Source organism: Clytia hemisphaerica, unplaced genomic scaffold (assembly GCF_902728285.1).
Source record: "Clytia hemisphaerica strain Z4C2 unplaced genomic scaffold, Clytia hemisphaerica genome assembly, whole genome shotgun sequence".
In the NCBI taxonomy this organism is placed as follows: Eukaryota; Metazoa; Cnidaria; class Hydrozoa; order Leptothecata; family Clytiidae; genus Clytia; species Clytia hemisphaerica.
In genome coordinates, this window is record NW_027103728.1 from 1,213,805 (window position 1) to 1,284,704 (window position 70,900).

A 70,900-nucleotide genomic window follows, 5' to 3' on the forward strand; every position below is an offset into this window, starting at 1 on the left:
GGCGCCCATTTTCGGTGGAAATGATACTTAGTAATAGTTACTAACATATTTTGAAGTTTAGAAGTGCAACATACGACTGCTCTCTCTCATAGGGCTCAAAACGCTAATTAGTCGATTTTCAAACTAAGTGGTTGTATAATTTTAGAGCTTCCCCATTGTGATGGAGAGCGACCATTTTTGGTGGATATGATAGTTAGGAATAGTGGCTAACATATTCTGAAGTTTAGAAGTGCAACATATGACTGCTCTCCCTCATAGGGCTCAAAACGCTAATTAGTCGATTTTCAAAATAAGTGGTTGTATAATTTTAGAGCTTCCCCATTGTGATGAAGAGCGACCATTTTTGGTGGAAATGATACTTAGGAATAGTGGCTAACATAATTTGAAGTTTAGAAGTGCAACATACGACTGCTCTCTCTCATAGGGCTCAAAACGCTAATTAGTCGATTTTCAAACTAAGTGGTTGTATAATTTTAGAGCTTCCCCATTGTGGTGGAGAGCGACCATTTTTGGTGGAAATGATACTTAGGAATAGTGGCTAACATATTCTGAAGTTTAGAAGTGCAACATATGACTGCTCTCCCTCATAGGGCTCAAAACGCTAATTAGTCGATTTTCAAAATAAGTGGTTGTATAATTTTAGAGCTCCCCCATCGTGGTGGAGAGCGACCATTTTTGGTGGAAATGATACTTATGAATAGTGGCTAACATATTTTGAAGTTTAGAAGTGCAACATACGACTGCTCTCCCTCATAGGGCTCAAAACGCTAAATAGTCGATTTTCAAACTAAGTGGTTGTATAATTTTAGAGCTTCCCCATTGTGGTGGAGAGCAACCATTTTTAGTGGAAATGATACTTAGGAATAGTGGCTAACATATTCTGAAGTTTAGAAGTGCAACATATGACTGCTCTCCCTCATAGGGTTCAAAACGCTAATTAGTCGATTTTCAGTGGTTGTATAATTTTAATGCTCCCCCATTGTGGTGGAGAGCGACCATTTTTAGTGGAAATGATACTTAGGAATAGTGGCTAACATATTTTGAAGTTTAGAAGTGCAACATACGACTGCTCTCCCTCATAGGGCTAAAAACGCTAATTAGTCGATTTTCAAAATAAGTGGTTGTATAATTTTAGAGCTTCCCCATTGTGATGAAAAGCGACCATTTTTGGTGGAAATGATACTTAGGAATGGTGGCTAACATATTTTGAAGTTTAGAAGTGCAACATATGTCTGCTCTCCCTCATAGGGCTCAAAACGCTAATTAGTCGATTTTCAAAATAAGTGGTTGTATCATTTTAGAGCTTCCCCATTGTGATGAAGAGCGACAATTTTTGGTGGAAATGATACTTAGGAATAGTGGCTAACATATTTTGAAGTTTAGAAGTGCAACATATGTCTGCTCTCCCTCATAGGGCTCAAAACGCTAATTAGTCGATTTTCAAAATAAGTGGTTGTATAATTTTAGAGCTTCCCCATTGTGATGAAAAGCGACCATTTTTGGTGGAAATGATACTTAGGAATGGTGGCTAACATATTTTGAAGTTTAGAAGTGCAACATATGTCTGCTCTCCCTCATAGGGCTCAAAACGCTAATTAGTCGATTTTCAAAATAAGTGGTTGTATAATTTTAGAGCTTCCCCATTGTGATGAAGAGCGACAATTTTTGGTGGAAATGATACTTAGGAATAGTGGCTAACATATTTTGAAGTTTAGAAGTGCAACATATGTCTGCTCTCCCTCATAGGGCTCAAAACACTAATTAGTTGATTTTCAAAATAAGTGGTTGTATAATTTTAGAGCTCCCCCATTGTGGTGGAGAGCGACCATTTTTAGTGGAAATGATACTTAGGAATAGTGGCTAACATATTCTGAAGTTTAAAAGTGCAACATATGACTGCTCTCCCTCATAGGGCTCAAAACGCTAATTAGTCGATTTTCAAAATAAGTGGTTGTATAATTTTAGAGCTTCCCCATTGTGATGAAGAGCGACAATTTTTGGTGGAAATGATACTTAGGAATAGTGGCTAACATATTTTGAAGTTTAGAAGTGCAACATATGTCTGCTCTCCCTCATAGGGCTCAAAACGCTAATTAGTTGATTTTCAAAATAAGTGGTTGTATAATGTTAGAGCTCCCCCATTGTGGTGGAGAGCGACCATTTTTAGTGGAAATGATACTTAGGAATAGTGGCTAACATATTTTGAAGTTTAGAAGTGCAACATACGACTGCTCTCCCTCATAGGGCTCAAAACGCTAATTAGTCGATTTTCAAACTAAGTGGTTGTATAATTTTAGAGCTCCCCCATTGTGGTGGAGAGCGACCATTTTTGGTGGAAATGATACTTAGGAATAGTGGCTAACATATTTTGAAGTTTAGAAGTGCAACATACGACTGCTCTCTCTCATAGGGCTCAAAACGCTATATAGTCGATTTTCAAACTAAGTGGTTGTATAATTTTAGAGCTTCCCCATTGTGGTGGAGAGCGACCATTTTTGGTGGAAATGATACTTAGGAGTAGTGGCTAACATATTCTGAAGTTTAGAAGTGCAACATATGACTGCTCTCCCTCATAGGGCTCAAAACACTAATTAGTCGATTTTCAAAATAAGTGGTTGTATAATTTTAGAGCTTCCCCATTGTGATGGAGAGCGACCATTTTTGGTGGAAATGATACTTAGGAATAGTGGCTAACATATTCTGAAGTTTAGAAGTGCAACATATGACTGCTCTCCCTCATAGGGCTCAAAACACTAATTAGTCGATTTTCAAAATAAGTGGTTGTATAATTTTAGAGCTTCCCCATTGTGATGGAGAGCGACCATTTTTGGTGGAAATGATACTTAGGAATAGTGGCTAACATATTTTGAAGTTTAGAAGTGCAACATATGTCTGTTCTCCTTCGCAGAGGAAAAATTCAAATATCAAACTGAATTTCGAATCTCAAACTGAATATCAAACTTAATATCAAACTAACTTATTTTTAATATAAAAAGAACAACATTTGTTAAAAATTGAGGCAGAAGCTTTTTGGTCTTATGCCATCATCAGTGCTATAGATAGTAAAATTAGAAATCAAAAAAGTTACAAATTTATCAGTCTAAAAACAATTAAAAGCTGTTAAAAGGTTAATAAAAGAAAGTCGTTAAAAATATCTATGTTACACCATTGCGAAATAAAATTAGCCGTTTTGAATCTAATTGGTCATTAAGAATAGGTCTCTTGAGGGCAATGAGAGCAGCCTCTAAGTTTTTGCGTAATCGTGTGTTCCCAGGTGCATTTAATATTACTTTCCATTGGAACTCATGGTCAGGGTGGTTTAACAGGTGTTTGGCTGGTTCAGAGTTATGTTCAATATTGTTATGCTCTGACCATCTAGTTTCCACATTGCGGTTGTTCACCAATGTAATTCATACCACACGAGCATACACCTTCATAAATCTTACATGCTGGGTGTGGGTTTTTGTCCTGAGGACTAAACAATTGCTTCACTTTCTTTGTAGACCATTTAACTGCGAAATGAATCTTATCCCCGGGGGGGGCATTGGGTTTGCGGACTGACGGTATGTGCGGGCCAAAAATTGGCTTTTAAAATTGCACCCTTACAGTGCAGCAAAAATTAGTGAAAATCATACCCTTAGAGTGCATTTTCCCCAAAATTTTCTATCCTTTTCGTGCAAAAAATGGTCAAAATTCTAGCATTTTTGGTCAAAATATCTAGATTTTTCAAAAAATTTCTGAAATTTCTACCCTTACAGCGCAGGTGGCAAAAAACCCACCCTTACAGTGCATTTCGGATGCCTTGAAAAATACACCCTTAGTGCCCGCACATACCCGTCAGTCATTTTGCTTGGCTGCCCCCCCCCCCGGGATCTTATCATTGGTAAAAGATTTTAATTTGTATATAAATCGTTTGAATAACAATTCATTACTTTCACAGAAAGGAAGCTCAATAAGGACAAACTTCTTTTTCTCTTCAAACAGAAATTCGGGTATCAGACGATCATCATTCAATTTAGTTTCAAAATCTTTAATCACACTTTCAGTGAAACGTGGAGGAAAACCTGCATTTTTGAATTTATCTCTAATCACGTCTTTTTCATTTGTAAAATCGTTGCCAATACGATAGGATCTGTTCAAATCTCCATTTTATTTTTGATTCATGCTATGAAATAGGATATTTTTTCGACCGTTGGAAAGAGGGCAAAATAATCGTGTTATCCAAAAACAAAGGAGCAAAAAATGACACCAAAAACTACAGACCGATTACCCTCCAACTAGGCAAAAATATTTGAAAAAATAATTGAAATAAAAATTAGAAAATTGGCAGAAGATAACGAAAAAATCAACAAAGAACAATCAGGCTTTAGAGAAAAGAGATCCACAAACGACCAACTTTTTTTAAGTACACAAAAAATAACAGAAGCCTTTAATCGTGGAAACAGCGTAGACGCAATATTTATAGATTTTGAGAAATGTTTCGACAAAATATGGAAAAAAGGTCTTCTATTTAAACACCTAAAACACTTGATATCTCAGATAAAAACCTCAACATCATCAACAGTTTCCTACATAATAGAAAAAATCATATACTGATTGAAAACGAAAAATCAAAAAAATTCTCACCTAAGGACTGAATAATTTTGTCTCAGATGAGAAGTCACTCTTAACAAAAATTACTGTAGGGCTAATACCATTCCTTTTGAAAGCAAGTTCAACTCTATGTGTTCGCTTAGCTGCGGTGGCACTTTAATGAAAGTAGTTTATAAATTAAATTTAGTGAGTTCGTCTACTGTATCAAATACTTTCGATCGTTTATAATTTTTTTTTCCAATATCGCCACTGCTGCCGCCATACCATGCCCATTGTTGTAATGCTTTTGCCAAAGAAAATCAAAAATATCGTAAATGTACATAATTAACAAAACTATTATCCACTCTTTTCGTTTTTATCAGTTTGAGTTATTTGTATATCAATACTCTTCGGTTCCAAATAACCGGGGGTGTTTTTAAAATTTTATTAAACGGAGGGGACCTAATTGCCGGGGGGGTTGGAAGTTGTCCTTGCGAAAACCCCAAAATAAACCCTAAAATCCGGCTATTTAGAGCAGAATAAGGGACCTTCTCTTTGAAAGCTGAAAAACAATCTTAACAATTAATAAAAAAGGGGGGGGGTCCTAACAAGGTCCGGTGGGTTAAAAATTGTCGAAAAATTAACAAGCGGCGGGGGGGGGGGTGAGTTTATTTGGAACCTAAGAGTACTTTTCTCTTTCTACAATGACAGATATTACACCCCTGTGTCACAGACCCGGTGGACCCCCCACCCCGGTGGAAAAATTATCCTACAATTTCAACCCCACTGCAAAATTGCTCTATGATTTTATCCCCATTGAAAACTGAATGTAAAAAATTGCACTCCAAAACCACCCCCAGTGGAATTTTCGAGCTGGAAACAATAGATTTTCTATCCGGCTAGTACGAAACGCAGGTTCAGGTTACAGGTTACAGGTTTCAGGTTCAGGTTACAGGTTTCAGGGCCAGGGTTCAGGTTTCAGGGCCAGGGTTCAGGTTTCAGGGTTCAAGTTAAAATTGTCTACAATGCAGACCAGAATGTTTTGAGGTTATTAAAATTAACATATTATAGAAGCAGAACTAAAAATATAAACTTTAGTAGTTTTAACGTTGCTTAGAACATATTTATACTATAAGAGAATAATCATAATTCAATTGACGTAGAAATTATTATAAAATTTTTAATAGAATGGTATACTGCAGTACAGTAATGAATACAATAGTCTTTCATTGGTCGAAATTCAAATAATGAAGAGCTCTGATTGGTTAAATGATCTAAGACGCGTGGTGTTTGCTTTTCAACACCTGTCTTCTTTTTTTATATCGAGTGAGAGAAAATTACCATTTAACTTATTTATAAGAACATAACAAGAAACCAGACAGACTTTTCAACATGTTTGTGTAGGTATGAGTTATAAAATCCTCTCATTAACTCCAGCGATTAAAACAATTACTTTCAAAATATGTATTTGTCAGCAGAATAATGATGAGGAATAATAAATTTTATTATTCCTCCTTTAAAATTGCGCAAAACATTCATTATTTTTTCATCCCTCGCTATTTTGTTTGATCTCCGCACACAACCCAGTCAAAAAGAGGAGTAAGAGCAAGGTCAGTAATTTGAAAAAGCGAGTCTGCATTGTAGACAATTTTAACTTGAACCCTGAAACCTGAACCCTGGCCCTGAAACCTGTAACCTGAACCTGCGTTTCGTACTAGCCGATTTTCTATCCCCAATGAGGGAAAAAGTGTTACCGGGGCACTGAGATAGGGGTGTGATATTATACATATCTCAATTTTTTGACAAAAAAGTTTTTCACAATAATTTTGCACAAAGTTTCAGAAAAAAATATTTTTTAAAAAAAAGTTGATGACGTGACTGATTATGTGCATCATTAACAAAAAAAAAAACCAAAAGTAGGAACTCTCTCAACAATATTTCATTGTAGGATTATTCAAACACTCTCAAATTTTCCAAATATGTTCTTTGAGCATAATTGGAACAACGAATCATTTTTTCGATATTTTTCTCTCAGTGCACCAAGTGGGCCGTCAAACTCTATTTTTTTAGCTTCAGTGTTGTTTCAGAAGTATTGGGTCTAACATGTCCATTATTTATTATTTACGTAAAAATGCTTCGTTCAAAACATGCTCTTAATATCAAAGAGAACGTGTTGAAGATTTCAAGTCAAAAGCTTCAACCCCGAATAAAAGTCCACATTGATATTTTTATTTTTAGTTAGGGCGTGTATACCGTGCATTTAAAGCAAAAAATATTTGAACTTACGGAGTGATGACACGCTCAATGGATAAAATTTCAGAACGTTTCAATTTCTTATTTACGTACCTTGTGCCCCTGATTGTGTAATCCCTGTATCAGTAGAAGCCATGTCAAATTCAAATTTGAAGTCGAAATTGAAAAAACAACAATCCAACAAAATTAACAAGAAAACGACTCTCTTATTTTTATCTACTAAGAGCACGGTCACACCAAATGATTTACCTCCGCTTATATAGCTGTTGTCATAACAACAAATATTTTTATCTATTTTTTAATGTGACCACTCGAAAAAATGGAAGAAAAAATCCTAAATTCGAGGAATCACCTGTTTTAATAAGCGAAAAATAAGACTTGCTCGATAGCAAGTCTTATCGTAGTTTAAGAAGAATTCCTTTATGTTTAAATAAATAGGTCTATTGAAAATGGCGATTTGTGTTTACTTTTCAAATTTTGAAAAATTTGAAAAGATGTGTACATATTTTTTTTGCACACGCCATGACATTCACACACAAGAGAAAAACAATACACCTATTTCCTATTAGCAGATTCATGCAAAAGTCACGAAAAAACGTCGAGTAAACAAACTTTTGATTGGCGGAGGCGTGCAAAGATTACCTCATAATCTGGACATTTTGAAAGAATATGCTTGTATGTGCAATATTTCAGCCAATCAGAGACTTTCTCGACGTTTTTCGTGACTTTTTTACATGAATCCGCTAATAGGAAATAGGTGTATTAAATGGAAAGATTTTATTTCGAATGAATGAATTTTTATCCACACAAATTTTTAGACTTATTAGAAATGCTGATTGAAGTTTTCCGACGCGCCGCTTAAAATAAGCAAAAATGGTGATTCCTTTTTAGCATTAGCTAAACTTATATTTTGGTGTGACCGCGCTCTAAACGTTTTATGAGTGTTGAGTCATCATCAGAACTTTGATGATTTTTTTTATTTACTTTTTTTATTTACATCTTTATTTACTGCCTACTATTGCATGTCGGTTTGCTTTCTGTCTATGTGTAAACATAGACTTATGAACAGTGAGAAAGACTCACAATGGCTATTTTCTTTTGTTCTAGCCGTACATGTTGAACTGGTGGTACATTCATAAAAAAATTCTTTCTCTTTTGTTAAAATTTTGATTGATAAGAATGTGACCATACCTTTTGTTTTGCGAAAGGGGAGATAATTATGCGTGAAAGTATGAATAAATTTTCTTCCAGGAATTTGTTATTTTTGTGTTTGTAGAGAAATATTTCAGTCAGACAAGGCTTTTTGTCGATTTATGGTAAAAATCAGGAAGCATAACAGAGCATAATAACATATAGAAAACTTCCAAAAAACTCATGCAAAATTGAATTTATGAAGCAAAAGTTTTAAGTTTGTTCTCGATGGTTTTACCTCTTTGGTTTTACTTTACTTGGTTTTACCCGTAACTCATTGATTTATATTGCAATTTTATGTTTAATTAAGTGTATTCAGAACATTTAATTTTATGGATTAAAACCTCCCAATTACTTACTTAATTTCCATGTTAACAAAAAAGGCTACTACAAGCCCGCTAGATTGATTGATAAAAAAAGTTGCATTCACAAAATATCACTAATTAGGAGGGGGGTTTCAGGGGGTACCCGATTCCGCAATTCCGTCAATTTTTTCTCCAATTTCCGTCAAACCGTCTTAAATTGAACCAAAATTCCGTCACCGAAAATTCCTTTGAAATTCAATATCTTTTACCAATTCCGAAATTCCGCAAATTTTTTTGCTAAATTCCGTTTTTCCGCACTAAAATTGTCTAATTTTCCGTCTCCGTCAGAGAACCCAATTTCCGTAATTCCGTCTAAGTTTTCGCCAAATTCCGCCACTCCGTCCGAAAAAAGGGCCGATTCCGCTCCTCCGCCAACCATGAACCCCCCCCCCCTAATTATGCAAAAAAAATAAAGAAACAAATTACTGACGAAAAATACTGTAACTTTGGATAGCCAAATGGCTAAACATTAAAATTTGGAGGGAAGCTACCTTTTATCATTGTTAACAATATATTCTATAGCCTTTTTGTAGCCCTTTGTAGTTAAGAAGATATGTGCTGGAGAATACGAAATACCTCGAAAACTGAAGTGTTATATATTCAAGTATGAATATCTCCTCTTGTAATCAGTGAAAACTCCTAATTCTTTCTCCCAGTAAAAACAGAGGAAACCCTTGACAGATAGACATATTATTTGCTATTTGATTACTTAGGAAAACCCGCTAAATTTTACTGTAAAGCAAGCAGGAACACTCTCTAAGAAAAACCCAAAATGCATAATTTATGCGTAAAAAATGTTGTTTGTGCGCAAAAGAGAATGAGTTCTAACAGTATTGCTTCGGGACATATTGTTCTCGAAAAACAATAGGAAACCATGGCAACCCAAGCTTCGTTGTGAGTCTTTCTCACTGTTCAGTATCTAAATAAACTTTCTTTTATACCAACAACGAAAGAGGAAGTAGGGAAAATCATTAAGGACTTAGTTCAAGGAAAATCACAGCCAAGCTCAGATATTCCAGTGAAAATCATAAAGGATAATTGTGATATGTTTTCCAAGTTTTTATGCTCAGAAATAAATGCGTCATTCGAGTCAAACTCTTTTCCAAAAGAATTGAAACTTGCTGATATAACACCTGTGTATAAGAGAAAAGGTTCAAAGAATGACAAGGGCAGCTTCAGACCGGTGAGTATTCTCCCAGTTCTGTCAAAAATTTATGAAAAAGTCATACATACCCAAGTCTCAACCTACTTTAACAACATTTTGAGCAATAGACAATTTGGATATAGAAAAGGAATGAGTACACAAACTCCACTTTTAGTCATGACTGAAATTTGGAAGAAAGCTACAGATGAAAAGAAAAAGTTTACTCATTGACTTATCAAAAGCTTTCGACTGCATCTCGCACGAACTATTGATTGGGGGGGGTTTTCACTTTTACGGTACGACGGTATGGGGCCTTTTTATCCCCGGTAAATCGGTATTACCAGAAAAAAACGACGGGATTACGGTATTTCATTTTCTAACGGTATCGGTATTTAGGTAATTAGGCTTCTTTTATCGACGGTACTACGGTATTTGACCCAAATTTTTGTCGGTATGACGGTATTTAAGACCCCTGAAAACCCCCCCCTTGATTGCTAAACTTGAAGCATACGGATTTTCAAGGAGTGCCTTAGGTCTCATAGCAGCCTATCTACCATTACAGTGCCTGGCATAATGTTAAAGTAGGTGTTCCCCAAGGATCCATTCTAGGGCCGCTACTAGTTAACATCTACATGAGAGATTTGTTCTACTTCCTTGAAAATAGAAATGTACTGAATTATGCAGACGATACAACACCTTTTGTGATAGCTGATTCTTGGGAACAGGTTGGTGAGGAGCTCATGAATGGAGCTGCTATCATCTTTGAGTGGATAACCCAAAATCAAATGAAAGGAAATGCAGACAAGTCTGAGTTGATAGCTAACAATACCAGCAAAGAAATCTTCATTACTATACAGAATGAACGCATCTTTAACAGCAACTCAGGCAAGATCCTAGGATTAACTTTTGACAACTGTCTGACTTTTGAGCCACATATTAACACGATTTATAAGAAAGCTAGCCAGAAAATCAGTGCACTTGCGAGGGTAGCACCGTTCATAAATCAAAAGAAAAAGCAAAGGCTCATGAATGCCTTCTTTCGAAGTCAATTCAATTATTGTTCGCTTGTCTGGATGTTTCATGTTCGCAGGCTAGATCAAAAAATAAATCACCTCCACGAAAGATGTTTGAGGATAGTGTATTCTGATCATACATCTACTTTTGAGCAGCTTTTAGAGAAAGACGGTGCCATCAAATTCCACCATAAAAATCTTCAGTTGTTAGCAATAGAACTTTTCAAATGTAAAAAAACATATCAGATCTAACTAAAGAAATTTTCAAACATGATGAAAATATCAAAGTAAATTGCAAAACGCCTTACTTCAGATCAAGAGAAATAAACTCTGTTTTTCACGGTTCAGAGTCACTTTCATTTTTAGGTCCAAAAGTTTGGGAATTAATTCCGGATGAGTATAGAGGTATAGTTGATCTTAGTATTTTTAAGGAAAAGATTAAGCAGTGGAGGCCTACATCATGCCCGTGTAGAAACTGCCGGACCTATATTGACGGTGTCGGTTTTTTGTAATCACCTTACAAATTGTAAAGTAGCGTTGACTTTTATTAGCCTTTGTTGCTGCCGTTCGTCAACTTGAAATAAACTATTACATACATATGTCTATGCCGTAAAGAATTTAACTTTTTGAAATTTTTCGGAAAAAATTTCTAAATTAATGTAAACTTTCATTTCATTTCGCAACCAATGTTTTTGTTCTCGTTAAGTTTGTTTTGATAGAGGAATCGAATTCTTTTCAAAAAAAAAATTTTTTTTGCAGTTGTCAAGGACCCCCTTGAATAATTGTAGAAAAAAGAACTAGTGGGGTACTAGTACTATATTATGGCTTTGAGGGTGTTCCCATCTTCCTGGAGGTGGGGCTTTTTTTGGTGATTCCTGACATGTTCCTGAACCTCTGTGCAAAATTCCATCTACACCATTTTTGTGTGTGTAGTTATGCAATTCTAGCTGATTAAATACCCTGGTTGACTGGAAGTCTCCCTCTGAGAGGGGGTCTTCTTGTATGACAAAGATGAAACGGAATGTATTGGCTCCAAAGTCTAGGAGCAACTGATATATAGCCCTTGTTTCTAGACTACTCGTTTTTTTAGAAAATCATCTAAAAAGATGTTCTTAATTTTTTTAGGCTTAAGCTTAAAAATGTTCTAAATATGTTATTTTATTCATCTTTTTGTGAGCATTTTTGGCAATTGTTTTAAGAAATTGAGTGTTTTAGAGTCCACGAAGCCTTAGAATGTTCTTAACTTGACATTAACATTTACAGAATTCCCACGCATAACATAAGAATGTATATGTCAGCCAAGTTTTCAAGTTGTCATTTTTTATCTGTTTAAAAAGATTTGGTAGAGATCAAGTAAAAAAAGACATTTTCCACGGCTAGCTACATTCCACTGCTCCAAAAATCTGAACAAATTTTTACAAAATTTCTGGCTTGGGGTGAATCATAAGCATGATTTATAGGCATAAAATAAGCATAAGCTATGCCTGGATGCTTTAAGAACTTAAGCATACAAAAGCCTGACAAAGGGGCCTACACTTGCTTATAAAAAAAACGTTTGAAACCATAGGTTAGCGATGCATCACAACTTAACTACGTTGCATCATAACTAGCACAGTTTAACGTTGTACCTCATCTAATTTTCAATATTCATTGCCGGGTCTGTTGTCATTCTTTTTTATCATTTGAAATATTTCAAACCGACCACTATGATGGTTTGTGAGAGAGGGGAGATGATGAGAGAACTGTTTCTATTTATGATACACTCTGGTACAGATTAACTGTAACTTTATCTTATATTGTTGACAGACGAATCAAAGAATTTGTTTTTTTTTCATTCGTATCAAAACATCAACATTAAGACTTGAGAGATCATGTGATCCTTTGGTGCGGAAAATACACTTCAAAGCGTTTTCTTATCAGCTCCGAGTTTAAATTCACAATTATAGATGATTACTATTCTTAGGGTCCAAAGAAACGGAGGGGTTCCAATAAATGAAGGGGGCTTAGAAAATTTTCAGAATTGTAATAAAAAAACAGGGGGTTCTAATTGTTTGGGGTCAGAAATTGTAAAAGTAAGGTAAATATAGGCTAAAATCAGACTTTTTCGGGCCAATTTCGTCCCCTGCGTATTTACAGCTTTTTAAAGCTTAGTGATAGCACTAGATAATACCCTGACGCATTGCCAAAAGATTACGTATTCAAAAAACAAAACGTGAAGTTTCATTTGTTCTTCTATTTTGAAGTTATCAAATTATCGTTGAACTTTGTAACGTCAGATTTTTTAAACGTATTGTTTTGAGAAGTTCCCCCTATGAACCCTGGGTACCGGAGGCCAAGTTTTCATAAGAGTGTCAATCAGGCGAAAATCAAATAATGTAGTGTTTCCGGAAACCGCCCGGGTGAAAAAAACAAATTTTCTGACCCGGCCGCAGACTATGGGTTTAGCTATATGGTTCATCATAAAGAAAATCAAGTTGACCGCGCTCGCAAGCTATCAAACGTCGTTTGGCTAGATATTTCGGCTTGTAAATCAAGTTTTGTTCGTTAGTAGTTGATACAATAGCATACTTCATACTTTTTGTACATAAAAGTTATCTTTAAAGTTCTATTTTAATAATCTTAAGTTATCAAAAAAAGCAAAAAAAAAAAAAAAAATTTCCGTCCGGCCGCATGAGAGCTTTTACCCTTCACCCGCATTCCGGAAACACTACATTTGTTTTATTTTCGCCTCAAATTTTATTTTTAAAACCAAGAACACAGAAATCGAATCAAAACATTGCCAAAAAGAATTTCAAGTGACAAAAATAAAGTGAGAGGGATGTAATGATCAAACTGAATAAAGTTTTCTTGTTATATATCTATCTTGGCTGATCTGAATATGGGATCTATCTCTATCAAAAGAAAAATAGCTGATATAATTCAGTGCAGTTCTCCTAAAAAAAACTAATTGGATGGATATTTTGTTGTATTTTGGAGAATAAATGAAGGCAAAGACGCATGACGCCCATAGCCCTGAAGCAAATGTTTCACTTGATCCAATTACTCAATTTTTTTTTTATGATTACAAAAGGAACAGTCTGTTCATCGCAACAACTCATGCTAAATACACATTTTTCCGGTTAGCAGTTTCGTATAAAAAGTCACCAAAATTTCGAGTAAACAAACTATCCCATTGGCTAAAAGGAAAAATATAAACGAAACAATGTGCAAAGTATGAGAAGTGCTTTCTGTGCTCTTACTCGCGTCGATAGTTATTCGAGCTGTGACACTCATGATACCCCCTCTAGGAGAGGGTATTCTCTAGTTCCAGTCAGCAACAAAAAATAAATACATCGGGACGCAGTTGATGGTTAGCTTCTAATTTTACCAGATCCTGAATTCGTTCAGCAGGAGACAAATTTCGTCGATGATTTGTTTCTGTCTCTTGTCTTGTCCTTCCATCCCTGTTTTGAAATTTCTTTCCAAGAAACTTGTGTAAATATGCGATTCTGAGTAGCCTTCCACAGGGGAGGATATCATTGTCTGGTGATTTCTCTTGTTCTACCACTTCGGTAAATATTTAAAAAACGACCCAAGTTGTTTAGTCTTTTGTTGAGGATCTTTCGTATTTTTGCTTTCTTTTAGTCCTAGACTAGGTGTGTTGATTGGTCACAGGTCTCGTTCATTTTACACATTGCCCAAGTTTTGTGTCGATGACCTGTGACCTGTGACCTTCGTTTTGAACTAGCTGCAATTTTTCAAAATAAAAAATATGAAAAATTTAGCAACAAAGCTGCGCCTCGATTTGATGAATTTCAAACAATTTGATGGTCAAAGTAGTAATATTGAGGGAAGCCTAAAAAAAACTTTTTTGCTCTAAAAATAACAGCAGGTTAAGAACAATTTGATGATCAAAGTGTCATTGAACTACGGCCTCGAAAAATATTCACTGCTAGCTCTCACCCTCGACCCTATGGCTTATTTAACCCCCTCACGCTATTGATGATTCTGATGGACGCGTTAACGGGAGATATAAACGATCCATTCAATTTTACGGTAAGGGCCTCTTTAATTCGCAGAATCGTTTATCGGCCCTAGCTCGCGAGGGTGGCTGGCTCTTATAAACAAATATGTAGCAATATTAACTTTTCTATGTTGCTCAGTTCTACCTGTACCTAGGGAGACAGGGGTGGGCATCACTGGAGTTAGTAAGCAGGGTTGATTGATGCATACCTCATAGCCTCTCACCTAACCAATGACCACTGTGCGTGGCGAAGAGCCAAATCCTACCCGAGGTATCCCTGTTTGGAGCCGAACGCAGCGGATCTAGAGGAGATCGACCTCGATAAAAAATCGCAGTCCCTCATGAGCTGAAACTCCAGGTGTGAACCAGTTCTACCTCCCTATAGGGAGCCAGGGGTGAGAATCACCTGGAGGGAAGGCTCTTTTTGAGGGGCTGGTTGATGTTGGAGCCGGAGCTATTCTCTGACCCACATTCATGTTTTCAGACAACAACACCGGATGGATTGTAGGTCCAAAAAAAAAAAAATCTTTCATAAATACTTGATATAAAGGAACTACAAAAAAAATTTCCAAAAGTTAAAAGTCTAAAGTTTGCAATCTATTTAATACCATGTGAGAACCATAATTAAAGTTAAAATCAAAATCAAAACGAATGAACTTTACTTTAGGTTCTTTAGAAAATATCAAAGTTCCAGTAGACTTCGTGTTAAAGCTCTATCTAATTCCTGTTGTTCCAAAATGTCTACAAGTCCTTCATGAAAGTCCCTTTCCATTTCCAGTTTCTCTGTCTGAATCCTTTCCTCTTGTTTTCTTTTTTTACGTTCACGTTCTTCTTGACGTCTCTCATCCCGTCCTTTTAGTTCGCGTAGACATTTCTCGTCCTTTTTCATCCTTTTATCGTCATGTCGCATTTTCTCCATAGCTTTTTGTTCTAATTTCAACCGCTGGATTTCACCCCGCTCTCTCTCGTAAGCTGTATGGTACTGTGTTAACATAAACACCGTATTCACGTTTTCCTTATGTATGGTCACGCTAAAAAGTTTTAATGAATTTTCAATGAATTCGCTTAACTTAGGCAGCTCCATGTACGAATCTAACTCGTCTTCCAAATGAGTATGTTTCGGAACAAGATGAACAGTCGGGTGTCGTCTCCCACGGACATTCCTTAATATTTGTCCTTCCACAATATCACAATGTAACTTCACTTTGTCGTCGTCTACGGCATTTGATACTTTATTGATGATCAACCCGAATTTAGTGATATCCGGAGCTCCTTCGAGGACAGCTTCAATGATTGCTACGTCTTCAGGTTTAACACGGCCAGATTCCAACATGATGACAAAAGCTACGAAATATCTTCCTCCTTGTTGCAAGGCTTGAAGGATAGCTTCCATAGACTTTTCTTGCATTTCAATGTCTTTCAAACCTGGCGTATCACAATAAGTAACTCCCTTGGATTTTATCATTTGTAGTTGATTCGTTAGTCCGGTTGCAATGTTGGTGCCTTTTTTGAATACGGCTTTTCCGACCAAACAATTGAGTAAAGTGCTTTTTCCAACGCCTGGATTACCAATGAAAACTATGAAGAAAAAAATTGGCTTGCAGTTGACATTTTAATTGGCATTAGCTATTTCTCAATGAGCAATATCACTTTTCACTATTTTGATATCCCGGGGGGGTACTTAGGCAAATGGAGGGTACGATATGTTTCGCCGTTAAGGGTACTTTTTTGGGTTTCCAAAGTCCTGCTAAGGGTCGGAAAAATCAGAAAATCAAATTTAAGTTCCACTAAGGGTAGGAGAAATAGGAAAATTTTAACTTTTTACCCCCAGAAAGATGGAAATTTGATCAAAATTGGTCAAATTTATCCCGGTAAGGGTAGTAAAATTTTCCTTTGTTTTCTCCTTTTTAGTCCCGGTAAGGGTCCGAGGGTAGAAAGTCGGGTGGCACCTCCCTCCCTCCGTCAGCTCGCAACCCTATACCCCCCAGGTAGATATATTCGTCATGTGTTCTAAAAAGCACTAGGAATCCTCCATTTTTGTAAATCGGACATCATTGAGTTACAGGTTAACCCATTGTCCTAATTTTGTTAACTTTCGATGCCTAAATCTCGAGATAATTCATTCTTTAAGGTAGGCAAATATGCTGAAAAATACTGACTCTTAAACTTTTAATTACACTGTTCAAAAAAGATAACGTTTTCATTAAAAATTTGTAAAATTGTAAAATTGTCTTTGTTGAAAAAATTGTTTTAAAAATCCATTGTGAAATTCCTTTGCAATGTCGTCTCTGTTTACAAGATGGACTGACAACGGTTGCTCCTCAACACCCCCTATCTCACAGACCTACTGGGACTCCTTCCCACGGGAAAAATTGGCGAAAATATAGTCCCCGGTGGAAAAAATATCCTCCGATTTTTGTCCCCACTGAAAGTAACTAGCCATAAAAAATATGGGAATATCAATCCTCATCGAGTTTTAATCCGTTATTTTTATCCCCACTGGATGAAAAAGTCCTAGCAGGTCTGGGTGAGAACTGGGTGTTCCTTAAAATCCCACATCCATTGTTGGATAAATATCCCCTATTGAACTTGATGGAATGGGACAGGGGTGAAACAAGATAGAACTTACCAACTTTCTTATTTGGAATTGCACCGTTTCGTTGTAATCCATTGCTATGAACTCCATTTGTTGGTGCGTAGTCTACTGAGAAATGGAAAAAGTCATTTGTTTTACTTTTTGGTCAGCCCCGGTGACACTTCAAATCCCTTTCACGATTTTTTTTCCGATGGTCGTCGTCACGAAATAAGAATTTTCGAAAAGAAAGTTTTATATGATTGGTTTTGAGGATGTTCCATTTAGAATCTATTTAAAATTTTGCTTTCAATGATATGTGAACATCACGGGGTTTTGTGAATGTGCTGGAAAGATATTGGTTCTTGAAAGGTCAATAAATGGCCCATTTTGGCCCAAAATTTAATGAAACATGTTATTAAATCTTTCGTATGGCATGTATTTTCCAAGATCAAAAATCATATACTGAAAAATTAGCACTGATGTTTTAAAAAGATGGACACTTTTGAAAAACAATTGGAATGAAGCATTTTTGAAAAAAAATCTGTTAATATTTTTATCTTGACTATTTCTAAGGTATGACTAAGTCTAAAATTAAAGTTTGATAGCTAAATATCATCAGATGACTTGTTTGAACATGTCATATAAATATCAAGTTGATTGATGAACAAGTTTTGGAGAAAAGATAATTTTAAAACACCGACCTGGATTTTCCGTCATGGCGCAAAAAATCGGGTAAAAGTTTCAAAAGAGTGTCCAACTAAAAAGCTGTGAATCTGCCCTGTTGTTTTTCACTTTTTGCTACTGCTCAGTCCCTTCAAGAGTCTACCCTAACCAAGAACTTTCATGGGTTAACTAGTAAACGGCGTTTTTTTTTTTATATTTTGAAAAAAACTTGCCGTGCTAGGTCGGTCTGTTAAGGTCACAGATATCTTATCCAAAACACTCGATGGAGCTATTCTGTATTTCCCAAACATATTTTTGCAACGCAAACAGAGTGGAGGAACGTACTTAAGCGTTCAATTTGTTTTTTTAATTATGATTTTCCGTCACAGCTCAACGAAATTTTAGACCCCAAAAAAACGTTATTGGACAACTGAAATGACTTAAACTCTTCAGTAACTTCCAAATTATCAATACTTAAAAACATTTGGAAAGGTAAACTACTTTGTAGCCTTTAGATGCCCATTTTGTAAAAATCTTGATTTTTGTTAACTTTCCAGGGATTTTAGCCCAGAAATCAGAAATTTGGTCATAACTTTTCAACGGAGCATGTTACTGCTCTGATTTTTTTACAAATTATCCATGAAATGAAATCCTTTATGTCTATATATAAATTTTTCGACTTTCTGAAAACTTCATTTTTTGCTATTTTTCAGACTTTTTGGGACGAACTCAAACCGAGCTAAAATAGTAGAACTTATCTGCAGCAAATCATTTCAATTTGTTTCGATGGAGGAATGAAGCTGTCAGAATGTTTAAGTTTCTTTCGACAGAAAATCATTAGTTTGATTGTCAATGATGACATTGCTGTTATTAATTTTGTTAAATCTGACAAATTGATGTTTATAAAAAAAAAGTACACTTTATAGTTTTGATTCCCATTGAAGAATCATATACTGGTTTTATGTTATTAGATGCTGTTTTAGAGCTTTAGAGTTAACCTGTCTAATATTGACATAGCTCATCTATATTGCGACACCCTTCTTTAGAGCTGGGAATAATAGGATGGTCAATTGGAATTGCTGGTCGTATATTACCAGACGGTCTCAAGCGAATGGAACCGATGATCGAACCAGTCTAACCAAATTGAATGCAATGGACTGATGGAATTTTCATGCTCCTTTAGGCGAACACAATTTTTTGTATTACAAAATTACTTCACATTTCAGTGGATGCCAGTAAAACAACCATGAAATTAGATATTACTTATAAACAAGTTTTGTTCTACGTGGCACGCTAACATTCTCCCAAATTAGCATGCAATTATGATGCAGATATTCCAGTGCAACACCCTGTAAAGTATTAGCTTGAGTATTAATGTTTTATTTCCATAAAAACTTCAATCTGTCAATCATTCTCTCAAGCGAAGAGTACACAAAGCGATTCTACAGTAAAACCTCTAATTAACGGACACTCTAAAAGGCGGACACCTCTGATTAGCGGACAATTTCATTTTCCCCGGCCGTTTCCTAGTCAAATCCTCATAAAAAAGTTTCTAAAAGGTGGACACTCAATTAGCGGACCCTCTGATTAGCGGACTATTCTTTTCGCACGAAATGGCCAAAACCCCTATTTTAGCTCTCCAATTAGCGGACATTAAATATCAAACGGGTCACAGACGTCCAAAATCGAAAAAAAAATTTTTAGATTTTAGATATTTTTATTTCAAGCATTTACAAATTTCCAGTTTTCCCTTGACCAATTTTCAATTTTGGTGTTATATTTCTAGATTTGTTAAAAACTAAATTGTTACGTTTTAATAACCTTTCTCTTGTTCTTCTATGGCCTAGTGTCTGCATATAAGTACTTTAGACCCCAGTTTTGTATTTTCGACACCCTGGGATGGCCTAATTTCAAAATTGGAGCTTCGAGATCAAAAGTTTCTAAAAGGCGGACACTTCTAATTAGCAGACACTAACCCCTTTCCCCGATGGTGTCCACTAATTAGAGGTTCCATTGTAGCTTTACGATAGTGCCGCGGATCAACATCTATGAAGTAGAATAATAAGATTGAAGATTGGAATTCAAATGTTCATGAACTTCATATCATTACCCTCCCAAAACTGAAGACAAATTTTAACGCAATTTTATAAAACTTCGTGTCTACCAAAAATTACGTGAAAATACCAAACATTCTGAAAATTCTTAAAAGTCCCTTGAAAAATGAAATAATTTCGGCAAAAGGAGGGTGTCTACGACGAAAATCAGCTCTGCAAAAAATTCTTATTTCATAGTCTTGAACGAGAAAAGTAATAAATTAGCAAAGTTTAGCATCTTAAAGCAATTCTCAAGAGGTTTTAAAATCTGGAAAACGGGGACAATAGAAATCAACAAGAGAATGCGCTTGTCACAATGATTTTTTAGAAGAAATACCCGGGGGGGCACTCGATCTGAAAAACGACCATACGTTCGGCCCAAAATTTGGCTTCTAAAATCGGACCCTTACAGTGCAGTGAATTTCCATGAAAAATCATACCCTAAAAGTGCACTTTTTCAAAATTTCTCGCCCGTAAGGGCGAAAATCTTTGCAATTTTCCAAAAAAATGTGGACTTTTTCCTCCAAAATTGACTAATTTTAAGCCAATTTTACCAAAAAATTGGCCTTTTTTCACAATTCCTACCCTGACAGTACAGTTCAGTACAGTTTTGTAATTTTCTACCCTTACAGTGCACTAGCTAAATCCCCTTGGAGCTTCAGGTCATTCACGAAATTTCGTCTTTTTGATGGAATTTAATTTCGCTAATCGACAAAATTCATTCATTTTGGTCAATAAAACAAAAACGAGGAAGGAATAAAATCTGATTGACTTCAAAATTACCTTGATTTGTTTCAATTTCTTTGTCACAAATCAATGAAATTTCTTTTCCATCCCTCACGATACCACGTACAGCAACTTTGAACTTCTTTTTTCTATCAATGTTTTTTAGAAGGACGGTAATACCACCTTCTTCCTGGGAGTTCTTTATTCGAAAACCATTACTGAAAACGTCTTCGACACCATCATCGTCGATCACATACAGGTGGGTTATACGATCAATATTAGTTTCCTTAAGAGTGATTTCGACTTCATCTTCATTTATTGATTTGGCATCAATACTACGTCGAGGGAAAAAATGATGAGACTTAACTTTTATTAATTCATAGCTTTGGTGTTTCAAATGTTCTAATTTGCCCAGAGGTTTAAGAATGAATTTTACTTGAACCTAAAATTAGTGAGACAAAAGACATTAGCACGTAAAAATTTTTGAAGATTACTTAGATTCTTTAAAAAAACTGAAATAAATCTTTGTAACTTTGAAGCTGTAACGATGTTGGAAGATTTTTAAACGCTAGAGAAACCATCTCTTCTATGACCCGTTAGAACCCACCTATTCGGGCAAATAATGAAAAGTCAGAGTACCGCAGCAGAAATTTCAAAGGATGCCCATTACCTTATATTTTGACCGTACAGTTTGATAGATGGCAAAAACGGTGAGAAGGGATGAAGCACAGCCCTTAAATGAATCCAGGTAAACACAGCCCTAACAGGAAAAGCGTCACATATTTTTACATACCTTGAGCCTGGAGCAATGGACATCTTTTTCCTAATTTCACTCTCTAAAATAATAAATTATCAGACGTGAGAAGAGATGAGATTTTGAAAATCTTTTTACGGGGCTACAGTATTCAAATCTATTCCTCTGCTCTAAGAAATTTTCCAGATCTGGATCTGTCGGGATCCCTTTTCCAAGTTATCCGGGGAATAACCCCACTTTCAAAATATATTTACAGACAGTTTTGAATTGTACACCCCAAGTAAATTTGAAGAAAAGTTGCTCGAAGCCAATACCTGATGGATTCTCTCTTTCCTGTGAACATCCACTTGTCTCTGCAAGATAAAATGAAATTAAGTTAAGTGGTAGTCTACCGCCAGATTTCAAAAGTCAAAAAATCACATTTTTTGCAATAACTCAAGAACTTCTTTACATTTCGTAATGAAATTTTCAGGAAATGTATATCAACTATAAACATTTCTAAAAATAAAAAAAAATTCTAAAAATAACCAAAGACGGGGGTAAAATCAGCCAGGGGGTAAAATACTTTATTTTGCTTGTGTCAGGTTTTCTGAATAGTCGGCTTGACCTATGAAGTTAGTTTTTTTTTTAAATGACTAATATTTAGAAAAGGTCTGGAATGAGTGAAAAAAGAAATTAAAATTTTTTTCCAGGGGGTAAGAAACTGAAAAAAACGCTTTTTTGAGATTAAAAATCAGGAAACTAATTTTAAAAATTTTTAATCCATTCATTCAATGTTCAATCATGTAAGGAAACTTCCCTGAAAATTTCAAGTCTGTAGCTACTCTCAATCCTAAGATATTTCTGACAAGGTGTTTGCGAACCCCCGGAAACGCGTTTTTGAGAAAATCAAAGAAAAAGACAAAAATGGGTATCATTTTAAGCTGGAAAGCTCTTTTCAAAAAATTTCTTCACTGAATACTCATCAAACCAGTCAGGTTTCATAAGTTAAAGTAAAACATTTCACAAAAATTGATAAATTATCCAAAAATCAACAAAAACATGTTGCGCTAAAGTTACGTAAATATAGCTAACTTTGCGGTAATCTTGCGATAACATCAAATTTGGGTGAAAACAGCCACATAAGTGTGACAAAATGTTCATTGAAATTCCAGCATGACTCTCTGTAGACATGGAAACTTTTCTAGTGCATAATTTTATTCACATAGACTTGAATTGACAATGAGCTGGCTTGATCGAAGGCGGCGCCTTTGCTTCGGTTACCGCCTAGGCGGTTATTATGAATGGCTGGTGTCAGATGAGAATGTGTGTCTCCAGAAGTTAGGTCCAGTTCATTATAATGCACATTTCTATCTCTGTTACATCATGTTGTGCTTGGAAATATCTCAGTTACATTTAAATCCACTACAAACCATTATGTGAGCCACCAAAAGCACACTGTCTATGCTCAAAACAAAATTCCGACAACTTAAATGTTTTTCGCAGAAATCCAGCAACACAACCAATGTAGAGCAACTTTATAGATTCTGTAGGGTCCATTCTTCATTTAAATAATTCATTTCAATCAAAGAGATTAAGTTTTGATCTAAAACTTGCCAAGAAATCTGCAGAATCATGCTTACAGCTTGCTTTTCAGCTGGTTTTGATGTGTTACACTACTGCAGCTACCATCTTTAATTTCAAGGATTACGTAATGCCACGGAAAATAATATTTTGACGCCCGAAAAGGGCGTAAAAAGAGCTTTCTTTTGGCGTATCACATTGCTATGTTTCGGCCGAGATTGAAGAAATAAGTCCTTAGCAACGGGATTTTTTCTGTTGCTAGGGCGATTTTTCAAGCACCCAACAGGATAAAAATGCTCACTGCGGCCTGAATGATAAAGATATAGCTCTGAAATTTTCAGGAGATGTTCAGAAAGACCTAAGGATCTCAAAACACCCAAAAACCAGAATTCGACAATTTTTTCGATGATTTTTTATTTTTGGGTAGACTACCACCTTTTAATGTTCCTCTTTTATGGAATTCAGTTACTTTGATTCTGCTTTACAGTTGAGAAGAAAAAAATGTGTAAATGCATTTTCATAGGGAACATCCATCTCGTCCAGTTTACCTGATTCTTTATACTCCACATTAACTTTGTAAAGGCTGTTTTTTTTCTTCCCGATTCCAACTTGAGGTGTGGACAGGTAATCTCCCCAACTATTTATACAATTGAAATTGCCATTTTTGATCGATTTTACGAAAACGCAATGGGAACTGTGTGCATCTTTCCTATCCGTAAGATATACTAGTACGTACTCTAGGTCTATAAAATAAAAGGAAATCGATGTATATATGACGTAACACCCTCTCATAATGCTTTTTAGGCGCCCTTTCAGAAGTTTCTAGATGGTGCTTTGCAAAAACTGCATCCCATAAAAAACTGCTGATGTTATCAAGATATATAGTTGGTATTTTACAGACCAGAATGTTAAAAGTAGCTGCTAGAATGAATTAGCCGATTGTCTTGATACTTTTTGTTGAAATTGTATCCATTTGCCAAATTAAATCAGAGTATAGGGAAAAAAATAGTTCCAGGGTGGCATTTGGTAATTTACAGACCGGTCTGTAAAATACACCCCCCTTTTTCTGAACTCAGGAACTAAAGTACCTTTGACTTGAAATTTTCACCAGTGAAAGGTCTTGACCATCTGTGACAATGTGTAAAATTTCAAGTCGGCCACCTGCGCGGTTGGTATTTTACAGACAAGTCAGTATTTTACCTGAAATGCTCACCTTCTGCATAACTACTGATCCAATCTCACTAAAATCTTGAGAGCAAGCTTCTATTATCAATACCTATCACTGGTCAAAATTTCAAGTCAATAGCATTTTCCAATCTTGAGATATCAAAATTTAGCACTAATTTAGGCAAAAAAGGCAAATCTTGGACGGTCTGTAAAATACACGTCTATGGCAGGTGGGCAAAATTGACCGTGTGGCCCGTCAAATGGAGTTCCCACACAAAATTTGAGCAAAAAGTATTGAAATGAAAAAGAATTAGATGGGCGAGGTCCTATTTTTGGAGATGTCAAAAATTGATGACGTCATCAGGTGGCAATAACGTCATCACTAATGACAAAATTTTGTCAGAAGGTGTCAATTCTTGATTTAGTCACACTGCCCAAATTTCATGAAAAAAATATTAAGTCTATGAAAAACTATTAAAAATTTTCGGCCAAGATGCACAAAGGGTTAACTAACCACTTTTTTAAAAATCTTAGTGCGAAGAATCTAAAACCTTTTGGAACTTGTTATATAACATCAAAGGATTCAGAAAAGTTTTACTGGCCATTTTCTATCCACCTCCTTTACTCGTTTCCAGGCCTTTCTAAGATTTTGTGCCGTCACCAGGGCGGTCAAGCTAAGGTGAAATTTGAACCTCCACAAATATGGTCATATTATACATCGTTGGATCGGAAATTTGATGTAGATTTCAAAAAAGGTTTATCTCATAGGATAAAAATCAAGCGAAAAAGAGTTATTAATGCAGAAAGTGAGCAATATGACGTCATAGTTGATTTTTGCTTACAAAATCACATGATGTAAACTAGGTCATGTTGTACATTGTTGGATCGGAGATTTGATGTAGATTTCAAAAAAAGATTATCTCATAGGGTAAAAATCAAGCGAAAAAGAGTTATTAAATGCAGAAAGTGACCAATATGACGTCATAGTTAAATTTTGCTTACAAAATCACAGAATGATTATTCGATGTTCTTGAATAGCACAGACCTAGACGTTATACTTGGAAGTCAAGAGTGTTTATTTATGGTACGGCAATTTAGCTGATCAATCAAAGGGAAGGAATTTACACTAAAAAGCCCTTTTTTTATTTTGTTATCAGTATCATTCCTTCCATTTTGGGCTTATTAAGATAGATACTTTATCATGACCCTCTCAGCCCGGGGGAGCATTCAAGGAAAACGACATACCGTAAGTGCGGCCCTTAAGGGTTCCTTTTCCAAGCTTTCCAAAGTGCACTGTAAGGGTCGAAATGAGCAAAGATGAAAAAGATAGCTCTCTAAAAATATGTAAAATTTGGAAATTCAGACCCTTTTTGCCTTAAAATGGTAAAAAATATTCAAGAAGTTGTCCCGTAAGGGTCGATTTGTCGCCCAAATTTACTCAAATCTGCCTAAAATTCCTCTGTACTGTAAGGATCCGGATCCGAAGAAGCCCTAATTTTGGGCCGCTCGTACAATCGTTTTTTGAAACGAGTGCCCCCATTGGACTATTAGGTATTTACGGACCGGACCTCTGACCTTAGAAACGCTAAATATTTGCGAAAAAGTCACCCTAGAGAGATTGTTTTGACACTCATGGTTTTCGTATATCCTTAAAAGGACCCAAAATGGGAGAAATCCCGACCCTTCGGGATATTTTGACTTTTCGTAACCCCTAAAAAGCCCTGAAGAAAGTCACTTCGATAAATCGGTAAAAAAGTGACCCTTTGAGAGACGATATTTCTCGTGCCACCCTTTAGAGTACCTTTTGGACTTGCAAAGTCCCACTAATGGTTGCAAAAATCACAAACTCAAATTTTAGTCCCACAATGGGTTGGGAAAATTTTAACTTCTTGCCTCTAAAATGATCAAAATTTGATTTTTTCCCCTGCTAAGGGTCCGAGGGTCAAAAGTCGGGTGGCACACCCCCGTTGGCTTGCAACCCTAATACCCCCCGGATGTGTTCTTATCTTCTAGGAGACCACGTGCTATGATTCTAAAGGCCTGAATTGTTTTTGTTAAATAATGAGTTTCGGGGACAAATTTACTTTGGTCGGGTTAAAGTGCGATGACTGCTACGCGGACTGCTAGATTTTTGGTTCAGTATTTCTTTGACTTTGTCCGATAAAATTTCGATTATTCGATTATGAAATTTGGTCTACAGACAACTTTTTGCCTACATACACTTGTAAAACTTCATTTTTTCCATGAACTTTTGCCGTGTTACTAACAAAGGACACATCGATTTTAATTTGATTATGCCCCTGTCGCCTTTAAAGATGTGTTCTAAAGCTTTCTAGTCTAGGGGTAACTAGACAACAAGAGCATAATGATTTTTCTTGATTTTACTCCCTGTCTCATCAGAACACATCAATATTACTAGCCGATTGATTCATGGAACCCTAATCAGAATAGATTTAAAGATGTGCTCGTTAGTTGTACCCTCATCATTCGATCATTATATCTAATCTTAGAAATTTGAAAAACCTTGCGACATCAATACGCATCAATACGACAGAATAGCTCAATCAATAATGGATAGCTATCTGAAGTCTAAATTGTTTAAAAATCGGTTAAAAATTGACACTTTAGGAGACTATTTTGAAATCATCGATAAACATCAATACGAAAAAAGCTCAATCAATATTAGATAGCTATTCTTCTGCAGCTATTAGGGTCTAAGTCTCGCTCGATTTGTTGTTTATAAAAAATAGTTCATAGCTCGAGCTACCATTTCGCATTCGAAAAGTTGTATTTATTGCTACAAATTCGTGTCTATTAAAAAAAACGGGGGTTTGATAAATTGTAAGTGTTTTTGAAAATGTTGTATTTATAATAATTTCTAAATCGTATTCTGATGAGATCCAATTCTTTTGATCAAGAATTCTAATATCAAAGCGCTTTTTGAGTTTTATGTGCGTGTAATAAGTATTAAAAGTGATCATTTGTGTGATTACGTACCCCCGTCTAAGAATTGGAACGTTTTAATGTTTACATTCTATTCTATTACAAAAGCAAAGAGGGAAGACAACATGGCGTCAGAAAGTTCACTGACAACACTTTAGATTATTTGGTGTAAAGCTTTTATCTGTAACTTTAGATAAAGGTAGAATTAGAATGTCCAGTAAAGGGAAATGATTTAAGTAAAGTATGAAGAATGAAATGTGCATCAAATTAGATTCTTCGCAGTGATGTTAACTAAACTTGAAATTTTTGAGGTCCAGCAACCTGACTAAAGTAATTAGTCAGGAAGCTGACAGCAATTTAAAAAAAAAATTTGGGGCCGGGGGCGCAAACTGAAACTTTTGGAGTTCATTCTTTAGATCTATGGGACGCTAAAATGTAAGCTGGATACTCTGAATATTCTTGAGAGTTGCGTCTAGCTAAAAAAACCATGCTGTCGGTTATCCTCAAGTAAAGCACTATTCACTCAAAAATCTGACGAAAAATAAAAGTCGGTAAAACCTAAAACCACTTATACCATTCGATAGCTCTAAAAAAAACGACATAGAGCATTTTTATGTGAATATACTCGATTTCTCAACCTAACTGGAAAAAATTAGCTCCGAAGACCAAAAACGTCAATTTTTCACTCTTTTGACGTCAAAAATCACAAAAAAGTCCCGTTTTGACATTTTCGGAGCTAATTTTCTCCAGTTAGGTTGAAAAATCGACTATATTCGTTTAAAAGTCTTCTATATCGAATTTTGAGAGCTATTGAATGTCCTCGGGGCGGTTTCATCATCTCCCGACACAACAAGCTTCGTGATCTTACCGCCGAGATCGCAAAAGAAATCAGCAACCATGTTATAGTCGAACCTACACTTACTCCGTTGACTGGCGAACGGATGACATACAAGACAGCCATCAAGACGGAAGGATCGAGAACGGATGTCGCAGTCAAAGACTTCTGGGTGAAGGGGCAATTAGCATTTGTAGACATAAGGGTTTTCAACCCATTAGCTAAGAGCCACCTTAACCAGAGTCTTCAGGCTGCACACAAGAAGAACGAGAACGAAAAAAAGAGGTGCTACAATGAAAGAATTCGGACCGTGGAAGGAGGATCGTTCACACCGCTGGTCTTCACCTGTTTCGGAGGAATGAGTCGTGAATGCGATCGTTTCTTTTCGCATGCGGCGACCCGAATCTCGGAGAAGCGCAACATTCCAAAGTCTATGGTAATAAACTCCATACGCGCAAAGTTAAACTTCTCCTTATTACCATCCTGCTTGCTTTGCATAAGAGGAACACGAAGGAATCAACACTCCATCGAGATGGCTGATGTTGATTTCGCCGAAATGGCAAATAACTTAAACCAGAACATTTAATGCAAATCAAATTTCTATTAATTTTTATACTTTTTATCATTTATCGCATGAGTATTCCGTGTGTTTTCTTTCAGCCCGGCGTGACCGCAAGGTTATGCTAAAGTCTCTGGGTCGTTTTCTTTGTATGGTTTTGTTTTGTTTTGTTTTTCCTGTCTTACCTGTCATTCCTTTTTTGCAGTCACTTTATAGTTTATTGCATATTTGTTTTATTCTTCATTTTAATCAATGAGTTGTATATATAGTTTTCTACGCTTGTCAAAAAAAAATCTATACGATTGAATGGTATAAGTGGTTTTGTTTTAGCGACTTTGATTTTTCGTCAGATTTTTGGGGCTTAGGGTTCTGCATGGGAAATAGTGACGTCAGGCTACATCTTGGCTCAAAAGAAAAATTGCGATGTCCAGCAAAGAAATTTTCCTATACAAACCTATTCCCTATACAGGTTTCAATTTGCCCCAAAAAATGCCACTTTTTGAAAAATGACTAAATTATGAAGCGCAAAAAATGGCTTTGATAAGTCTAGCAAAGCTTTTGACGAAAGGATTGGTACCGTACTTAAGAAAGCATATTGACATTTGTGCAAGATTATTTATGAAAAACACCTACGGAAATTTGGTCGTCCACCTGGGGGAGCGGCTTGATCATAATCTATGGAATAGAATAATCAGATACATACATTTTGCTTTATAAGCATAACGATTATAAGTATATTTATACTGAAATTTGCAAAAAAAATAAGCATAATGTTAAGCGTATCTTGAAGGCTTTTAAAGTCATTGAAACTTCGAAAACGGGATTAGAGAAACAGGGAAGAACACGAAGAAGGTTTTAATGTGGTATCGGGTGAATGTAAACACTAACAACGAGTTAAAGGCATTTACAAACCTTCGTTTTTTGCATCCTTTTCCCCTGATGGAGTGGCTGTAAGCGCCTCGTCAACATCTATGGAGTAGAAATATAAGATTGAAGATTGGAATTCAAATGTTCATAAACTTCATATCATTACCCTCCCAAAACTGAAGACATTTTAATGCAATTTGATACAAACCTTCGTTTTTTGCATCCTTTTCCCCTGATGGACTGGCTGTAAGCGCCTCGTCAACATCTATGGAGTAGAAATATAAGATTGAAGATTGGAATTCAAATGTTCATAAACTTCATATCATTACCCTCCCAAAACTGAAGACAAATTTTAATGCAATTTGATACAAACCTTCGTTTTTTGCATCCTTTTCCCCTGACGGAGTGGCTGTAAGCGCCTCGTCAACATCTATGGAGTAGAAATATAAGATTGAAGATTGGAATTCAAATGTTCATAAACTTCATATCATTACCCTCCCAAAACTGAAGACAAATTTTAATGCAATTTGATACAATCCTTCGTTTTTTGCATCCTTTTCCCCTGACGGAGTGGCTGTAAGCGCCTCGTCAACATCTATGGAGTAGAAATATAAGATTGAAGATTGGAATTCAAATGTTCATAAACTTCATATCATTACCCTCCCAAAACTGAAGACAAATTTTAATGCAATTTGATACAAACCTTCGTTTTTTGCATCCTTTTCCCCTAATGGAGTGGCTGTAAGCGCCTCGTCAACATCTATGGAGCAGAAATATAAGATTGAAGATTGGAATTCAAATGTTCATAAACTTCATATCATTACCCTCCCAAAACTGAAGACAAATTTTAATGCAATTTGATACAAACCTTCGTTTTTTGCATCCTTTTCCCCTGATGGAGTGGCTGTAAGCGCCTCGTCAACATCTATGGAGTAGGAATATAAGATTGAAGATTGGAATTCAAATGTTCATAAACTTCATATCATTACCCTCCCAAAACTGAAGACAAATTTTAATGAAATTTGATACAAACCTTCGTTTTTTGCATCCTTTTCCCCTGACGGAGTGGCTGTAAGCGCCTCGTCAACATCTATAGAGTAGAAATATAAGATTGAAGATTGGAATTCAAATGTTCATAAACTTCATATCATTACCCTCCAAAAACTGAAGACAAATTTTAATGCAATTTGATACAAACCTTCGTTTTTTGCATCCTTTTCCCCTGATGGAGTGGCTGTAAGCGCCTCGTCAACATCTATGGAGTAGGAATATAAGATTGAAGATTGGAATTCAAATGTTCATAAACTTCATATCATTACCCTCCCAAAACTGAAGACAAATTTTAATGAAATTTGATACAAACCTTCGTTTTTTGCATCCTTTTCCCCTGACGGAGTGGCTGTAAGCGCCTCGTCAACATCTATAGAGTAGAAATATAAGATTGAAGATTGGAATTCAAATGTTCATAAACTTCATATCATTACCCTCCAAAAACTGAAGACAAATTTTAATGCAATTTGATACAAACCTTCGTTTTTTGCATCCTTTTCCCCTAATGGAGTGGCTGTAAGCGCCTCGTCAACATCTATGGAGCAGAAATATAAGATTGAAGATTGGAATTCAAATGTTCATAAACTTCATATCATTACCCTCCCAAAACTGAAGACAAATTTTAATGCAATTTGATACAAACCTTCGTTTTTTGCATCCTTTTCCCCTGATGGAGTGGCTGTAAGCGCCTCGTCAACATCTATGGAGTAGAAATATAAGATTGAAGATTGGAATTCAAATGTTCATAAACTTCATATCATTACCCTCCCAAAACTGAAGACAAATTTTAATGCAATTTGATACAAACCTTCGTTTTTTGCATGCTTTTCCCCTGACGGAGTGGCTGTAAGCGCCTCATCAACATCTATGGAGTAGAAATATAAGATTGAAGATTGGAATTCAAATGTTCATAAACTTCATATCATTACCCTCCAAAAACTGAAGACAAATTTTAATGCAATTTGATACAAACCTTCGTTTTTTGCATCCTTTTCCCCTAATGGAGTGGCTGTAAGCGCCTCGTCAACATCTATGGAGCAGAAATATAAGATTGAAGATTGGAATTCAAATGTTCATAAACTTCATATCATTACCCTCCCAAAACTGAAGACAAATTTTAATGCAATTTGATACAAACCTTCGTTTTTTGCATCCTTTTCCCCTGATGGAGTGGCTGTAAGCGCCTCGTCAACATCTATGGAGTAGAAATATAAGATTGAAGATTGGAATTCAAATGTTCATAAACTTCATATCATTATCCTCCCAAAACTGAAGACAAATTTTAATGCAATTTGATACAAACCTTCGTTTTTTGCATGCTTTTCCCCTGACGGAGTGGCTGTAAGCGCCTCATCAACATCTATGGAGTAGAAATATAAGATTGAAGATTGGAATTCAAATGTTCATAAACTTCATATCATTACCCTCCCAAAACTGAAGACAAATTTTAATGCAATTTGATACAATCCTTCGTTTTTTGCATCCTTTTCCCCTGACGGAGTCACTGTAAGCGCCTCGTCAACATCTATGGAGTAGAAATATAAGATTGAAGATTGGAATTCAAATGTTCATAAACTTCATATCATTACCCTCCCAAAACTGAAGACAAATTTTAATGCAATTTGATACAAACCTTCGTTTTTTGCATCCTTTTCCCCTGACGGAGTGGCTGTAAGCGCCTCGTCAACATCTATGGAGTAGAAATATAAGATTGAAGATTGGAATTCAAATGTTCATAAACTTCATATCATTACCCTCCCAAAACTGAAGACAAATTTTAATGCAATTTGATACAAACCTTCGTTTTTTGCATCCTTTTCCCCTGACGGAGTGGCTGTAAGCGCCTCGTCAACATCTATGGAGCAGAAATATAAGATTGAAGATTGGAATTCAAATGTTCATAAACTTCATATCATTACCCTCCCAAAACTGAAGACAAATTTTAATGCAATTTGATACAAACCTTCGTTTTTTGCATCCTTTTCCCCTGACGGAGTGGCTGTAAGCGCCTCGTCAACATCTATGGAGTAGAAATATAAGATTGAAGATTGGAATTCAAATGTTCATAAACTTCATATCATTACCCTCCCAAAACTGAAGACAAATTTTAATGCAATTTGATACAAACCTTCGTTTTTTGCATCCTTTTCCCCTGATGGAGTGGCTGTAAGCGCCTCGTCAACATCTATGGAGCAGAAATATAAGATTGAAGATTGGAATTCAAATGTTCATAAACTTCATATCATTACCCTCCCAAAACTGAAGACAAATTTTAATGCAATTTGATACAAACCTTCGTTTTTTGCATCCTTTTCCCCTGACGGAGTGGCTGTAAGCGCCTCGTCAACATATATGGAGTAGAAATATAAGATTGAAGATTGGAATTCAAATGTTCATGAACTTCATATCATTACCCTCCCAAAACTGAAGACAAATTTTAATGCAATTTGATACAAACCTTCGTTTTTTGCATCCTTTTCCCCTGACGGAGTGGCTGTAAGCGCCTCGTCAACATCTATGGAGTAGAAATATAAGATTGAAGATTGGAATTCAAATGTTCATAAACTTCATATCATTACCCTCCCAAAACTGAAGACAAATTTTAATGCAATTTGATACAAACCTTCGTTTTTTGCATCCTTTTCCCCTGGCGTAGTGGCTGTAAGCGCCTCGTCAACATCTATGGAGTAGAAATATAAGATTGAAGATTGGAATTCAAATGTTCATAAACTTCATATCATTACCCTCCCAAAACTGAAGACAAATTTTAATGCAATTTGATACAAACCTTCGTTTTTTGCATCCTTTTCCCCTGACGGAGTGGCTGTAAGCGCCTCGTCAACATCTATGGGGTAGAATAATAAGATAGTAGACATAGAGGAATCATAGTGCGGAAAGGGGTCTGATTCCCCCTTATTAAATGACCACCCTTTCTTGGCACCCCTCCAACCTTTAAAAATGCCTATCCCCAAGGGTTTTGGGCTAAATTTTCGAAAATATATAGTGTATAGTGTGATCTGATAATCCCCTTCTCGCTGCTACCCCCTTCGATAAAAGATTTCGCCGACAATAAACGACTTTCTTTTCGTCATTTTTGCCGACTAGTTTTTTTGACGTTTCAAATTTGACTTGAAAAGTATAGTATACCTTCTTTAGTGATAGAACTGTCCACTGGTTCCGTCAAAAGGTTCACACCCAGCACAACAAGAGCGCCTACACCAGACATCGCCCAAACAATGCCAGGTTTTGGCAACACGAGAAGAAAAGCGGCAAAAGGCGGAATTAGTGCAAAGGTAAAGATTTTCTTTAGCAACCATTGCTTTTCTTCCTTTGCTTTTCGTGCTTCTTCCTCAAGTACCCTTTGTCGTTCTTTAAGTTGTCGTACAGCTTCCTCCCAAGGTACTAAATGTTTAGAAAAATATTTAGAAAATCTAACAATCTGTATTTCTCATGAAATGGCAAACAAGTTTGCACAGACAAATTACTTTCAGGATAGAAAGTTTCGCGGGTAGAAACTTTCACGATATTTTCAATGTTGACCCTTTTTCTTAGAAAATTCTGCCAGATAACAAATTAAATCTGAACAAACTTTTTTGCTTCTGTTTGCTCTCTTTGGATTGTCATGGCTAGAATTTCAGTTCACCAGTTGTTTGGAAAAGCGGATGTCGGTCTTCATCAACAGATCTTTTTCATGTTACATTCAGCCTGTTTTGCAACTTTTTGTAACCAAAATAGGTACATTTTAAAAAAATCTGCGAAAATTGTATCCGCGTGAAATTTCTGCCAAGTCATAAACTTAAATTCGCTAAATCTCGCTATTTTTTCTAATTAGCGAAACTTTCTGTCCGCGAAACTTTCCGCCCTTAGTTATTTGGAAAAGAAACCATTTCTTGGCGAGGATTTTTTAAGCCAATGTTGCTTCATCCTTGTTTACTCTACTGTACAAGACTCCAACTGCTTAAAACGACTGAAAATGACATTACCTCTGGAGGTAGTTAATGTTGTTTGGAGCATTTAAGCTAAACGCTTTTTTATATAAGAATATTTTCTATAAGAATATCAGTCCAAAACTCTTTATATGATCATTTCTCATCTTTGTAGAAAAGTAAGAATATGTTAAAAATAATTCACCCTCAATTTTGGCAATTTCTTAAGAATACTTGACCCTCATCCAAAGTACACTATACGTGTTTTTATATATAAGCATAGCGCTTATAAGCATAACAAGGCTGGGATTCTGGCTCGAATACAATGGATTTATTGTTTTAGACCAATAGAAAATCAAGCATATGTAAAGCCTAGGCTTAGATTACGATATGCTTAAGATTATCAGAGCCCTCATTAGTCCATCAATAGGAATTTAGCAGGTTCACTTTCCGAAATTGAAGAAACAGAATTCAAGTAAGAGGTTTGAGCTGTATAGACTGCATTACACAAACCCCAATATTTATCTATCTATATCAAAGGCATCTCATTCGGTACGATTGAAATATTTGGTGTAATAAAGCTTGCAGGTATCTCACTTAATTGCCATGTCAATAATTTTGTCAAAAAGTGTCACTTTGTCAAGAAAATGACAGGTAGACTAATGCCTTTCGCGTGGAAGAAACACGTGTATCTCCTTCAAAACTTATGAAGTTATGTAATGCTCTGTTCATATAAAAATGAAAATTATAAAATAATAATAAAAGTACTACTATTTTCATATCTCTAAAACAGCTCTCTTGGAGCATTTAATGTTTTCATTGCACGACGGGTTGTCTTAAAAGGTGGTGCCATACCATGGGGTACCCCAATGGTGTACCTTATGGTCTACCCTGATTTCTCATTTCCACAGCATGATAACCTACTATCTTCGTAGATAAGCTGACTGTTCAAGCTTTAAGGTGGTCATCGACCCTAAAAGGCTCTTTTATTAAAAACACTATTCTGTAAAGTTATTGAAACATTTTTTGGTATAAATACACCTTTCCCGTAATTCGTAAAACTAATGCGCGCGCATTATTTTGATGCTCTCCACCGTTTGGTCTCTGGAGGTAAACAAACCCGTTTTTGCCTGCGTTCCCTTAGGGAAAGTTGGTTTTTCGAGCTTTTCTTAAGTTCTGTCGAACAAAATCCCCTCAAATTTTAGTATGTTCAATCTATTCATGATATTATACCACCCTGAAAATATTTTGCCAAAAGAAGGTCGCTGTCCAAAGTTAGAGGCTCAAATCCCACTTTCCCTAACCCCTCGCAGGCAAAAACGCGTTTTTTACCTCCCAAACAATTTTTTACACAACGGTGGAGCGCACATTTTCCCGGGCCATTTCTGAGAAATTTGAATTACGGGAAAGGTGTATTGATACTATATAACAAAAATAAAAATTTCCAATTTTTTTTTTCAAAATTGCGCCCTGTTGCTAGGGGCTACAGCCCCAGCAACCCGAAAAAATGGAAACTTTGCAACATTTTTTCTCAAGATAGCTTTAGAGTTAGAAGTTAAAACTTCGCAGGATTGTTCCTTAGATGAAACTCTATGAAATGAATGAAACATTCTTTTCTACATAACAACGGTTGCTATGGTAACTGGGAAATCATGTTTTCCTCAATTTGTGCTTTGTTCACTTCAATAATGATTTGAATCTATCCAAGAGAAAAAAAACAAAAAGTCAACTGTATTTGTCCAAATGCTGCCTTGAAATTCCCAGTGTTTTGTGAAAGCTACGTCCACATATAATTTTGTACTTTCACTTTCACTTTTAAGCAGTTTCCGAAATGAACCGAAATGAACCAAAATGATCCAAAATCATAGCAAATCATCCTCATCAAACTTCAAATACATATGCAAACATATCTTATACATACTTACTCACTATTAATGGGTGTTTAAAAGAATCTCATAAGAATAATGGTGATGAAAATACAAAAAAACAAAGAAAATTATTTACGTACCTTGTGCTTATCTTTGAAAGGTTATTATAAACTCAATTCAGAATAAATGTCATATAATATTGAGAAGCATGGTTCCTTGGAGTATTAAAGACCTCTTTTAAGTATAAATAAGCTTTAAAATGCCACTCAAAACAGGAAATAAACACATAGAAACACATGAAGCACAGAGGTTTATACTCTCAGAAGTCAACCCACCTCTCAAATGATTTCAAGGGCGGTGAATATTTACAATGTTTATAACTCGATCGCGGTACGCGTAAGCGACTTTTGAACTTAGCATAAAGAATCTTTGCGACTTTAAGACGTCCCGTAAAAATTTCAAGCAGCTTGAAGCGCTAGAAGTAGACTGGAGTCGTTTATAATGCATGTAATACAAATAATAAACACAAATAATGATTCGGGATTTAGTTTGTATAAACGACTGGAAGAATCCGGTGTTCCAGCCTTATAGATACCGGGCCTAGCTACGCAGAAACTTGCGTAGCGAGAAAACAATTTAATAAGCAACAACAAACTCTCGAAATAAAATCAACTCAAATGAAACATTTTTAACACACAAATCCACACACATTTCATTTAAAAAAAATTTTTTTGAGCGGGAAAAAGTTTAAATTGCGATATTGACACTTTTTTTTTGTTTGGAGTTAGTGCACAAAGGTTTCTAGACGACTAAAATTTACTTTTTTGCTTTATTTCTAATATGTCTTAATTAGTCGTCTAGCTTGCTAGACTACGCTAGAAGCAGAATTATAGCCATTGAGTTTCAAGACTGAAGGGCTAGAGGTCAATCTCTTTGGTAGGATTTGAAGCCAACAAATCCTACCAAAGTTGCGCGGCCTTGAGCGACCCGCCTGGTTTTTACACAAATGACAGATTGAAACTAAAATTTACCGCTTAATTTCGAAAAATATATCACTCGAAAACAAAGGAATTGCTAGATTCAATCCGTCATCAAAAATACGGCGCATATTTTAAGGCTTCAATTTTTCTTGCCTGAGAAAGGTTAGAGATTGACCTCTAGCCCTTCGGGCTTGAAACTCAATGATTATAGCTGTTTTATCGCTGGGCGGAAATACGGGCGCAAACGGGCGGAGACCAATTTCTGTCTAGGTAAGTACTAAAATTTTTAACCTTTCCTCTTATTTTTATGACCTGAAACTTTGGGAAGTTGTTGTGAATAGGTTATATTTGAGTTTTAACCAAAAAATGAAAATTTGAACAGAAAAAAGACAGACTGATATTATATGGGTCGATGACCACCTAATACTCCCCAATAGCAATGAAAATGGTTCCAGAAAAAAATTTCACTGAAAAAACAACATCTTCTTATTTTGTATACCATACGCGGAAGAATCCCATGTAGCGCCGTCGTTTCACTAGGCTGCATGCATCCCCAAATTAGTTTTGATATAGGGGATGCGAATCAGGCTCTGATATCGCTTCCGAGAAAATTACCGAATAGGTATGTATTTTGCAGAATTTTGGCGACTTGTATTTTTCAAAAAACTCGATATGTATTGTTTGAGTTATTTGATGACGTAAATAGAAATCAAATAAAGATTCAAATAAAAAGAACATATGGCTAGAAATCTCTCTTTCTCCTCTCTTTCTTTTTGTTTATCGAAATTAATTGAATTAGCAAACAAAACTCTCAAGATAACAAAAGACGACAAACTGTCAATCAAAGTTCTCTATCATTCAACTCTTTTTTGGTTAGCAGATTTATTTTTGCTAAGTTCGGAACGGTTTTGTGAGCCTGATTCGCATCCCCTATATCAAAACTTATCAGAGGGGATGTGTGCAGCTTATCGTTTCACGAAAAATCTTTACGTGGGCTTTGAAATTTTACAGACCAGGTTTTTGAAAGTAAATGTAATATGACAGTAATATACAACATATGTAATACGTATAATACATATAACACCTGTAATATGCTCATTTGTCATAACAATTCGCCAACTTTCCAATTTGAAACTAGCAACTAGCAACTTCTGAACTCGAAAAATACCTTGCCTAGTTTACTGACATGCGGTTTGAGACAAAGTAGTGAAAAATAACCCATTTCCCCGACCCATTTCATAAAGGTAAGGTTGTGTCATTCGCGTATTATTTCCCAGTCTGGTCTGTAAATCTTTTTCGGGGTAGACCATAAGGTACACCATTGGGGTACTTCATGGTATGGCACCACCTTTTAAAACAACCCTTGTATGACAATCTATATCCATTTGCACCGCCAGCATCCTATATTGAGCATGAGAAAACATCTTGTTGTAAATTGGTGTATACACCTCATATTTCGTGATAATGCCATTATTTACATAATTTAAGTGTCATTACATAAAATAACCTTGAAAATGCTTTCCCGCTAATTTTGAGGGGGTCATCCATATTGGGGTCCACAATGGGGTCCATATTGGGGGTAGTCCCAAGTTATGTCATCTTCTCCACCAAGCTTTACCGAAATTTCGGTAAAAATTTAGATAGCACCAGCACGCCGAAATTCGGATGGCAAGCCAAAATTCGAATAGCACGAGCACGCCAGAATTCGGATGGCACGCCAAAATTTTAATGGCACGCAGGCACGCCAAGGCACGAAGGCACGTAGGCACGCATGGCACGCATAACACGCTGGCACGTGATTTAGCAGACTCGGTGGTTGTTAGAGCCAAAAATGTAATTTTTGTACCGGGTGTTTCAAAAAAGTGTACAAATTTGGATTGAGATTTTGAGAAAACTAAAAATATTATAAAAACCCAAACTTTTCACCATTAGAAAGAAGAAAGGTCAACTTAAATTAATTTTGAGCTATCATATTTTAAATTAGCTTCAAGTATTCAAAAGTTATGAAGAAAATTCGAGAAAAAAAATCTTCGAAAAAGCGTCTTTTCTAGAAAAAAGTGGGGATAACATAACTTTTGAATAACTCGAAATGTAAGTCAGCCTTTCCTCTTTCTAATGGTGAAAAGTTTGGTTTTATAACAACTTTCGTTTTCTCACAATCTCAATTCAAATTTGTGTATTCACCAATATGCAACATGACCATGTTTTTAAGACAGTTGATTTTCAGATTTTATTGGCCACCACCATAAAAGTCCTCTAAAATATAACTTTGAGGGCCTGCCGAATTCTTTGAGGTCTAATATTTATAAAGTATAGGTATCTAAAAAGTACAGGTGTTATGGTCAGATATGTAATTTTTGCGCAGATATGTAATTTCATAAAACATTCGAATTTAGTACGATTTGCAGCTGGCATAGCACTCCAAGAGTTGGAACAGTAATTGATATGAGGCATGACAAGAGCGTTGGTTAATAGCTTTTTAGTATAATCTGTTAAAAGAGATGAGATCCGTTTTATCCTGTTTAAGGCAAGATAAGCTTTGCTTCGGACCCTTTTAACCTGCTCATCCCAGGTCATGTTCTCGTCAAAGACGACACCAAGATATTTCACCTCCTTTTTAGAGTCTATAGAATCACCTAGAAATCTGAGAGGAACAGACTTACATTCCTCAAATTTCTTGGATCTACCGAAGAAGATCACAACAGTTTTAGAGGTGTTGACTCAGAGTTTACATCCATAGAACCACTGACCAATATCTGAGAGTTGACGCACCAGATCAGAGCGTAATAAGTCAGGTTCGTCAGCACTCTTGATTATTATTGTGTCGTCAGCATATAGATAATAAAAAGTGCCAAAGTTCATGCAATATCCTATATCATTGATATACAGCAAGAACAGAAGAGGTCCTAATACTGATCTTTGGGGAAGACCGAAAGAATTTTCTTTTGATAAATCAGACATGGTGTTTTGAAGAAGGGCGCACTGGAGTCTGTCACTTAGATACGATTGAAACCATTCAAGGGAGACATCCCGAAATCCGTAAGAGAAAGGCTTCTTTAGGAGTATTTGGTGATCTACAGTGTCGAAAGCCTTTTTTGAGATCAACGAGTACATCTCCGACATATAAACCCTTTCCTAATTCTTTAAGGATAAAATCTGAAACGCAAATGACAACAGTGTCGGTTATGTCTGAAGCCACTTTGCGATGATGAAAGTATCTTAGATGAATCTAGAAAATCAGAGACCTGGTAATGCAACTTTTTCAAATACTTTCATAGCGATAGGTAGTATATCGCCCTTCTTGAAGACTGGTGTCACCCTTTATTTTCTTCGATGATTTAGGAACACAGCCAGAAGACAGAGAAAGGTTAAACAGATGAGTTAGATAAAAAATCTACCATATCGGTCCTTTTTACGCCGGCCCTTATTGGCGCTATCTTTGGGCTCGTGGCGTAATAAGGGCCGGCGTAAGGTGTCTGAATTAAATTACAGCCAGGCTAAAAATGAAAAACATTGAGCTTTGGCGTAATAAGGGCCGGCGTTAAATTAGGGCCGGTGGAAAAAGGGCCGATAAGGTAATTGGAATTGGCTTTCGGTAATTGGTTCTATCAAAGGAAACAGGGGACTGTGCTAATCTTAGTAAATTTTGTTTTTCTGTTAAGCATCGGATTTATAGGAAACAAATAAATAACTTTTGAGTAAATAACCTTCTCTCTTGATTGAAGTATTATATCATTCGGCAATAATTTCTTACAAAGTAAACAAAGAATGGCAAGGAAAATGAGCATATTTAATTTTCTTATAAGCATCTACTTTATGAGAATCAAATCAATAAATTTTGACTGAAGGCAATTTACCTTTCGGTAAGTAGTTATTGGAAAGTAAACAAAGTAAGTATAGCGAAAAAGATGAGCATGTTTATTTTTCTTACATCTACTTTATAAGAATCAAATCAATAACAGTTATTGATTTGATTTTGATAACGAAAGGTAAATTGCCTTCAATCAAGAGTTACTCAAAACAGAGTTAATCAAAACAGAATTGAAAATTCCTTTATTGCTTGCTTGCTTGCAATCGATATTCCTCTGAGGTACAGTTTTTCACCGATACACTGACAATTTTCATGACGATGACGAAAATTATTTTATTAGTTCATATCATGTTAGGGAAAATCTGTTTGAAATTTGGTGCAAAAAGCACTTCTAGACGAAAAGTTATTAAGGCTATGTAACCCCCTTCCTCGAACTATTTCACATTAAACTGGACAGAAATAAAAGTCAAACAATGTTAAGTTAAACAATAATTACCTGGAATTTCAGCAACCTTTGCTGTTATCGTATAATGTTTATTCAATCCTGTTGGATCATACGTTCTATCCATGAAGTGAAACTGCTGGTCGTTATATGCACTTGGGTACACAGCTTCAAGAGTGAGCCTGAAATTTTCTACGACTCCAAGGACATAATCCTGATTAAAATCAAGCCGCTGATAAAGAGCATGTTGTACGATCGCTTTGGCAATGGCATGACGAGTGCAGGTTAGTGCACCACCTTGATTGGTGGGGTGTACCTTCCCTCCTAGTGCATTTGGATCACTCATTTTTCATTCTCCATGTGATAATCAATAATCTAAAGTAATCATGATATTTGAAATACTAGAATTAGGACAATTAAAGCAACTGTACAGCCCCAAGATGTGACCCCTGCCCTAAGATGTGAAACCTGCCCCTAATTTTTTCTTGGTTCACATTTTAGGGCAAGTGGGTCACATCTTAGGGCAGCTTTTTGGGGTCACATCTTGGGGCAATCGGGTCACATCTTAAGGCAGCTTTTCGGGTCACATCTTGGGGCAAACGGGTCACATCTTAGGGCAGGTTTCACATCTTGGGGCAAACGGGTCACATATTGGGGCAGGTTTCACATCTTGGGGCTGTACAGCAACATGTTAAATTATTTCCATTTTCTCAAAAATATCGTTTTAACCCCAACCCTTTGTGCATCTTCCTATATTTTTAATAGGGGAAGCATCATGGGTGGGGGGGGGGGCTAGACAGTCCTCATAAAATCTCAGAATTGACAAATACTGGAACCTTGAAATTTTGACCAATTTTTATTACCAATACCTAACAGGGTCAAAATGTTAAATCAATAGTATTTTTTTTAATCCTGAGACGTAAAAACCTCGGGTAAATTCAGGCAATGGGGGCAACTTCAGGCCGGTCTGTAAAATACACGATACCAACAGGTAGAAAATAATCGACCCTGCGCCCCAAAAATACATGTTAATAGAGTTGCTCCGCAAAATTGGAGCAAAATAATTTTAAAGCAACAAGCTATACTTATATGGACCTACCTGATAATAATTTTTTTCATTTTAGGTGCAAATTATAATCAAAGCATTAGGAGATAGTAAACAGTTATTTAAAATGACTTAAAAAAGAAATATGAAAAATTAGATTGAAAAAAAGAAACCTTTAAGACATTAGTTTGGTTTAAAAACATGAAAAAATAACCATATCTGAAGGAAACTTAATATCCTACTTGTGCATAGTGTGCAACGGGGGTCCAGGTCCCACCAAAAAAAAGAGGTCCCAGCACTATCTAAAACCCCCACCTGTTATCTTGAATCCTTCGTCCCACCTAAAACTCGAGTTTTTCCCTGCTCCCAAAGGCAATCGTGTGGACCCTTTTTTTTAACTATGAAAGTTATTCCATTAAGATTCAAAGATTAATATATGCTTAAAATTATGATTTTACAATCAGAGCACTACAGATAGCAAATTCGTTTAAGTAAGAAGGAAGGCACCGCAGGCTAAAAATTTTAAAATGGTATGCATACTCGTGTTTGAAAATGAGGCTTCTGTAACGAAGTTGGCGAGTCCCACCAATCAAATTTTAGTCCCAGCTCATCCTATTAATCCCCCTGAAATCCAAAAAATCCGAAGTCAACGAAATCAAACCGAAATCAACAAACCCCCCTTAATTTAGGGGGGGTGCACACTATGTTGTGATATGCTTATAAAAAAGATTGAATTTGACCCATTCCCTCTTAAAAACAAAGCCAGCAACCAAAATTTTATGCATAACACAAATATTCTTTCATGCCCAAAATATTTCTTTCGAATCAAGCTCGTTGCATCCGAGAGTTTAAAGTGCAAAAATTCAGAAAAATTGAGCAATCCAATCTCAAAAAAAGCTAATTTCGGTAATGTGCTTATAAAAAAGATCGAATTTGGTCCATTTTCCTATAAAGAACACTTCTTACAGCCCAAATTTCATGCCTAGGCACAAATATTCTTTCAACTTATTACTTCATGAGTAAAGAAAACATATCTCTCGTCAAAAAAATAGAGTGATTTGGTTAAGAATGTTAATCTATGCTTGTAAATAGTGATTCTTATAGATAAGGAAGTGTTTTTTGAGCCGAAAAAATATTTTTGCAAAAATCTGTTTGAACAATCTTTTAGCTATGATGGTAGTGTACTTTCAGACAAAAAATCTGAAAAAATGAATGATCCAGTTTTTCAGAAAGTCTAAAAAACCCTTTTTTAGCTGTTTTTTGGCTGAAATTTGCCCAAAATATTTTTTTTTCGAAAATTGGGCGAATTCGAGGGTTTATGTTTATGCATCTTTGTCATCAGAAAAATCAAAAAATTGAATGAGCCAATTTCTAGAAAAGTTGTTAACGAACGCACTAACTAACTAATTAACTAACGAACATGGGTTAATTTTTAGGACCTCGAGGGTAGGTCCAAAAAGAAGTTACAATCTGGGTCGAAATATATTTTATGAATTTTTGGCTACATATTAAGTCTAATCGGATATTTCAATTTGGGAGGGGTTTATAGACTTCTAGGCTATATTCTGAGCCTTATTGGACCATTTTTGAATTTTTGGATCGTCAGATCCTAAGGTCCGAAGTCTAAAGTCTAGCGTTAAAACTCAGAGTTAAGGAAAATGTAGTGCAATTCAACCTTTGATAGTGATAAATAAATAATTATACCTCTAGAATCTGCTTTCACTTATTGCTCAATCTATCAAACACAACAAAATCTATTCATATACAAAATGCTCTTCTGTCTCTACTCGAAATGAACTTCTTAAAATGAAAGCATTCAAAACCAAACCACTTTATTGACGTTAAACTCTTTTTCAGATTAAATGGGACTTTTTCATTTTAATTGGAACTTCCATAGCGGATTATAGCAAAAAAAACGCTAACCTTAGCGAATTCTGTATCAACCAATCAGAATACAGAATTAAAAAAGAGAGAAAACGCTATCAATAGCGGCAACGCTATCGTTAGCAAATTTGCCACTATCGATAGTGCAATGCTTTTTTAACCAATGAGAAGAAAGAATTTCCCTCACAATGATTAATAAAAAAGCAATAAAAGGATTAACAACACTATCGATAGCGATATGTAATTTTCAACCAATGAATGTGTAAGTTTGCCACTATCGATAGTGTATATGCTTTTTTAACCAATGAGAAGAAAGAACTTTCCTCACAATGATTAATAAAAAAGCAATAAAAGGATTAACAACACTATCGATAGCATTATGTAATTTTCAACCAATGAATGTGTAAGTTTGCCACTATCGATAGTGTATATGCTTTTTTAACCAATGAATGTGCTTTTTAACCAATAAAAAGAAGAAATTTTATCCCACGATATGATCATAGATAAAAGAAAATCTTATCCAATTCAATGAAACGAAAGTCATGTGTTTCTATGTTTGTGAAAAAACATTTACTTTCTTGCAATTAGTGATCAAAGAAAAGAATATACTAGGAGAAAGAATTTAGAGCCATCAGATTGATCAGTCAGGTTCTATTATGATGTTAAAAAAATACTAAAATGTTAAAGAGCAAAAATTATCTTTAAAAACTAATACAGCTTACAATAAATCCAAGTTCTAATTCTATAAGAACAATTTTATAAGAACAGTAATCCTGAAAAACGGCAAAAAATTAGAACAATTTAAGAATAGTACCGAGGTTAAAACATGTAAAAGTTTTCTGTTTTATTTTTCCTTTTTATCGATATAGAAAAAAATTATACAGCTTTGGTGGAAATTCATTCCGAGCTTGTGATGGATAGGAAATTTGAGAAAATGTAGAACAGTCGAGGTTCATTCCATATTTCATGGTTCCTTTGAAATAAAAACGTGCAACATATTTCATAAGCTAACATTCATAACGTTTTTTTCTGCTCCTTTTCCGGCTATTACATTTCTGGACTTGACTTTTAAAGCCCTTTTTGCCTTGACCCGTGCCTTTGCTTTTGAGAGCGGATCCTTTTCGTTTTTGTTGTTTTTCTTTTTGTTTGTTTTGTTTGCGTTTGCCGTTTCATTGTTTTTTTTCTTTTTGTTCGTTTTGTTCGTTTTGTTTTCGTTTGCCGTTTCAGTGGGATTTTTCTTCTTCTTTTTCTTTGGCTTCTCGCGCTCGGAATGCTTTGAAATCAGCGTCTAAAATTGAAATAAATTCAATTGAAATACACTTATTCTTCTTCTACTTTTCTATTCAATTAGAGATAACATAATTGCTTTATTACAAATAATTCTTTAATCAAATCCTTACACGCGGAGTCCTTTGTGACTTTTCCATGAGCATATCTATATGCTCGTTTCTCCTTGCGTCGTCCTCTGACATCTAAAAGATATTTGATTAAAATTTAAATGAATTCTATTAAATTTTCTTCTCTTTTCTTTACTTTTGAAAAAGATACATTAAAATGTTTATGCACATACTTTTGAGAACGGCACAACATCTGCGTGAGGTTTCAAATAACTCAAAAAGCATCCACCATCTGATATCAGAGTTGCAGCACTGGCTTCACTCCATTTCCTTGGAAAAGAATTGATTCCAAAAATTGATTTCAATTAAAAAATGGAAACACGTGCTTTTTAAAACAATAAAATCGACCAGAACGGGAATCATTGACTAAAAATTTCGAATTTACGAGTTTAGACTGATAAATACTGTTTTTAGCTCAATTTTCCATACTTTTGAAGAAAGGAGACTCTTACATTTGTTCCTTTCGTAGATTGTCGGTGAAATTACCCCACCATATCATTGATTGATGGGGCAATTTCACAGAGCAAGATTGTATTTTTTCTTCAATCTCGTCTACTGGAAGTTGTTTTCTCCAACTAAACCGTACTAAGGGAATGGGTCCAGTTGGTAGATGCGAAAGGAGTGCTGGCTTGAGTTGGGTCCATTCTGGATCCATTGCGAAACGTTTAAAAGATAAGTCAACTTCCTCGTTGACTAGCTCAAACTTGTAAGCGTGCGGCTCAGTATGATGAGACGGTGTTCTTATGTTGGGCATAAACCAGTCCCGGTAATTGAATACATATTTCAGTAAAGAAACACTCGTGTTTTGTTTCTGAAAGGATTCCTTAATCGTTTGAAGCAGGTGATCAATTGTGAATACGTCTTTCTTGTTTAAGGTCGTTGAAATGTTACTGAATGTCTGATAAGATTAAAAATGTATAAAAAGAGATTAAGTTTTGTACGTCCATCGCCTATAACTTAAATCGACAAATGCGAAAGTCTTTTCTATTTTGGAAGAAAATTAAAACAAATTGATGAAGAGGAAAAATTATGAAAATAATTTCCTTACACTATCGATATCTTCGTGGGTATGTCCAACAAGCAAGTAAGAAAGACGAACCTAATGTCGAATCAATATGTTTATTTTCATTCAACCAAAGGATACATTCTTTTGTAACACATCATCTTTTTATTTGCTCGAGAACATTTTATGCATAAGTTTAAATTGGTATAAACGGTGCGTTTTAAGAATTTACGAGCAGAAACTAAAATGTTGATATCATTTCGGTACCATTTGCCGACTGTAACTTTTTACAGTAATTTTATAGTAATTGGTTTTCTTTTCTTCATTAATTAATTAAACTATATTTAAGTCTTGATGAGTATTGTTGTATTTATATACCTTTTTAACGATTCTTTTTAACACCAAAAACGCAAAAAAGGCTAATAAAAACTGATTTTTATTCTCTCTCCAGCAATTATCCATTTGTACATAAAGAACTGGTGGAAGAACTTCATCCTGAATGAAACGAGAAGTAAATATCTCATTATAGTCCGAAAAGATCATTGGGAAATACCACTGTTTTAAATAAAAAATACTTTACTTATTTTGCTTTCCAAACTCAAATGTACAAAAGAAACCGACACACAGAAATGAAAGATTGAAAGCTTGATAGCCAAAAACTCTAAAGTGAAAATAAGCGATTTTTATGGTATCCATTTTTTTGCTTTACAAAATGTTACATAACAATATCATATACCTTTTATGAGTATTTTGTTTCGTTTTTCTAGAGGATTAGTGAAGAACACCCGTTTCTTAACATCGAAAATAAATTGTTTACCATGAAGGGCAGATAGATTGTGTTATGTTAATTCTTTTGAAATCCTACTTGAACAAAAACCTGTTTATTCTATTGATGAAGGGAATGACTTCACACAAAAAGCAGTTTTGAAACGACAAAGGTCCATTATTTGGAGCTTAACCACGTTTATTTCTTTTTTAGAAATCTATTCCATTTTAAATATTTCTCTTTAAATTTCCTATTGAATTGCTATTTATTTTTCAAACAAAGACAAACGAATTGAATTGTGAGTTTTCGCGTATTAAAAATTTGAAGAAATTCTTTTCTGTATGACAGTTAATTGGGTTAATGACTTACCTTGGCTATTCTCATAAAAACATAACTCAAAATTGACATAGTCAAATTAGAGTCATGTGGTGTTTCATGAAGATCGACCACGTAAAAAGCCTTTCGGCAACCGTGCGACAAAACACCTTGTGTATGGGTCTTTACAAACTCAGATGAATATTCCTGAAGGAAAATGTTGAAATGTTTAAAATATTAACCTGAACTTTAAGCATCATGCTATTAAAAATTGCCTGAATTACAAATTTATTCTCGTTTGTAATTTACACGTTTTTTTTATAAGAACGTCAAAAATTTTCGAAGCCTTCGGATGTTCTTAGTTTTTTGGATTTGAAGCCTAAAAATGTTCTTAAAATGTTCTTATTTTCAGCATTTATTGAGCATTTGGATGTAATTTCTTAAAAAATTGCATGTTTTTAAGTCTCCAAAGCCTTAGAATGTTCTTAAGATGTTCTTAAATTTTTTGGGCCTCGAAGCCTTATGTTCTTATATAGTTTGTTCTTATAAAAAAAACGTGTATTTCTTTAATTACAGATGTTTTAAGGGTGGTAATTTTCCGACTTCTACTAAAAGTCGTCCCAGTGTAAAAATAGCATAGAAATTCCCCATTGAAAAACGTAAAAATCTTTATATTCCCACTAAACTTTGATCTACTTAAATTTCTCATCCCCACCAATATTTCGAACAAAGAACAATCATAATTTCGTATCCCCAGTGGAAAAAGTCCGTTTTTGATAACCCCGTTAGATATAAAAAAAATATCCCACACTGACACTGAGACAGGGGTGTATGTTTGTACTCTCGAGTCAGATTTGGTTAAACTGATCTTTTATCAAAAAGTGTAAAACAGACCTTAGAAAGGGTGAAAAAATGAGGCAGAGATGTTTTGTTCTGATCCATTCCATCGATGATAATACTGGCGTATCGATCAGGATTATTTCTGGCTTTAGTCTGATGGACCTTGTATTTTGCTCTTTCACCCCTAAGGATACAAAAATTGTATTGGTGTAAACAGGAATAATTCCTGTTGTTCACTCTCAAAATTTCATGCTCAAAATGATATATTTTTCGTATTAATTATATTCTTAGTACAATCTTGTTTACTGATACACCGTGTCTCTGCTGGAAAGGCTGTCTAGACATTATGAACAGCTAAGGATTTTCATTTTATAACAAAGAAAGTGCTTGCATTTTACAAACATAAATCAACCAACTTACATTTGTTGTTCGTTATGCAATTTTCGTATTAAGGACATTTTATTTTTCAAATCCTTGTCTTTGGTTGAATTTTTTATGTCTTTGATTAGGGTGCATATGCCACACTTCGTGAATCTCGTGTTCTTTTGGATGAAAAGTATTAAAGTTATATTTGATTAATTATGATTTATGATCATAACAGAAGGACTATAGACTAAAGAATAGAGGCAAAAATTGCTTTTGCTTGAAATTCACAGCTGCCCCCTCTATTATCCCATAATAAGGAATACTGTGATTGTTCCAACAACACAGTTTAACGTCACAAGGTCGTGGCAGATTCAAGATAACAATAGAAAATTAAAAAAATCCGGAAACCTCTGAAATCTTTTAAAATTTGCTGATTAATTTTCAACTTGAAACTTTAATTAAACTGGCAAAACAAAGCAGGATAGGTGCAAAAATAAAGCTATATTCATGGCAGAAAGGACGCAGAGAAAAATTGAATACACGTTTTTTTTATTAAGAACTGCTCTTATAAAAAAGCGTGTAGAGTTTGAACGAGACTCCCTAGAGATTTATTCCTTTATTTGTTCCGCGCATCTAAAGTTCAAAGGCACCGCAATGTGAACAGAATTAAATATCCGCGTCTAATGTTAGATTTTTTCAACAAGTGAGGAACAGGCTTTAAAGACACTTGTTTGAATGATAGATTTAATTCCATTTTGAATAACCTGTAATTTAATTTCTTCTTTATATGTCTTGTAAACAGCTCTTTTGGTAAAACAGGCTGGGATGACCCGAGAATCAGGATCCCGGTCCGGCGGAGCATCTCCACAATCATCAGCGAATCGCTTTATCCATAAAACAGCATGATGCTAAAATGCATAAAATAAATTTCTTTGTAAAATAGAACATGGGAAAGGACCTTTTCTCTTAGTAGCTAAAACAACAACATGCAACAATGATAATAACGAAATCTGAAAAATCTGCAATACTTACATATTCGCTGCTGCATTGTTTTGCTCCCTTTCGCTCTGTTGCCCCATCTTTGTGGCCTTTTAGAAGGGCATTGCGTTTTCGATAGAATCTAAAAAGAATAACCGTAATGGAAAATCGATAAGATTGAAAAAAGGCATGTTAAAGCTTTATACACGCTTTTTTATAAGAATATACTTTATAAGAATATTCATGATGAAATTGGCCTAAAAGTTAAGAATGTCCTAAGAATAATGTTATCTTAAATCTTTTCAAAGTCAAATTTCATAAAAAAATCCTCAAGTAAAGATACTCTAAAATCTTCTCAAGCTGATTTTTAACTGGCTTATTATTTCTTCTTGTTCTTCTCTTTCAACCAATTAGATGGTTTTAATATTACTCATTTTAGCATAACACGTCTTTTTTATAAGAATAGCGATTTTTGGTTTCATGATGAATATTCTTAACTCTTTGGTCATCCTAAGATATTCTTGATAACATATTCTAAATTTTTTCTCACTCTCAGTCTGAAAAATGTTAAGAGTGATATTAAAATTATTTGATTGAAAGAGAAGAAGAAATAAGCCAATTTTTTATAAAGTATATTCTTATAAAAAACCGTGTATTTTGGACGATTTCGACCAAAAAGTTATATTTATCATGAAACCAAAAAAACACTTTTCTTATAAAAATATTTCACTTTAAAAATATAAAATGGGAAAGTTACCTAGACTTTGATATGCTATAACAAAAAACCAAAATTTTTGGCAGACAACTCGATCAATATGAAACACCAAAGCGTGAGAAAATCTTTGCGATCTCAAAAAGTTTATGATAAACGTATTTTGTTGCTCTTCGTCTTTCTCCCAGAATTGCTCCCTTATTCTAGTCACTTGAAACGCAGAAAAGCCTTCGTGACATTTTCTTTCACAGCAACTGTTCTGTTTAAATTCTTCTAAATCATTCGCAACTTTTTCGATATTCAGTCTCTGCTTCTTCCGAGGTATCTAGAAGGTTGAATAAAACAGAAAATTACCCAAAGTAATCTTACATTTTTTTCAATTGTTAAGCAATTTTTCTCTATAATCTTTAAAATCTTTACTAAAATTTATACGATTCATTGAAACTTTTCTGTTTGGTTCGATCTCGCTTGGGATGTTTTTCTCTGTATATATTAGAAATTTGAGAATTCATACGGGATAAATTCTAAATTCTACTAAACTATGCTAAACTATACGAAAGAAGGCATCAGATAGATAGTTAATTGCCGGGCATAAAAACGTAATAATAAAAGATTAACTTACTTTTGCTGCCATCAAATTTTTATTCTTATCTTCGCTTGTTTCCATCTTACCATTTCAAAAAAAAATATCATAAAATGGGTCCTAGGTGAAAAAGGTTTTTTCGTTAAAGCCATTGACCTTTTACATAGTCATAATGTATGTTGATTCAGCAGATTGAAATAAATAGAATCTTTTGTAATGAATAAAGAAAAATGTGGAGCAAGATTTTTTTCTTCCTTTTATTTACAAATTTGAAAGGAATCTTTTATTAAAATTTTGCTGACATCAGTTTCAGACGAGTCGGGTGTATATAACACTGTATAATCCCTTTAATAGTGTTAAAAAAAGAAATTGAATTCGTTTTAAAAGGATAATGGTACCGCTTAACCTAAATGTACGTTTTACATTATTTCGAATTCAATAAAAAAATTTAAAAACCCCTATTGTGAAACTTCTTTTGTATTCTGTTTCATCTACGAGATATTGGCAAAAAGGCCAACAATTTACTCCTAATTCATATTACATCGTCCGCCAAAATGGCTAGTAACTTTGGATTTGAATCTATACTCCCAAAACCTTGTGGTTTACCAAGTGAAGATGATTTTAATAGTGAAAGTAAACTTCGAGAGGTATCGTTTTTTGATCTCGTTAGTTTGCTCCGTACTGCTATTCAAAATCGCAACGACGAGACTACTAGGGTTGATAAATTGTATCGAGAGATGACCACAAAAGAATTTAAAAAAATGAAAGATGAGTGTGTGATGGAGATGGAAATAGAAAACAAAGTCAAGGTAATAACAATAACTATTACAATAACAAGTAAAATTGAAACTCTTTCTCGGTCACGGAAATAATGAGTATAATTTTAGACGAGTTTAATTCACTTCATACTTTGGTTTGGAATATTTTAGAGTTATTTTTTAGAAATACTCATGAAATCGATTATTTCCACAGGCCTCGTTTATAAAACACTTTTTCTACTTTGTTTACAGGTGATTCGAAGTGATCAGTACTATCTCTGGAGGTGTGCGCTACTTTGCACGAGTGATTATCGCTTATTTGAAAGGATAAGCTCACAAAATACAGTTGGGCACTTCAGAGTAAGATCTCTATTTGAAGGTTTAAATGTAACATCCATATCAGAAGCACTTGGATTATGGCTTGAAAGAGGAGATATTGGAGCAAAAGAATTGGGTAAAATCAACAAAGACCTAAAAGCTAAGCAAAAAGAGGTACGTATTACTTCGATCGTTGAAGACTTAATTGCCTAAAATTTTAAGAAATTATAATAAAAAAGTTACTGAAGGGTTAGTCCACTTGATACTTTATGGGGTCGTGCAATTATCCTTTAATATTTATCGACTAGTCTCATCATATCGATTGTAACATCATAATTTCTGTTTACAGATTGAAGTCACCTCCGAGAGAATAAGAACAGAGATAGTGGTTGATGAGTATGAGGTATGTAGAAAGACATTATTGATAGAGTATCAGAGGAAAAGAAATTACAATTAGTGCAGCCATGAATCAGTACACCCACTCGTTACCCCAGTGAGTTTTTCAGCCCCGGTTGAAACTTTCCAAACGCTTTGAAATGAAACCCATTTTGCATTAAAAAAAATGCTTATCGTGTGTAGAAAAACATTTTTTTAGAATCGAAAATTGAAGAGAAAGATCGATGAAGCACGCACTAAAGAAAATGTTTTAAACGCTGAAATATTGAGGGTATTGGCAATTTACTTTTTCCACAAACATTCTAAACTGAATATCCTAAAGGCTGTTTATTTTTAGATGGATTTCGTATTTCATTTCACCAGGTTTACATCGAAAATAATTAATTTTTAAAATTTTTCATTTTAGCTGAAAGAAATCATACGTTTCAATGAATATGATAGGGCAGAATCAAAGAGGGAGAATGATTTGCTTATGGAGAAAATAAACCTGGTACGTTTTTTTTCTTGATTAATAAAGCAAAAGATGTAAAGTAGCATTGAAGATGGCTGAGAAACAATAGATTCTTTTCAATAATTAGCAATATAGAGATTTAAGCACGTACTCAGCATGACCTCATAAGATGTCTGTAAAAATGTTGTAAATACAATAATGAAAAAATATATGCACATCTTTTTAAGCTTCAAAAAGAAAATAACTATTTGCTACAAAACAATGAATTGCAGAACGACAGGCTAAAATCATTGATGGATGGAAACTCAAATTATCTAAATAATGTAAGATGTTATTGTAAAAATGGTATTATTCATTGAGGTGGACACTGTCAAACATTTACGGCATCAATATCACTTTAAACATAATATACGTATTACATTATAATTATACAATTGATAATTACTCTTTTTAACAGCTACAATCGACACCGGCACATAGAAAAAGAAAAATGATTGACGAAAGTGGGACAAGCGATGCATTTTCTTACATTGTATGATTTTTTTTCAATGTTGGTTTTCTATAGCTTTCTAAAACTTTTGCTGAACAGAAAATTGTGAAGAACTTCTATTTCATGATTTTTTGGTAAATTTTAGATTGTCACCGATAATCATGGCGGCGACAGTGGCGGTGTTGAATTAACTCAGCATGAACAAGACCAAAATGAAATGCAACAGGTATTACATTCTTTTTTTTGACTAAGAACAATTTTATAAGAACAATGAGGCTCAAAATGGCCAAAAAATAAGAGCAATTAAAGAACAGTTCTGATGCTGCAAAGTTAAAAAAAACGGTTGTTTTTTTTCGATCATGTTTTACCGAATATGTTTTTGACTAAAGCTGATATTGTATCTTTTGAAACTCTTATTACCCTTTATAGGACCCTGGCTAGAAAATTTCTTGCTCAAAAAATATTTTTCCCAACAAAAAAATAAGAAGAGTTTGAGCCTCAACTCAAATATAATGGTTCCTATATAAAAAAAGACTGTAGTAATAATTTTTCCCCTGTTTAGATCAATTCAGAGAAAATAGATTAAATTAGGTTTTATAAATATGTTGATGGATTAACATATTTTGCATAAATTTTTTCTAAAGATGTTCAAAACTTTCAACTTTCGATTGTCAACATTACATTATCTTTAAACTTTAGAACAACTCGAACAACTCTGGCCAGCTTAACCAATCTCTGAATGGGTCTTACAGTTGTCCATTGGTTGGTGTTCTTGATAGGCAATTTGGTGGGTCTATCACAACATCCGAGGTAAATATATTACATTTTAAGTTTGCTCGTATCAATTTTCTGCCGTTGAGGAATTACTACCCGTTTTGAAATATTGGTTATTTTTATCGTATTTATGTTAATGCATAGATTAAAATGTTACATTATCTTAAATTCTTCCAACAGACTTCGCTTGAAGAAGATACACATAATTTCATGAAAGAGCAAAACGAAAAAGGACAAAAGGTATTAAACGGATAATGTAGATATACTATACACTACTTGAGTCTTGTTGAATGGAGGTTTTTATATATAACGAGTATTGGAAAAATATTGATAACAGGAATGCCTTCTTTTTTCCAGAATACGGTTGACTTTCAAGTAGATAAAGCAAGCGAAGCAACATCCTTAGAGGAAACAAAAAACGATGTGAGTTTTTTATTGTTTGAAATTAATCAGCTTTAGAAGCTTTTTTTTTAATTTAATCACATAATTTGAATCATGTGCACAGTTCGATGGTTCACGTGATTCATCCTTTTTAGTGCAAAATCAATAGATTTTTAAAAATCATGATAAAAGTTAGTTTTTTATTGCGAAATCTTTCTTCGTGTGTTTACTTTTCCCTTTTTGTTTCTTGTTTTTAAATAGACATTAGATGATGAAACAACTCAAGCTACAGCTACGGATAATGATCTTGTGAATGACGTAAGTGTTCTTTCTTCGGAACGTTTTTGCTCAAACATATGCTACCTTTAAAGAGTTTATTAGATCAATTTTATTTTCAAAGATTCTATACTATAATAAATGCTATAATATTGTCAATTTAAATGTTTATGTATAGAATGAAATTCCAGAGCCCACGTCAAGTAATAAACCAAAGCATGAAGAAAATGTACGTATTTTTAAGACTCACACCGTTTATTCAACTTTTTGCAGCACGAAAATAAAGACAAAAATAAAGTAATTTCAATCCCTACTGTTCTTAAAACTCACAAGCGTAAATATCGCATTTAACAACCAAAAATTCAATTTCATCAGATTCTTTGTTGAATAAAGTTTTCTTGCTAAATTTTTCCTTACAGAAAAAAGAAGAGCCGTGTATTTCAAAGAAACAAAAAAATTCGAAGAAAAAAGAAAAAACTCCAAGAAAAAGTGAACCGAACGTAGAGAAGCAAGGAACGAAGAAAGGAAAGAATAAACGCGCAAAGTATACAGAAAAGCAGAATTTAGATATCATCAAAGTTGTCGAGGTAAAGATACATGTTTTTTTTTTTATAAGCAAGTGTATGCCCCTTGGTCAGGCTCGAGTATGCTTAAGCTTTCAAAGCATCCAGACATAGAATATGCTTATTATATGCTTAAGAATTATTATGCTTTTGATTCACCCAATCAAATTTTTTAGTAAAATCTTTAAAATTTTGTTAATATTCGATTCAAAAAGCATTTAAATTTTTGAGCAGTGGAATGTGGCTAGCCGTGGAATGTCTTTTTTTACTTGACCACTTGCATACCTTTTTGAATAGAAAGAGATTGACTACTTGAAAACTATTTCAGGCTAGCGTATATGCTTATGTTATGCTTAGGAAATCTGCAAATCTGAGCCTTCATATGCTTATAAGCGTTATGCTTATAAAAAAAAACATGTAATTTTTTATAAGAACGTTGAGGCTGAGATTTGCTCAAAAATTAATTAATGCTTTATTAAAATTGTGTCCCAGGTACACAATTTATTTTATTAGTTTTTATTTCAACTTCCAAACGATCTCTAGGCTGCACACATCCCCTCTGATAAGTTATGATATATCAAAACTAATTTGGGGATGCATGCAGCCTAAACGATCTCGTGTTGAAACAACATTTTTTGGGCGCCAAAACAACATTCCGTGCTTAAATAGAACAAAAGTTAGAACAAAAGAATTTAAAACAAAGCATTCTCCGGTATTCTTTTTCGATGAAACCATACTTCTTTTTTACTTATAGGACGAATTGCTTCCAATTATGGAAGTAAAAGTTGGCCAATGGGTGATGGTTAAGTACAACACGAAGAGATTCCTCGGTATGGTGGAAAAAATTAAAGATGGCGAAGCTCTTGTGTGCTGTCTCAAAAAGGCCTTTCCTGATGAAAAACCACAAGACCTGGAAAAAGAGTGCGACACCCTTTTTTATGAGGAAATTTATAAGTCTCCTGTTACTCCTATCTTGACAAAAGTAGGTCGGGCGTTACTTTGGAAGTATGAGGTATGAGAAATTATTGGAATACACTCTTTTTTATAAGAGCCACGAATTTTGTTTTCTTATTTTTGATGGTAAAAGTCTTTAGTCTGTAGACTGTAGTCTTATAATTTTATAGTTCTTAACTCTAAAACACCCCTATCCTGTCTCAGTGACATGGTGGGAATTCTTCTGTCAATGGGGGTTAATAAAGAGACATAAAAAACGGGTTATCAAAATCGAAATATTGGTGGGGATAAAGTCGAACAAAATTTAGTGGGGATATAAAATCTTTAACTTTTATAGTGGGGATGAGCCTCTCAACCACAAAGGACGATTTTCTGTGCCTAATAATTTCCATTGGATAGGGGGTCCTACCCGGTCTGTGAAATTGGGGTGTTGTAAAGCTATAATTGTCTTCTGTTATATTTTTCAAAAGAAAATGAGTCAAAATTAAAATCTCTTTCCCTTGAGAATTGTTGACGTTTTCGGGGTTTTTGTCACCAGAATATGAGAAAACTCTCCAAGATTCACAAATCGAATTACTATAATCATAATCATGTATTATTAAAACAGGATTTAGTTGTTCTTCCGTTTTTTTGTATAACCCGTTAATCATTCGATGTTCTTAAAAAAAATAGTAACAATGTGATCATAATTTACATTTTTATTTAGATACATACATTCTATACATTATGGAGTTAATAGTTATTTTTATGTATAATATTTTTTTATAAAATTTGCTTCTTACAAATTACAAGAAGATCATTAACAAGAAGAATCTTTAATAGTTCCATTATACGTCCGTATCCTTATATGTACGTATGTTTAATCTAATTAAGATTGTAGCGTTTCATTTTCTTTCATTTAAGATTTCAAACGTATTATTTTTTTAATGGAATTTCCAAATCAGTTTTTATTGGTTAAAAAACATATTGAAAAGGGCAGATAAGCGCATTCCTTGGTTAAAAATTGCATATCGCTATCGATAGTACCCGTAATCCTTTTATTGCTTTTTATATTAATCATTGAGAGGGAAATTCTTTCTTCTCATTGGTTAAAAAAGCATATACACTATCGATAGTGGCAAACTTACACATTCATTGGTTGAAAAGGCAAATCGCTATCGATAGTGTTGTTAATCCTTTTATTGCTTTTTTATTGATCATTGTGAGGGAAATTCTTTCTTCTCATTGGTTAAAAAAGCATTGCACTATCGATAGTGGCAAATTTGCTAACGATAGCGTTGCCGCTATTGATAGCGTTTTCCCTCTTTTTTAATTCTGTACTTTGATTGGTTGAGACAGAATTCGAAAATTTAAAAAAAATGGAAAAAAACGTATAATTATAAAATTTTAGTCCCTTTTTATGTTTCATCTTTATTTTATTTAGTATTTTCAACGCTTTCTTCTTGAGGTCAGATCTCTGATCTTTACCATATACACCCTGTTAACATCATTTGGGAGGATATTTTCGAAAATGGCCGAAATCCTATGTAGGTTGAAAACTGAAGAAGAGAGTTTGTGTTTTCTTTGAATATATTTAATTGATTCATATTGAGTCACTTTTATTTTTATTTATTTGTGTTTATTTTTACTTTTTCTCACATTGAGTTGCTTCTATTCTTTTGGTCGATTTAGATCATGATATGCATTTTTTTGCTTTTGAGATACTTCCGAAGAATACACCATACGCGCGTTCCGCATCCTTTGGCAAGATCTGCGTACGCGGGACGTAAATTTGTATATGTTCGAGAAATGCTACCGATTTGGCTCACGAAAAAACACCGAGCAAAGTAGACTTTTCTTTATTTTATAAAATAAAAGTGTTTCTAAAATTATATCGAGTTTGACTATCCAATCAAGTGCGAGATGTTTGTTTTTGTGTCGTTGCTGCTACTTTCACTTTTGCACACTTGCAAAACAAAGATGGCGATTTTTGTCAAGGCAGGATTCTGCTGATTTTTTAAACTGGAAGGCATCTTTTGCTTGTAAAATGACGTTGCTGCTCTTCACACTTATTAGAAATTTTACTCGAGTATCATTCTTGAGGTTTTTTTGCCACTTCCTCTGGGAGAGGAGAGCTGTCCTATCATCCACTTGCTAATGTGACAATAGTGGCTGTTTTTTTTTGTTGTCAACTTTAATTTTCGATAAATGGTTTGACAGATGGTTGTTTACCTTGTGGCATCCATACTGCATGGCACATTTTTGTGACAATTGATTGGAGTAACCATTCCTATTACATCAATTGATCTCATCGAAAACTATTTTTATGGCTTGAGATCAAACCAAATATCTGCAACAGTCAAGTCAGACTTAAAAGCAACATTTGGATTTCGAAATATTTTAACATTTAGACTTTATAATTTTATTGGAAACGTCATGTCATGGTTAAACTTTACATTCAGCCGAACAATGATTTTTTTGTCATGTTGTCAATACACGGTTCAACGTATTTGAGTAAACGCGTAAACGCTTTTACGAAAAAGATCATACATACGTGATCGAATATTGGGTGATTGTGGTCAGTAACATTTGTTGAGGAGGTATGCTGCGAAGAACAGACACATTATTTTTAAATGGACCTTTTATCAGAGTTTCTGACTTTTCTAAAAAAGCGATGCATTGTGGGATTGTTTCGAGTGTATTACAAATAATATCTCTTAGCAACTCCTCAAGGGAATTCTATTTTAATACACATCGCTTTTTTAGAAAAATCAAAAACTCAAATAAGGTCTATTATTCAACACGACATAAGAAAGACTTTGTTGTAGTTTGAGATCAAGCAAACGCAAACATTACCAGATTCCCATCAAGATTCAATATTAATATTATGTAGCTACGTATAATATAATGCAACACAAGAAGGGGGACAAATTGTGAATGTTTTGGTGGTACATGGGCTGATGGGATGTTTTGTGTGTGACATGTGATGCTTAATGACATTAACTTTTACATGTTAAGGCAGCAGTCAGAAAATACACTTCCATTTTATTTTTAATCTTTTTAAGTCAGTAGTAGAAAATTTCAAATTCACTGCTGCTGGTGGTCATTATTCAATTCAAACACTTTAAATAATTTCCAAATGCTCTTTCACAGCATTTTTCTCAAAATTCTTGAACATGTTACTGGCAAAATAAAATGCATGGAGAGGTTTGTGATCGCTGCCTTATAATATTGGAATGTTTCAAGGGGTTTGAAGTCATTGCATGATTTGCTTTTTTGATTGCATGAATGTATGAAAACTAGTAGTGAATTATAAATTAGTGATATTTTTGTAAAAATAGATTTTATTCTTTACCACTTTTAGTTATGACATCCTAAACTATCAAAAAGTCCATAATACAATGTCACATTTACTGTAATATTTTAAAACTACAGAATCAAAACAATGACGAAAAAGACTACATTATTACTAAAACTACACATCAATGTGTTATTGTTTTAATGACTTCATGATTGAAATAGGGACTTTTTCACAGGATACGTTTGTTGAAAAATTCTAGAAGGATCTTTTAAAACTCATCAAATTATTTTCAGTTTAAAAGCTCTGTATGAAATACTGTGTTACCCTTTTAAATACCACTGTAATCCCCCTATGTTATTAAGTCTATACGATGTTACTCTTTACAGTTTTAGTTTTTTTATTTTTGTTATTTTACCTTGTGAACAGTTGTCTTGAGCAGATATCTTTATACTTTTCCAGGAAGATTTTTTGAAACTACTACTACAAAAGTATTACAAAATCGAGTACAAATGACTTTTTTATCTGTTTTTTAATTTTTCCAACATCCTCTTCTTTGACATTATTGTTATGACTCATGACAATAAATTCTTGGTAAAATGTAAAGGTCTTATTAGTTTGTTTTTTAAATTCTGTATTGATAATGGAGTCGTCTGGAGTCGTCGATTTCTTATACATTTTGAAATTTCTTCGCTTTGCGAAAACAGAACGCTCGTTCCGCAACCCCTTTTATGTTGATTGTTTATTACATTTTTTGAATAGTTGAAGGTTCAATACTTCTTTGACTATATATATAAAGTTATTGCAGTCTTCGCAGGGTTATTGTTCATCATATTTCAGAATTTTCAAGGTTTCAACTCTCTCAAGATTCACTCGTACACCAGCTTTTGCGGTGAGCGGCCACTGGGTTACAGGGTTCCGACCCGGGTTCTATGCCGATTTTTCAAACTTCCAATTTCTTTTCAACTCTTTCTTTCTTCTTCTCCACTGGAATGGATGGTGGCAGTCCATTCCCAGTGCTTCTTCCGTTTCTTCAATTGTACTATCTGCAATGTTTGTGGCAGAAACGGGTCAAGGGTGTGGCAACTTTGCCCAGTAGATAATGCTTCTCAAAGTTGATTTGTGTTAGCATCTCCGGCTGGTTTTATGTTTATTACTTTTTTTTATATTTTGCGCGCAGTTACTTTTATTTCAAGAAACACCTCTTTATACATCTAAATCTGTAGTGGTGTTTTGCAAACACTGCTAGGCCTACCTACACGATCATATTTCCATCTTATAGGAGGATATTTCCGTTCTTGGTTCGAGCTTTAAGCATTTCCAAAGCTGAATTAAAGAGAAACTTAATCAATGGATTAAAGTAAAAGGCTTTGAATAATACTCATAGTTGGATAACATTGCTGGTTAAAAATCTAAAGAAGTGTTAAATTTTCAAAATGTTTGGTGTTATTGATACATTCCTCTAACACATTCCCGATGCCAAATCCTAACAGAAAGTCTGCTACCAGGCAGAGTGCTGCAACCTCATCGGAAAACTTTGAAATTATTCAGGAAACGTGAAAATCACAAGGTTTCAATTTTTTGGAGGCCTTTCAACTGGTCTATTCTGTATTCTAGCCTAAAATACTTAAAAAACAACGGGTACAAGTACACACCGAAATGCCTATTTTTGGGCATTCTGGCCAACTTGATGCATGTGGTAGCAGGCTGAATGTTTATTTCAGAAAAAATAAATCGATGTGTTTCAATAGAAAATGGTAAAAAAGGTCTTTTATGCCCCCCCCCTAATTCATGGAATGAATAATTTTATCATTTACATACTCAAAGGATGAAAGTCATAGCTTTGACTAGTGTTCTAGGTCCCCCACCAATTTTATGTCACACCTCCTAAGTTCTACGTCACCCCACCTTTCATTGTGTTCCAGGTCCTATTTTAAGATAAGATAAGATAAAGATATTTTCTTTTTTCTCAAGCATCTAAAATGTACAATCCTAGTTTAAACTCCAAGGTGTAAGCAATAAAATTTTAAGCATACAATAAATATAATTTGTAATAATGTCTGGAATCTTTAAAGTAAAGCCTAAAATCTATATCTATATCAATAGCTTCAGTTGTAATATGAATGTTCTGGTCTTCGACCTAAATTATTTAACTGATCTGAAAGAATTGAGAAGGGAGCAGCCATGAAGATAACTATACTGCTAGAAGACTCATGGTGACCTAGGTAGAGAGAATGGATGTTAATGATAAGAGGAAGAGTGAAGAAAGAGAGGGCAGAGGAATAGGAGAAGATAGTGGAAATGGAGACTAAATCTCTAAGTAAACTAAGAAATTGGATAATATGGTATATCAATTGAGGGGTGGGACAGGTCTACTACAAAAGATGTTAGCATGTGGTGTAAGAGTGATGGTGGGGCCGGTGACATAGGAGCAAGACCTGAAACAAAAGAGAGGAATAACATTTTATGCAAGTGAGTCTAGGAGGTAGCCTTTAAGGTGTTTTTTTATATGTAAATTTAGTTACCTGTAGAGGATCTACTGTGAGTTCGTTGACAGTATCATTCCTATTTCTAGTGATGGTATTTATTAAATTGTTAGAACCATATGTTATAGTGCTAGTTTGAGAATGAGCTAGTCGGTGTCTTTGCGTACCAAATTGATGATTATTACCAAGTAATTGTAAGAATTCACGAAAATAAACTGGCGTATTGTTTTTTATTTGATCATGAGCAAAGAGACAGTTTTGAAGAATTATCTGCTTATCAATAGGGAGGATTTTGCTCTTTAGATATATTGGGAGTGATTGGTCCAGGATGGTCTATAGATGAAAATTTTAAGGGGAGACAAGTGTCAAATGTCACCTGTCACTCCCTGTCAGCATTTGTTGACAAACAAATATGTCACTCCAAAACATGTCATATTATATACCACTGGAAAGATAATTGAAAACTGAACAACTTTTTTGCTAACACTAAATTCCGAAAATGTACTCAAAAAGAGTAAAATCAAAATAAAGTTGAAGAAATGACGCCATCGTTTGAAGTAAAATTTTGTCAAAACCGAAAGTGTTTTAAACTCCTACATATTATATATCGTTAGAAAGATAATTAAAATCTGAACAATTTTCTTGCTTACAAAAATTACTGAAAATATACTCAATAAGAGTAAAAATAAAGATAAGTTAAAAGATTTACGTCATCGTTCTTGGTATAATTTGTTAAATTAACTGGAGTTTTTAGTTTTTAGTTTTTGTTTAAAAGTCTTACTGACAAAGACTTCCCTATTAGGCTGGTGCGAAGTGTATAATCTAAAGTTTGCACTACTTTTGCTACCACAATTTCATGGGAATTAGTCAAATTACGCTGACATGTCTTCAATTTTTTTTAAAAGAATTTGTTTTGAATGAGGTGCTCCATTCACCTAAGAATTTCTTTCACATCCACGCTTTTTGCAGTTGCGTGTTGACTTGACCAAGACTGGTGAAGAAAATAGGAAAAATATTGTTGTTTTTTTCTTAATGAGAGCGGGGAGTACAGTAAATTGTTTCAGATATTTTTTCTCTTTTTGACTCAAAAATTTGCTATTTTGAAGAAGAAAGGAAATTCTGAAAATACGGATAAAAACTGCCAGAGCCTTAAGAAAGGTTAGTACCCCAATTTGAACAGACAACACCATGATTTGTCAAACCTTAGCCCCTGACCCTGACTGTCCATGATAGAGAAAGTTTCTAAACATAAGCAAATAGTCTTACTCTTCAATCAGAAGTGAATTTACTTTTATGTAAAAAATGTACTCCTTTTTTTACAAACTTCTCTGAAAAACTGCACCAAATTCTCAGTTTTGCAACTGTTTCGACTGAAGCAGCTAGGAGGTCAAGGCTTAAAGTATGGTATTTTTAGCCGACTAGAGTATACTTACCTGCATCATATGCTACTGACAATTTTATATTCTGTGATTCAGACTAACTGCTAGTTTGCAACATCTTCAAGTCTTTTCCTGCAAAATATGCTTTTCTTTCGCTATTTTTCATCAACTTTCTCGAGTTTCAACTCAATATCTAACAAAAATCTCTGAAATCAAGATAAAATTCATAAGTGACGAAATTTCATTGCGCCGATTAATCTTGACTCTCCCTCAACAAATGTTTGTCAATTTTACTATTGGGAGTTCTAAGGCTGACGAAGTCCTGATAGTGCTTTTAGACTTAGTCAGTAATTTAATTACACCCCAATTCTCACAGACATGTTAGGATATTTTTCAGCCAATGGGCTTTAAAAAAAGGGACTGAAACTCGATGGGGATCGATATTTCCTTGCTTTTTATGGCTGGGAGCTGCTGGGAGACGATATTGGGCCAATTTTTCCACTGGGTCTGCGAGAACGGGGTGTAGAATTAGTTGCTATAGTATTGTAGCTACCTGGAGGGTACTAGGTTTGCGAGGTAAAGGGTATGTCTGAGCCAAAGTTGAACTCGTTGAACTCTTTGAGAGACTGATTTCGACGTTTTTGCGACCCTTTAAAGATTATTTTTCCAATATATAGCTCAGATGACCAGATTTTGAGACCCTTTGAGGGACTCAATTTTTGATATTTCGTAAGTTTGGGACCCCTTCAGAGAACCAATTTCTAATTTATCGTTTTTTGTACCCCTTTTAGAGACTTTCGAGAAGGGATCCTTATGGCTCACACATACCCGATATCCATTTCGCCCAAGTAGTAATTTGAGGCGACTTTGCAAAATATCTAATTGTAAATGAAGTTGTAAATGAGGCTTAGTTAAAGCACCTAATCCAAACATTATGTTGGTATTTCAAAAGATACGAGGTAGAAAGCCACCGCGTAGGCTATTCTAATAAGACGAACCCTACTTACTTTCATAACGGAACCGAACATCAACAGCCAAAGTGTAAATGTCAATATACTAATAAAGCCCTGCCAACAAGTTTACGATATTTTCCCCAATACATCATAACTATGCCCTAATTATGCTGATCCAATAATAGCAGGGGTCGATTTTCGGAGGCTTAAATCCTACATTACCATCATTTTAGGATAATAGCCTTTTGTTGTGCCAATGTTGGAAAACTTTCTCTATTGTGACGGTTTCTAGTGAAAAATGATTTTTCTTCTTGGCTTCTTTGTCTTGCAATCAATTTATTCACTTCTAGAAAGTCCAAATACAGGCTTTTTCACATTGAAGTCGGCTAAATAGGGAAATCATTGTCAGTAAGACTATTAAATACTTTTAAATCAACATCTACGAACTCAAGACACCAGCTAATTTAACAAAGTATACCAAGAATGATGACGTCAATTTTTCACTTATTTTTATTTTACTCTTATTGAGTATATTTTTAGTAATTTTTGTGAGAAAGAAAGTTGTTCAGATTTTAATTATCTTTCCAATGGTATATAATATGACATGTTTTTGAGTGACATATTTGTTTGTCAACAAATGCTGAGAGGGAGTGACAGGTGACATTTGACACTTGTCTCCCCTTAAAATTTTCATCTATAGACCATTTTTGACCACTGTGCAAAATTTCACGATTTTGTCACGATTTGCACAATTGTTATCCTAACTGACTCCACTAAATGGGAAGATAGTAATCTAGTAATCTAGAAAAAGTCTGAGTTTTGCAAAGATTCCAACTGAGTTTGACAGTTTTTTACGTAGATTGTTGGTATTTAGATTCCAATCAAGATTTTCATCAATGATGACTCCAAGGTATTTGGTGGATTTTGTTGTTTCCGATTTTTTACCACTGAGCCTAAAATTGAGTTTTTTGGAGATTAACTTGCGTTTAGTTTTGAAAAGAATAATTTCAGTTTTGTTGGCATTCAAGCTGATTTTATTGGCACGTAGCCAGTCAGAAAGGTGTTTTAGATCATGGTTGACTTTAGAATTTAATTTTTTTAAGAATTGTTTGAATAAAGAAGGCAGGTATCATCTGCAAAAAGAAATGTTTTACTGTGCTTTATGTAACGAAAAGATTCTTCTTTGATAGAGCTTTGAATTTTAAACTTTGGTCTTGCAACCTGTAGAAGAGAGAACCGAAGTAATGTTGAACGTCGTAAATATATTAATTTGTAAATTGAAATAAGAGAGAAAGAGGCAACCTTATTTGGAAGGAGTATTTTGACCAGTATTTTTATTTGGAAAATAAATGTCTTGACATTTTTGAGGAATTTGAAGGGTTTTATCGATTCCTCTGTGTATTCCCTTTACTTAACGAATAAGATCCTGGTTGTAACAAGGATCCCTTTAAAAAGGTCAAAAGCGTCAAAAATGGAATAAAACTTCTTCACTCATTTCACCTCCAGTACAACAACTGGTGCATATACTTAATATACCTAATAAAGTCGAAGTGCTTGGTCCCCCTAGAGCCTCGATCAATGGGGTTACGTCAGAGACGCAACCGTAATCCAGTACAACTGTAAAAAGTGTGACCATCGTTTTCCTGTGAAAATATAGGTGCGTCATTAATAAACTCTAGTTTTCGTGTTTTGATCCCATTATCAATTGAATTTGTCATCGATTTCAGTGTAAGCTACTGAAATAACGCTTTCTACTTCCAATAAAAAATAAAATCAATCCAAATTAGAACGTTTGCTAAAAAACTTATTTTTCACAAGAAATGCCAGAATCTACATTTGCTGTAATTAGTTTATCGGTCAAAACTTAATCGTCCTTAATTATTAGTCGGCCCTAATGTTAGTCACCTTGTCAAAATATTTAATCACTAAGGGCAGAATAATAATTAAGACGGACTAAAAATTTCTAAATTTACAAGCAGATGGAAAACAGGAGAAAGCTTAAAATACTGCAAAATAAGGAAAGCTTAATTATAAACTTCTAATTTGGCCCAAATTTTTAGTCTGCCCTAATTTTAGTCACCAAGCCAAAATCAAAAGTCTGGCTAAATATAATTGGCAGTGGAAACAAGAATGCCTGTAACTTTTGATAGTCAAATATAATTATGGGATTTTTTTTTGCTTGTTTTAGAGAATCAAAAGCGCTATATTTGAATGTATTTTTGGTTGAAAAATTCGCGATTTTTAGCGGTTAAATTTGCGATTGTAAAAATTGAGCTTTTTTTCTACTTATGCTATAACTTTCATTTTTACACCAATGCTAGTTCAACCTTAGGTTAAGAAGTTTGTTAAATTTCAAGGCAAACAGAAAAGTCCTTCGGAAGATATGGGACCCGAAATACCCCTTGGTAGCACTTTTCTGTGAAATATCAAATCTCCAAGTTATTACTAAAACGGAAAAGTAATGTCTTATAATTTGCCTCTTTCTTACCTTTTTGATTCCTTCTTTTCGCCATTTCTTGATTTAAAGTGCATTTAGCATTACCCCAGACTGAGAATTGAACTCAGTTAGAACTACCTAGCTAGGGTGATCCTTGTTGTTGTTGTTGTTTGTCGAATTATCTAGAAAATAAGAAAAAGGAGAGAAATCTGGAGAAATACAGTGTTCAAAAGAGGTCACGTGATCAAAAAAGGTCACGTGACCATTCTAAAATTTACTAAGTCTTTTGGCTGAGAGCATGCTTTTTGACACTTTCAAATTCACTTTCACTTTCGTTTTCTGTAAAATTTACTAAGTCTTTTCACTGACAGCTTATTTTCTGACCTTTCCAAACTGAATTTAAATGTCTAATTTCAGTGAGTTTAGAGGATATCTTCCTGTTAAATATAAACAAACAATAAAAAAATGTACAAAAATATACCTTATAGGTGGTTAAAAAGCTATAAAAATATAAAAAACACCAGCAAAGCAGAACAAACGAACCAAAACGAAACCAAACATTTACGACAAAAACCAAACCAGCACAACCACAACCACAACAAAAAACACCACAAACAGCACCAAACAGTACTTTTTACAGGACATTACATCAAGCCCCACCTCCTCTAGGTCACCCAATAATATGGTGACCTGGTCTTGGTCTGATTCTTGCTGCTCTTGATTCATTTTTATTATTTTCTGTAAAAGAAAAAAAGAAACGAACATGAAATATATGGTCAGAAGTAGATTTCTCCAAAATAAGTCACGTGACCATTATGAAAATTACTAAGTCTTTGGGCTGAGAGGCCCTTTTTGGAGGGTGCAGAAAAGAACAGAAAGGTAATTTTTCATTTTTTCATAAACTATGTACAAGATAAAACCTATAAATATGTACGTTTAAAAATTTCATGATAAAATATCCTAATATATGAACAGAAGAATGTAAAACAAAAGAATGTTAAACAAAAGAAGGGAATATGCTTCTTTAAATAAGTCACGTGATCACTTTCACTTTCGTTTTCAAGAGATCAGAAATTTACTAAGTCTTTTCTCTGAGAGCACATTTTTGACAATTTGCAATCAACTTTCACTTTCGATTTGGACTATGCACAAAATAAAAGCTGAAACTATGTACATTTATAAAGTTAAAGATAAAGTACCTTAACTAAATATGTCTACTATCAACATAAGAATGTAAAACATAAGAGTGTAAAACAAAAGAGTGTAAAACAAAAGAGTGTAGAAGATAGAAAATGTCAACGAAAGAGTTGGCTAATTATCAACTTTATTTTCATTTTTTATACAATCTACCTATACTTCATTTAGGATTTGCTTAATTTATTAGAGTATTTTTTCTTCACTGTACGTCTTATTTTATTCAGGATTTCATTAATTTATTTCTAGAGTGTTTTGTATCAAAGAAAAGTTTGAAAATCTCTCATGGATCAAAACACTACCCTCAACATAATCTCAGCAAAAGCTGAAACACCATCACACCCCAATTGCTCGACCGACAATACCAACAAATATGATACAAAACAGACAAAACATTCAAACAAACAACTATACAAAGAAAAAGAAAATGGCAAGATGAAGACAAAGCCTAGAGTCAGATGTGGTACCAAGAGTAAGCACTCTCTGGCGCCCGCGAGCCACCCGTCATCTTTACCAAAGAAGAAATAGTGTTGATCAGACACTATTTCGTACATAAAAAAACAGAGAAAAGGGATTAAGATAAAAGAAATTGTAAACAAAAAAGTTTAAAATTTCTGACCATACAGTGAAGTACAGCAGAAAGAAAGAGAAAAAGTTGAAAGGTTGACCGAGAGCCCGGTTCGTAACCCCGTAACCGAGTGGCCGTACACATTAGAAACGAATTAGGAAATGAGACAAACTTAACAAACTTAGACACAAACTACAAATATGAAATATACTGGACAGGTTCGGTCTATTTTAAGTTGCGTGTCCAAAGTCTCGAAATTTGAGCCGTTTAAAAATATATTTGAAACTTTTACAACATTCCTACCAAAAATCATTACCCAGACGGTGTCAATCAAACATAATTGAATATTACCTAGGAATTGACCGTTCAATAGCGTTCCGTGGCGAAACTAAAAATAGCTCATCTAAGGTTACGTAATGTTTTGAATTTTCTTCGCAAAGCATTGTGGGATCGCAAGTCAGACAAACAAATCAAGATGGCGGGCGAATTCAGTGGATCTCACAGTAGAAAAGGTGCTACAAAACATTGTTGTGCGGGAAATTGTAAACATGACAGTCGATATCCTGAGAATTTGGCTGCTGGAACTTATTTTTTACCTTTCTCAAAGCCAGGAAAACTTAAAGATGGCATGACTCAATGGGAAAGAAACAGACAAAACGAAAGAACTGAGAAAACTAAACGATGGTTACATGCATGTGGGAGAAAGAACTTTGGAATAGAAAATGTGAAGCCCTACACTTATATTTGTTCAGTCCATTTTGTTGGTGGTTCTGGGCCTACTGATCAAAACCCTGACCCATTGTTGGCTACCTTCACCGAAGCCGAAGTAAACAAGAGACTTAAAAAAAGAAAAGCACCAACACTTCGCCAACCAATTTTAAAGCAGTGTAAAACCAAAACTGAGGTTAATCATTTTGAAAGAGACTCTGATGACAATGAAGGACCTGTATCTCCACTGCCGCTGGCTGATCCTGTTGAACCCTTTCAAAAAGATGCATCAACCCAGTATGATCCACCACCGATAACTTTTGAATCCGTTTCCACTCAGACTGTTGACCAGCGTACCTTAATGGTTGACCAGTCATGTCAATCTGAATCAGATAAGTTGGCTATTGCTGCACGTATCGATAACATTATCTTGAAAAATGAAATAAATATTTTGAGATCAACATCTTCTGATGATGAAAATTCAAACCCAATGGATGTAGAATCAATATTAAAATCAGAGACGACAGCCAAATACTTTATTGGTCTCACTCCAAGACACTTTTGGGATATGTGCGAATTCCTCGGTGATGCCAAGCATCATTTGACATATTGGAATAGCAAGAAAGATTCAACTAATGAAAATGCAAGAAGTACCAGGGCCTGTTGTCTTACCCTCCCCCAGCAGCTTTTCATTACTTTATTGAGATTACGTCGTGGTTTTAACATAATGACGATCGCCCATTTTTACAGTGTCAGTGAAAGTACAATACGAACCATATTCACTACTTGGATCATGTTTATTTTTCATCATTTTAAATCCATCGCCCATCAATTTTTTCCAGAGAGACAGGCCTTCCGAAAATTTCTTCCAAAGGTGTTTCGCCCTTTCAAAAACATACGTGCCAGTGTTGATTGCACAGAGTTCAAGTGTCAGACCCCAAGGGACTACAAACAACAGGGTCATATGTATTCCAGCTACAAAAGTCACTGTACCATGAAATGCATGATTGCTGTCAATCCAAATGGAGCTGCATGCTTTGTTTCAGATCTTTTCGAGGGTAGTACCACTGATGTTGATTTGTTTGAACGTTCTGGCATATTGCAACATGTTAATTACAAAGATTCGTTCCTTGTCGATAAAGGTTTCACTGTCCAGCATTTGTTACTATCAAAGCAAGCTACTATTTTTATACCTCCTTTTCTAGGTAAGCGTGAAAAGTTCACAAAGGAGGAAATCATTCTTACAAAAAGAATAGCAAAAGCAAGAATTCACGTTGAACGTTTT

General features: G+C 34.7%; 5 protein-coding genes and 2 long non-coding RNA genes across 8 annotated transcripts in view; 2 read left to right on the top strand and 5 right to left on the bottom strand.

The window, feature by feature from the left end:
* Positions 1–15,223: 15,223 nt before the first annotated feature.
* LOC136804889 (uncharacterized) lies at positions 15,224–31,159 on the bottom strand. Its single transcript, XM_067061400.1, has 18 exons — positions 31,141–31,159; positions 30,980–31,036; positions 30,815–30,871; positions 30,650–30,706; positions 30,485–30,541; positions 30,320–30,376; positions 30,155–30,211; positions 29,990–30,046; positions 29,660–29,716; positions 29,495–29,551; positions 29,332–29,388; positions 29,053–29,094; positions 23,464–23,658; positions 21,667–21,705; positions 21,392–21,434; positions 20,656–20,933; positions 17,171–17,245; positions 15,224–16,119 (listed from the first exon to the last, which is right to left on the bottom strand). Exons 1-18 carry the CDS (start codon positions 31,157–31,159, stop codon positions 15,224–15,226), a joined length of 2,157 nt encoding a protein of 718 aa, XP_066917501.1.
* A 259-nt stretch (positions 31,160–31,418) lies between these two features.
* LOC136804890 (uncharacterized) lies at positions 31,419–44,201 on the bottom strand. The gene is made up of 12 exons (XM_067061401.1): positions 44,113–44,201; positions 41,418–41,738; positions 33,484–33,738; positions 33,125–33,181; positions 32,960–33,016; positions 32,795–32,851; positions 32,465–32,521; positions 32,300–32,356; positions 32,135–32,191; positions 31,970–32,026; positions 31,640–31,696; positions 31,419–31,531 (listed from the first exon to the last, which is right to left on the bottom strand). The coding sequence occupies exons 2-12, from the start codon at positions 41,707–41,709 to the stop codon at positions 31,419–31,421; spliced, it is 1,116 nt and encodes a 371-aa protein (XP_066917502.1). The 5' UTR covers positions 41,710–41,738; positions 44,113–44,201.
* A 727-nt stretch (positions 44,202–44,928) lies between these two features.
* Positions 44,929–47,181, bottom strand: LOC136804949 (uncharacterized). The gene is made up of 6 exons (XM_067061481.1): positions 47,071–47,181; positions 46,738–46,788; positions 46,142–46,587; positions 45,863–45,959; positions 45,693–45,764; positions 44,929–45,580 (listed from the first exon to the last, which is right to left on the bottom strand). The coding sequence occupies exons 1-6, from the start codon at positions 47,152–47,154 to the stop codon at positions 45,293–45,295; spliced, it is 1,038 nt and encodes a 345-aa protein (XP_066917582.1). The 5' UTR covers positions 47,155–47,181; the 3' UTR covers positions 44,929–45,292.
* Positions 47,182–47,951: 770 nt separating this feature from the next.
* Positions 47,952–49,400, bottom strand: LOC136804950 (uncharacterized). Of its 2 annotated transcripts, XR_010846318.1 has the most exons (4): positions 49,388–49,400; positions 49,034–49,155; positions 48,668–48,797; positions 47,952–47,980 (listed from the first exon to the last, which is right to left on the bottom strand). It is a non-coding gene; the product is annotated as an uncharacterized lncRNA (long non-coding RNA). The 2 variants fall into 2 exon arrangements; XR_010846317.1 differs by lacking the exon at positions 49,388–49,400 and having other exon boundaries at positions 49,034–49,338.
* Positions 49,401–49,438: 38 nt separating this feature from the next.
* LOC136804951 (uncharacterized) lies at positions 49,439–51,637 on the bottom strand. Its single transcript, XR_010846319.1, has 4 exons — positions 51,292–51,637; positions 50,715–50,994; positions 50,012–50,099; positions 49,439–49,887 (listed from the first exon to the last, which is right to left on the bottom strand). It is a non-coding gene; the product is annotated as an uncharacterized lncRNA (long non-coding RNA).
* A 79-nt stretch (positions 51,638–51,716) lies between these two features.
* On the top strand, positions 51,717–56,760 carry LOC136804891 (DNA ligase 1-like). Its single transcript, XM_067061402.1, has 15 exons — positions 51,717–52,061; positions 52,263–52,502; positions 52,678–52,731; positions 52,924–52,995; positions 53,131–53,214; positions 53,403–53,498; positions 53,633–53,707; positions 53,811–53,891; positions 54,365–54,475; positions 54,620–54,679; positions 54,797–54,862; positions 55,082–55,138; positions 55,275–55,325; positions 55,516–55,683; positions 56,414–56,760. The coding sequence occupies exons 1-15, from the start codon at positions 51,807–51,809 to the stop codon at positions 56,675–56,677; spliced, it is 1,734 nt and encodes a 577-aa protein (XP_066917503.1). The 5' UTR covers positions 51,717–51,806; the 3' UTR covers positions 56,678–56,760.
* Positions 56,761–69,382: 12,622 nt separating this feature from the next.
* Positions 69,383–70,900, top strand: part of LOC136804892 (uncharacterized) — a 1,694-nt gene continuing 176 nt past the window's right edge. The window contains exon 1 of the mRNA XM_067061403.1: positions 69,383–70,900. This exon is cut by the window's right edge and continues 176 nt beyond it. Coding sequence (XP_066917504.1) covers positions 69,383–70,900 — 1,518 coding nt within the window.

What these genes read in the sequence shown, in the direction of transcription:
- LOC136804889 (XM_067061400.1), bottom strand. An exon ending in AAAGGATGCAAAAAACGAAG is followed by an intron (nt 30,047 to 30,154) that starts GTTTGTATCAAA and finishes TCTGCTCCATAG; the next exon opens with ATGTTGACGAGGCGCTTACA. An exon ending in AAAGGATGCAAAAAACGAAG is followed by an intron (nt 29,717 to 29,989) that starts GTTTGTATCAAA and finishes TCTACTCCATAG; the next exon opens with ATGTTGACGAGGCGCTTACA.
- LOC136804890 (XM_067061401.1), bottom strand. Translation starts at nt 41,709, where the DNA reads ATGAGTGATCCAAATGCACTAGGAGGGAAGGTACACCCCACCAATCAA. An exon ending in AAAGGATGCAAAAAACGAAG is followed by an intron (nt 32,192 to 32,299) that starts GTTTGTATCAAA and finishes TCTGCTCCATAG; the next exon opens with ATGTTGACGAGGCGCTTACA. An exon ending in AAAGGATGCAAAAAACGAAG is followed by an intron (nt 31,697 to 31,969) that starts GTTTGTATCAAA and finishes TCTACTCCATAG; the next exon opens with ATGTTGATGAGGCGCTTACA.
- LOC136804949 (XM_067061481.1), bottom strand. Translation starts at nt 47,154, where the DNA reads ATGGATAATTGCTGGAGAGAGAATAAAAATCAGTTTTTATTAGCCTTT. An exon ending in CCCACGAAGATATCGATAGT is followed by an intron (nt 46,588 to 46,737) that starts GTAAGGAAATTA and finishes TAATCTTATCAG; the next exon opens with ACATTCAGTAACATTTCAAC. An exon ending in ATGTTGTGCCGTTCTCAAAA is followed by an intron (nt 45,765 to 45,862) that starts GTATGTGCATAA and finishes AATATCTTTTAG; the next exon opens with ATGTCAGAGGACGACGCAAG.
- LOC136804891 (XM_067061402.1), top strand. Translation starts at nt 51,807, where the DNA reads ATGGCTAGTAACTTTGGATTTGAATCTATACTCCCAAAACCTTGTGGT. An exon ending in GGTCTATCACAACATCCGAG is followed by an intron (nt 54,476 to 54,619) that starts GTAAATATATTA and finishes TTCTTCCAACAG; the next exon opens with ACTTCGCTTGAAGAAGATAC. An exon ending in ATATCATCAAAGTTGTCGAG is followed by an intron (nt 55,684 to 56,413) that starts GTAAAGATACAT and finishes TTTTACTTATAG; the next exon opens with GACGAATTGCTTCCAATTAT.